This window comes from Erithacus rubecula (genome assembly GCF_903797595.1).
Source record: "Erithacus rubecula genome assembly, contig: scaffold_227_arrow_ctg1, whole genome shotgun sequence".
Lineage (NCBI taxonomy): Eukaryota > Metazoa > Chordata > Aves > Passeriformes > Muscicapidae > Erithacus > Erithacus rubecula.
The window spans coordinates 69,078-139,754 of record NW_027636092.1 but is presented as its reverse complement, the minus strand read 5'-3'; the positions used below and the strand labels follow the sequence as shown (position 1 = coordinate 139,754).

General features: G+C 55.5%; 2 protein-coding genes, 1 long non-coding RNA gene and 1 gene segment (V, D, J or C); 2 read left to right on the top strand and 2 right to left on the bottom strand.

Moving 5' to 3' along the window:
- Positions 1-13,110: 13,110 nt before the first annotated feature.
- LOC306815785 (Ig heavy chain V region 914-like) lies at positions 13,111-15,944 on the bottom strand. The segment is given in 4 exons: positions 15,855-15,944; positions 14,743-14,824; positions 13,543-13,890; positions 13,111-13,133 (listed from the first exon to the last, which is right to left on the bottom strand).
- A 5,286-nt stretch (positions 15,945-21,230) lies between these two features.
- Positions 21,231-49,307, top strand: LOC306815784 (uncharacterized protein; the record flags this gene model as incomplete). The annotated part of the gene is made up of 4 exons (XM_079332332.1): positions 21,231-21,285; positions 37,712-37,870; positions 48,339-48,544; positions 49,059-49,307. The coding sequence occupies 4 exons, from the start codon at positions 21,231-21,233 to the stop codon at positions 49,305-49,307; spliced, it is 669 nt and encodes a 222-aa protein (XP_079188458.1).
- LOC306815782 (uncharacterized protein) lies at positions 27,962-29,631 on the top strand (the record flags this gene model as incomplete). The annotated part of the gene is made up of 4 exons (XM_079332331.1): positions 27,962-28,207; positions 29,013-29,094; positions 29,200-29,541; positions 29,606-29,631. 4 exons carry the CDS (start codon positions 27,962-27,964, stop codon positions 29,629-29,631), a joined length of 696 nt encoding a protein of 231 aa, XP_079188457.1.
- An 8,641-nt stretch (positions 49,308-57,948) lies between the features above and the next one.
- On the bottom strand, positions 57,949-65,355 carry LOC306815786. The gene is made up of 3 exons (XR_013777466.1): positions 65,300-65,355; positions 64,979-65,178; positions 57,949-58,083 (listed from the first exon to the last, which is right to left on the bottom strand). It is a non-coding gene; the product is annotated as an uncharacterized lncRNA (long non-coding RNA).
- Positions 65,356-70,677: the final 5,322 nt, after the last annotated feature.

Sequence of the window (70,677 nt, the reverse complement as noted above, 5' to 3'; positions counted from 1 at the left end):
TTGTCCCATCCTTGATTTTCTTCCCCAAACTCCTCCATCCTCATCCCAACTCTTGAATTTCCCCCAAATTTTGGGATTTTGACCAAATCTCCCCGGCTCCCCTGGCTGCTGCTGGATCTGGGGCAGAGCTGGAGCCTTTGCCGAAATCCCTGAATTTCTGTGGTTTTGAATTGAGTTTTAGGGTGGATCCAAACTTCCCCTGACACTTCCAACACAGAAGGATTGCCCCAAAAATTGCCACCAGGGTGAGGATGTGGGAACGAGACCTGAGATTGGGGTAAAAGGTGAAGATTTGGGTCAGAACCAGTTCCAGGCTGGGCCAGAGGGACAGGAATGGGGACAAGGGTTGGGGTTTGGGGAAAGGGTCTGGGGACAGTTGGGGATGAGTAGGGATGGGTTCAAAATCACCAGCATAAGCAGCACAATCAGAACCCCAACAACCAGCACCACCCCTGGCACAGAAATAGGCGCCGGAATCCTCGTCCTTGAGGCTGTTCATGGTCAGTGTCACCGAGCTCTGCCCGTTGTCCCTGGAGATCCTGAACCGGCCCCGCACCGACGGCGCGTAGCTGGTGCTGCCATCCTTGCTGATACTCGCAACCCATTCCAAACCCTTCCCGGCTTTTTGGCGCATCCAGCCCATTGCAAAGTTCCCGAAATCAAATCCAGAGGCGCGGCAGAGCAGAGTCAGGGACCCCCCGGGGGGCTGCAGGTCCCCCCCGGACTCCAGCAGGGTCACGGCCGCCCGGAGCCCTGCGGGAACAAGGGCAGATGGGGATGAGGCAACGGATCAGGGCCTGGCTCGGGGTGGGCGTGTCTCGGGATGGGTGTGGCCCGGGGTGGGCGTGGCCCGGGGTGGGCGTGGCGCTGCGGAGGCACCCGGGACCCACCTGGCAGGGCCAGCAGGGCCAGGAGGGCGAGGAGTGGGAGGGAGCTCGAGGCCGTGGCCGGGATGTGCCGGGATTGGCGTCCCTGGGGGGTTTGGGACCATTAACGGGGTTGTTAATTGGGAAAATTAATGGAACAGCTCAAGGCAATGAATTGAGAGGGGTTAACTACAGGGATGGTGGGTGTTTAATTCACTTGATTATCTGGAGATTTGAGACGAAACCCGAGGAGTTTGGTGAAGATTTCAGGAAGGGATGAGGCGCTCGTGACCCTGCTGGAGTCTGGGGGGGACCTGCAGCCCCCCGGGGGGTCCCTGACTCTGCTCTGCCGCGGGGCTGGGTTTGATTTTGGGAGTTTTGCAATGGGCTGGATGCGCCAAAAACCCGGGAAGGGGCTGGAATACGTGGCGAGTATCAGCAAGGATGGCAGCACCAGCTATGCACCGTCAGTCAAGGGCCGGTTCAGGATCTCCAGGGACAACGGGCAGAGCTCGGTGACACTGACCATGAACAGCCTCAAGGACGAGGATTCCGGCACCTATTTCTGTGCCAAACGTGTTTACACTGGTGCTGGTGCTTGGGCTGCTGCTCCTGGTGCAATATACGATGGTTTGGTAAGAATAGGTAAATATGGTGGCGCTGGCTGTTGTTTGGGTGACCCAGAGGAATCCTCAGGGCAACGGCCACAAATCCACAGTGTTGGGTCAAAGCTGCCCCAGCTGACACCAACCCCCAGCACTGACCCAAATCTCCACATTTAGGGCAAAGTTCTGGAGAAGAAATTCCAGAGCGGAGCCACCAATGAAATAATGTGTGACTGTGGGATCAGAGATAATCAGTGACATAAACAATGATTAGAGGGGCAATGAACGGCTTTGGCTGGATTGACATTGGGCCCAGCAGAGTCCTTTGTGTTCTCTGCCTTATTTGGGGCACAGAGTCGGGATTTGGGGTCAAGGGTTTGAGCTTCTGCCATCCCCATCTGCCCTTGTTCCCGCAGGGCTCCGGGCGGCCGTGACCCTGCTGGAGTCCGGGGGGGACCTGCAGCCCCCCGGGGGGTCCCTGGCCCTGATTTGCCGAGGGTCTGGGTTCAGTTTTGGGAGTTATGGAATGTTCTGGATCCGCCAGAGCCTTGGGAAGGGGCTGGGATTCGTGGCCCTGATCAGCGGCAATGGTGGTTACACCTTCTACGGGGCGTCGCTCAAGGGCCGGTTCAGCATCTCCAGGGACAACGGGCACAGTTTGGTGACACTGACCATGACCAACCTCAAGGAAGAGGATTCTGGTGTCTATTTCTGTGCCAAATCCGTGGACAGTTGTTGTGCGGGCATTGCTGCTGTAGATGATGTTGGCCGTGTTAGCCCCGTCCCCACCTGACCCCAAACGCCCCCTGACCCTCTCCCCAAACCCCAACCCTTGAACTCTTTATTTATTTTGGTTGAGGGCACATTTGAGTGGAAATCTCCCAATGGGTTCCTTGTGGGATCAAACTCAAACAAATTCAAAGGGATTCAAAGCCCAAATTTGGTCCCAGCACTAAAGATTCAGTGTCAGTGTTCATGGTTCTGGTCAACAGCTGGAATTTGGGTGAAGGGTCTGGGAACATGCGTGGACAGGGGGGATGCAGTGCCAAGGACAGGAAAAAAAACCTTCAACAAAATCAACCAAACCAGCAGCACCAGCAGCACCAGCAAAACCAATCCAGAAAGCACCAGAACTTTTGGCACAGAAATAAACACCGGAATCCTCGTCCTTGAGGCTGTTCATGGTCAGTGTCACCGAGCTCTGCCCGTTGTCCCAGGAGATCCTGAACCGGCCCTGCACTGACGGCGCGTAGTTGGTGCTGCCACCAGTGTTGATACTGGCGACCCATTCCAGCCCCTTCCCAGGTTTCTGGCGGATCCATCTCATTTCATAACTCCCGAAATCAAACCCAGCCCCGCGGCAGAGCAGAGTCAGGGACCCCCCGGGGGGCTGCAGGTCCCCCCCGGACTCCAGCAGGGTCACGGCCGCCCGGAGCCCTGCGGGAACAAGGGCAGATGGGGATGAGGCGCCGGATCCGGGCGTGGCCCAAAAATGGGCGTGTCCCGGGGTGGGCGTGTCCCGGGGTGGGCGTGGCGCTGCGGAGGCGCCCGGGACCCACCTGGCAGGGCCAGCAGGGCCAGGAGGGCGAGGAGCGGGAGGGAGCTCGAGGCCGTGGCCGGGATGTGCCGGGATTGGCGTCCCTGGGTGGGTTTGGGGGTTGGTAACCAAATCATTAATTGGGCAATGAATTGACCAGAGGGAGGCAATTAATTAATCAGTGGATTGGGGTTAATTTGTGGTGATTGGGGTTTTAAATCACTGGAAACCTCTGATGGAGTGGCAGAGCTGAAACGAGGGTTGTGGGACTCCAGACTCGCTCTTTAAATTGCTTTTTATTGTATCCAGATGATTCAGCTATATATTTATTTTTTAAAGTGTTAATTATTTTATCCAGATAATTCATCAATTTATTTATTATTTCGGATGCTGCTGATTGTTTCCAGATGATTCAGCAATTCACAGGCCGTGGGTGACCGAGCCCGACCTGCAGATTTTCAGCCACAGCTGTGGGGTCGTCTGGAAAATAATAAAACAACACAGGCAGTGAATAATGAACAAAACTAAGGAAATAATGGGAATGAAATGAAATAAAATTAATTAATTCCACAAAATCTTGAGAAATGAAAAATCCCCAAATTTAAAAATCAGAGAATATAAGGAAAATAATTGCAATAAATAAGGAATTAATGGAATGAACACAAACTCTTCTGGATCGGTTTTTTCTCATTTTGGGGACAGAACCGCCCCTTCGGGGACTTCCCCAAAAAGCCACAAAAAGCCCAAAATGGCCCCAAATTTCAGGTTTTGTTTTCACTGCAGCTGCAGCTGCTGGCACCTGCTGGGGGCAGAAATTAGTGCAGATAATTAGAGGTATTAGAGCTGATAAGTAAAGGTGGCTCAGAAAACACCCAGCAAAATTAATGGGAATTATTGAATTTATTATTTTATTTCATTCAGTCTCATTTTTATATAATTAATTGGTTGACAGCAGGGCTAATATTTATTAGTATGCAGGGTTATAATTAAATTGAATTTGGGTTAGTGATTATCATCAGGAGGGTAAATAATTGAATAGATTTGGGTTCCAACTCAATTTAACCCCCCCACGCCCGGATCCGGCGCCTCATCCCCATCTGCCCTTGTTCCTGCAGGGCTCCGGGCGGCCGTGACCCTGCTGGAGTCCGGGGGGGACCTGCAGCCCCCCGGGGGGTCCCTGACTCTGCTCTGCCGCGGGGCTGGGTTCGATTTTGGGAGTTTTGAGATGGGCTGGATCCGCCAAAAACCTGGGAAGGGGCTGGAATATGTTGCGAGTATCAACAACGGTGGCAGCAGCACCAACTACGCGCCGTCAGTGCAGGGCCGGTTCAGGATCTCCAGGGACAACGGGCAGAGCTCGGTGACACTGACCATGAACAGCCTCAAGGACGAGGATTCCGGTGTTTATTTCTGTGCCAAAAGTTCTGGTGCTTTCTGGACTGGTTTTGCTGGTTTTGCTGGTGCTGCTGGTTTGGTTGATTTTGTTGAAGGTTTTTTTTCCTGTCCCTGGCACTGCATCCCCCCTGTCCACGCATGTTCCCAGACCCTTCACCCAAATTCCAGCTGTTGACCAGAACCATGAACACTGACACTGAATCTTTAGTGCTGGGACCAAATTTGGGCTTTGAATCCCTTTGAATTTGTTTGAGTTTGATCCTACAAGGAACCCATTGGGAGATTTCCACTCAAATGTGCCCTCAACCAAAATAAATAAAGAGTTCAAGGGTTGGGGTTTGGGGAGAGGGTCTGGGGGCGTTTGGGGTCAGGTGGGGACGGGGCTAACACGGCCAACATCATCTACAGCAGCAATGCCAGCACAACAACTGTCCACAGATTTGGCACAGAAATAGACACCAGAATCCTCTTCCTTGAGGTTGGTCATGGTCAGTGTCACCAAACTGTGCCCGTTGTCCCTGGAGATGCTGAACCGGCCCTTGAGCGACGCCCCGTAGAAGGTGTAACCACCATTGCCGCTGATCAGGGCAACGAATCCCAGCCCCTTCCCGGGGCTCTGGCGGATCCATCTCATTTCATAACTGCCAAAACTGAACCCAGACCCTCGGCAAATCAGGGCCAGGGACCCCCCGGGGGGCTGCAGGTCCCCCCCGGACTCCAGCAGGGTCACGACTGCCCGGAGCCCTGCGGGAACAAGGGCAGATGGGGATGGCAGAAGCTCAAACCCTTGACCCCAAATCCCGACTCTGTGCCCCAAATAAGGCAGAGAACACAAAGGACTCTGCTGGGCCCAATGTCAATCCAGCCAAAGCCGTTCATTGCCCCTCTAATCATTGTTTATGTCACTGATTATCTCTGATCCCACAGTCACACATTATTTCATTGGTGGCTCCGCTCTGGAATTTGTTCTCCAGAACTTTGCCCTAAATGTGGAGATTTGGGTCAGTGCTGGGGGTTGGTGTCAGCTGGGGCAGCTTTGACCCAACACTGTGGATTTGTGGCCGTTGCCCTGAGGATTCCTCTGGGTCACCCAAATCTCAGCGATTGGCACCAAATTTCCCTGTTCTCACCAAACCATCATACATGGCACCAGGAGCATCAGCCCAAGCACCAGCACCAGTGTAAACACGTTTGGCACAGAAATAGGTGCCAGAATCCTCGTCCTTGAGGCTGTTCATGGTCAGTGTCACCGAGCTCTGCCCGTTGTCCCTGGAGATTGTGAACCGGCCCTGCACTGATGGCGCGTAGCTGGTGCTGCCACCAGTGTTGATACTGGCGACCCATTCCAGCCCCTTCCCAGGTTTCTGGCGGATCCATCTCATTTCATAACTCCCGAAATTGAACCCAGCCCCGCGGCAGAGCAGAGTCAGGGACCCCCCGGGGGGCTGCAGGTCCCCCCCGGACTCCAGCAGGGTCAGAGTCACCTGGAGATGAAATAAACACAAATATCACAATACACACTTTGTAACTTGAACTGGGCAGGGAGTTTTTGTTTCTGCATCACCAGGGCCACGCCCGGATCCGGCGCCTCATCCCCATCTGCCCTTGTTCCCGCAGGGCTCCGGGCGGCCGTGACCCTGCTGGAGTCCGGGGGGGACCTGCAGCCCCCCGGGGGGTCCCTGACTCTTCTCTGCCGCACCTCTGGGTCCAATTTTGGGAGCTTTGCCATGTACTGGATCCGCCAAAAACCCGGGAAGGCGCCGGAATGGCTCGCAGGGATCCACAGCAATGGTGGCACCACCTACTACGCGCCGTCAGTGCAGGGCCGGTTCAGGATCTGCAGGGACAACGGGCAGAGCTCGGTGACACTGACCATGAACAGCCTCAAGGACGAGGATTCCGGCGCCTATTTCTGTGCCAGGGGTGCTGCTGGTTGTTGGGGTTCTGGTTGTGCTGCTTATGCTGGTGATTATGAACCCATCCCTACTCATCCCCAACTCTCCCCAGACCCTTCCCCCAAACCCCAACCCTTGTCCCCATTCCTGCCCCTCTGGCCCAGCCTGGAACTGGTTCTGACCCAAATCTCCTCCCCTCACCCTGATCTCCACTCCCGGCCCCACATCCTGAACATTGGTGCCAATTTTTGGGGTGAATCCGTCAGTGTTTGGTGCAACTGGATGAGATTTGGGGTCACCCAGAGAAATCCTCAGGGTGCAAATAAAGTGAGGTGAAATTTGGGCTGAAATGCTGAAATTTGGGTGAAATGGTCCCAGCTGGGGGAGAGTCGAGAGTTGGGGCAGCGCTGGGGGAGTTTGGGGAGAATGGCCGAGATTGGAGGGCAGGGCTGGGATTTGGGGAAGAATGTGGGAATTTTGAGATATCTGTGGAGTGAGTTATGGGGGCTTGGGAGCACAACTGGCATCACCAATAAAAGCAGCATGTTCACCCCAACCACTGGTGGAACATTTGGCACAGAAATAGGCGCCGGAATCCTCGTCCTTGAGGCTGTTCATGGTCAGTGTCACCGAGCTCTGCCCGTTGTCCCTGGAGATCCTGAACCGGCTCCTCACCGACGGCACGTAGCCGGTGCTGCCACCATTGTTGATACCCGCAACGTATTCCAGCCCCTTCCCAGGTTTTTGGCGGATCCAGTACATGGCAAAGCTCCCGAAATCGAACCCAGAGGCGCGGCAGAGCAGAGTCAGGGACCCCCCGGGGGGCTGCAGGTCCCCCCCGGACTCCAGCAGGGTCACGGCCGCCCGGAGACCTGCGGGAACAAGGACCCCTGTGGGGTCCCTGACTCTGCTCTGCCGGGGGTCTGGGTTCAATTTTGGCTGTGAAGCCATTTTCTGGATGCGCCAGAGCCCCGGTGCAGGGATGGAGTTCGTGGCCTATATCAGCAACAATGGTGCCAACACCAACTACGCGCCGTCGGTGCGGGGCCGGTTCAGGATCTCCAGGGACAACGGGCAGAGCTCGGTGACACTGACCATGAACAGCCTCAAGGACGAGGATTCCGGCGCCTATTTCTGTGCCAAAACTCCTGACGGTTGTTGTGCCCCGTATATTTATGGTATTGACGCCCTCACCCAGACCCCAGCCGTCCCCCAATGTCTCCCCAAACCCTTTCCCCAGCCCTCAGCCCCTAACCCAATTCTTTCCCTTTGCCCCAGATTTGCCCCATTTGCACCAACTCCAGCCCCTCAGCCAGATTCTACCCAAAACTGAACCGGTTCCACCCCAAATCTGCACTTGGGGACCTGAGCCAGAGCCACTGACCCAAACCTCAACAGCTGCCCCGAATCTCGTGTGTTTGGGACATTTTGGGGTCTGAGATTGGGATTCAGAGCCAAGAGTTGAGTTTGGACCAAGCCCAGTTGGGGGTTTGGGGTTGATGAGCAGGGCTGGTGCAAGTGGGAGAGGATTGGGTTAAAGGGCAGCACGGAGTCACTGACTGGGCTGGCTGGAAGTGTGTGGGGTCATCTGGGGACAGGGCGATGGGAACGGGGCCAAAACCCAAAACAACGATCCAACCAACGTAACGAGCAGCCCAACCAGTGCCAGCAGCCTTGGCACAGAAATAAACACCGGAATCCTCGCCCTTGAGGCTGTTCATGGTCAGTGTCACCGAGCTCTGCCCGTTGTCCCTGGAGATCCTGAACCGGCCCTGCACTGACGGCGCGTAGCTGGTGCTGCCACCATTGCTGTAGATCCCTGCGACGTATTCCAGCGCCTTCCCGGGGCTCTGGCAAATCCAGAAAAAGGTGTGGCTCCCAAAATTGAACCCAGCCCCACGGCAGAGCAGAGTCAGGGACCCCCCGGGGGGCTGCAGGTCCCCCCGGACTTTAGCAGGGTCAGAGTCACCTGGCATCCATGGCCCTGGTGTGTCGTGGCTCTGGGTTTGATTTTGGCAATCACGGAATGTTCTGGATCCGCCAGAGCCCCGGGAAGGGGCTGGAATACGTTGCACAAATCACCAGCACCGGTGGCAACACCTACTACGCGCCGTCGGTGCGGGGCCGGTTCAGAATCTCCAGGGACAACGGGCAGAGCTCGGTGACACTGACCATGAACAGCCTCAAGGACGAGGATTCCGGTGTTTATTTCTGTGCCAGGTGTTCCAGCAGTGGTTGTTATGTTTGGCAGGTCGGTTACAGTTCTCTTGGTGCTGCTCATGGTGTTGATGCCGTGGCCTGAAGCCCCCTCGGCTGGATCCCCAAACATCCCAAAATTCTCACATTCTGTCCCCAAATACCAGCCCTTGCCCTCAAATCTCAGCCATTCACCCCAAACTCTTCGATCACAGCCCCAAATTTTGACTTTTTCCCCAATTTGGTCGATGTTGCCCAAATCTCTATTAACCCCTGATTGGCTGAGCTGTCACAAATCCATCAGTGGGAGAATCGGTTCGGTGCCAGACCTGGGGCCGGGCTGGAGCCTTTGCCAAAATCCCTGAATTTCTGCGTTTCTGAGATGAGTTTTGGAGCAGAACCAGGCGAGGATTTGGGGTCAGTGGAGAAGATTGGTGCAAACGGGAGAGATTTGGGACAAAGGGTCAGGATTGGGCCAAGGACTGAGGGTTGGGGAAAAATCAGGGGACAGCTGGACACAGCAAAGACATTGCTGAAAGCACCGTCATTAACATAAACTTCATAATTACAACCAGAACCAGCACATTTGGCACAGAAATAGGCACCGGAATCCTCGTCCTTGAGGCTGTTCATGGTCAGTGTCACCGAGCTCTGCCCGTTGTCCCTGGAGATCCTGAACCGGCCCTGCACTGACGGCGCGTAGTCGGTGCTGCCACCACTGTAGATACTCGCCACGTATTCCAGCCCCTTCCCGGGCTTCTGGCGGATCCAGTACATGGCAAAGCTCCCAAAATCAAACCCGGAGGCGCGGCAGAGCAGAGTCAGGGACCCCCCGGGGGGCTGCAGGTCCCCCCCAGACTCCAGCAGGGTCACGGCCGCCCGGAGCCCTGCGGGAACAAGGGCAGATGGGGATGGCAGAAGCTCAAACCCTTGACCCCAAATCCCGACTCTGTGCCCCAAATAAGGCAGAGAACACAAAGGACTCTGCTGGGCCCAATGTCAATCCAGCCAAAGCCGTTCATTGCCCCTCTAATCATTGTTTATTTCACTGATTATCTCTGATCCCACAGTCACACATTATTTCATTGGTGGCTCCGCACTGGAATTTGTTCTCCAGAACTTTGCCCTAAATGTGGAGATTTGGGTCAGTGCTGGGGGTTGGTGTCAGCTGGGGCAGCTTTCACCCAACACTGTGGATTTGTGGCCGTTGCCCTGAGGATCCCCCTGGGTCACCCAAATCACAGCCACAGGCACCAAATTTCCCTGTTCTCACCAAACCACCATAAACAGCACCAGCCTCATAAGCCCAACCAGCACCAGTGTAAGCATTTTTGGCACAGAAATAGGCGCCGGAATCCTCGTCCTTGAGGCTGTTCATGGTCAGTGTCACCGAGCTCTGCCCGTTGTCCCTGGAGATCCTGAACCGGCCCTGCACTGACGGCGCGTAGTAGGTGCTGCCACCATTGCTGTAGATCCCTGCGAGCCATTCCAGCCCCTTCCCGGGTTTTTGGCGGATCCAGTACATGGCAAAGCTCCCAAAATTGAACCCAGCCCCGCGGCAGAGCAGAGTCAGGGACCCCCCGGGGGGCTGCAGGTCCCCCCCGGACTCCAGCAGGGTCACGGCCGCCCGGAGCCCTGCGGGAACAAGGGCAGATGGGGATGAGGCGCCGGATCCGGGCGTGGCCCTGGTGATGCAGAAACAAAAACTCCCTGCCCAGTTCAAGTTACAAAGTGTTTATTGTGTTATTGGTGTTTATCTCAGCTCCAGGTGACTCTGACCCTGCTGGAGTCCGGGGGGGACCTGCAGCCCCCCGGGGGGTCCCTGACTCTGCTCTGCCGCGGGGCTGGGTTCAATTTCGGGAATTTCTCCCTGATCTGGGTGCGCCAAAGGCCCGGGAAGGGACTGGAATGGTTAGCAGAGATCAACAACAACGGTGACAGCACCTGGTACTCGCCATCGAGCAAGGGGCGGATCAGGATCTGCAGGGACAACGGGCAGAGCTCGGTGACACTGACCATGAACAGCCTCAAGGACGAGGATTCCGGCGCCTATTTCTGTGCCAGGGGTGCTGATGGTGACGCTGATGATATTGATGGTTTTGGCCCCTTCTCCATTGTCGTGTCTCCACCCGTCCCCAACAGTCCCCAGACCCTTTCCCCAAACCCCAACGCTTGTCCCCATTCCTGTCCCCGTGGCCCAGCCTGGAACTGGTTCTGACCCAAATCTCCTCCCCTGACTCCGATCTCCACTCTTGGCTCCACGTCCATTGGTGCCAATTTTTGGGGTGAATCCCTCAGGGATTGGTGCCGACTGGGCAGGTTTGATTCCACTCTAAAACTCTACATAAAAACAAAGAAATTCAGGGATTTTGGCAAAGGCTCCAGCCCTGCCCCAGATCCGGCACCGAAACGCTTCTCCCGGCGTTGGCTCCACGACAGCTCAGCCAATCAGGGAGAGCCTGTGGAGATTCGGGAGAAATGATCAAAAATGGGGGAAAGTTGAGAGTCGGGATGAGGATGGAGGAGTTTGGGGAAGAAAGTCAATAATGGGATGAAGGGCTGGGATTTCCGAGAAGGATTTGGGAATTTTGTGAGATTTTGGGAGAAGACAATGGGGGCTTGGACAATGACCAGCATTGTCACCAAAACCAAGTGGACTAACAGCAGCACCAACAGCATCATAACCACCACTGCCACGTTTGGCACAGAAATAGGCGCCGGAATCCTCGTCCTTGAGGCTGTTCATGGTCAGTGTCACCGAGCTCTGCCCGTTGTCCCTGCAGATCCTGAACCGGCCCTTGACTGACGGCGCGTAGTAGGTGGTGCCACCATGGCTGTAGATCCCTGCGAGCCATTCCAGCCCCTTCCTGGGTTTTTGGCGGATCCAGTACATGGTGTAACTCCCGAAATCGAACCCAGCCCCGCGGCAGAGCAGAGTCAGGGACCCCCCGGGGGGCTGCAGGTCCCCCCCGGACTCCAGCAGGGTCACGGCCGCCCGGAGCCCTGCGGGAACAAGGGCAGATGGGGATGAGGCGCCGGATCCGGGCGTGGCCTGGGGTGGGCGTGGCCCGGGGTGGGCGTGGCCCTGGTTATGGAGAAAGAAAATCTCCCTGCCCAGTTCAAGTTACGAAGTGTTTATTGTGTCATTGGGGTTTATTTCAGATCCGGGCGGCCGTGACCCTGCTGGAGTCCGGGGGGGACCTGCAGCCCCCCGAGGGGTCCCTGACTCTGCTCTGCCACGCCTCCGGGTTCAATTTTGGGAGCCACACCTTGTTCTGGATCCTCCAGAGCCCCGGGAAGGCGCCGGAATGGCTCGCAGGGATCCACAGCAATGGTGGCAGCACCAGCTACGCGCCGTCAGTCAAGGGCCGATTCACAATCTCCAGGGACAACGGGCAGAGCTCGGTGACACTGACCATGAACAGCCTCAAGGACGAGGATTCCGGTGTTTATTTCTGTGCCAGGTGTTATTATGAAAATTGTGGTGCTGGTGCTGTTCATGCTGTTGACGGGTTTGTTCTCAGCCCAGTCCCTTTGCCCCCTCTTGTCCCCAAATGTCCCCACCCTGCAGCCCATCACTCCTTTATTTGCTCCTTTTGTTTTATTTGTTTTCGTTTAAGGCAAATTTGGAAGGAACCCTCTCAATTGGATCCGTCCAGGAAACAGATTCCAGCAGATTCCAGGCTCAACTTTGGGTCCTTATAAACAAAATTAAGATTGTCCTGTCACTAAAATAAAATTATTTAATTGCATATTGCGTATTGCAAATATGATTTACTAATTCTGTATAAAAGAACAAATAAAACACAGCCATCAGAAAATAATAAACAAAATTAAGTAAAAGAATGAAAATAATACAAATAAAACCAACCACTCTCTAAAGTCCTGTAAATTGCTTAAAACCCAAATTAAAATACAGCAGACAAGAATTAAAATAAGAAATAAATTAAATGGGATGAAATGAACCCAAACCCTCCCAGCTCAGGTTTTTCTTCTTTTGGGACAGAACCACCCCTTTGGGGACTTCCCCAAAAAGCCACAAAAGGCCCAAAATGGCCCCAAATTTCAGGTTTTGTTTTCACTGCAGCTGCAGCTGCTGGCACCTGCTGGGGTCAGAAATCAGTGCAGATAATTAGAGGAATTAGAGCTGATAATTAAAGGTGGCTCAGAAAACACCCAGCTAAATTAATGGGAATAATTGAATTTATTATTTTATTTCATTCAGTCTCATTTTTATATAATTAATTGGTTGACAGCAGGGCTAATATTTATTAGTATGCAGGGTTATAATTAAATTGAATTTGGGTTAGTGATTATCATCAGGAGGGTGAATAATTGAAGAGATTTGGGTTCCAACTCAATTTAACCCCTCCACGCCCGGATCCGGCGCCTCATCCCCATCTGCCCTTGTTCCCGCAGGGCTCCGGGCGGCCGTGACCCTGCTGGAGTCTGGGGGGGACCTGCAGCCCCCCGGGGGGTCCCTGACTCTGCTCTGCCGTGGGGCTGGGTTTGATTTCAAGAGTAGCCACATGGCCTGGTTCCGCCAGAGCCCCGGGAAGGGAGTGGAATTTGTTGCAGGGATCCCCAGCAATGGTGCCAATCCCCAATACGTGCCGTCAGTGCAGGGCAGGTTCAGGATCTGCAGGGACAACGGGCAGAGCTCGGTGACACTGACCATGAACAGCCTCAAGGACGAGGATTCCGGTGTTTATTTCTGTGCCAAACATGCTGCCAGTGGCGCTGGTTGGGCTGTTGCCGCTTATGTTGATGGTTTTTTCCCCATCCCTCTCACTGTGTCCCCACCCGCCCTCAAATGTCCCCAGACCCTTCCCCCTGATCCCAACCCTTGACCCCAACCTTGAACAGTGACCCCGAGTCTCGAGCTCCACTCCCAAAATTGAGCTTCACCTTAAAGTCTTTAAGAATAAAGTTTGGATCCAGGGATGAGTGTTGATATTTTGGGTGCAGTGGTCAAAGATTTGGAGGAACGGCCAAGACTTGGGAAAAGGGTTGGGATTGGCCAAAAAGGTCAGGGGGGCTCAGAGCACCTGGGGGAACAGAAACAGCAGCACCAGCATAACCATTGTAACGTTTGGCACAGAAATAGGCGCCAGAATCCTCGTCCTTGAGGCTGTTCATGGTCAGTGTCACCGAGCTCTGCCCGTTGTCCCTGCAGATCCTGAACCGGCCCCGCACTGACGGCGCGTAGTCGGTGCTGCCACCACCGCTGCTGATGCTCGCAACGTATTCCAGCGCCTTCCCGGGGCTCTGGCGGATCCAGCCCATCCCAAAGCTCCCGAAATTGAACCCAGCCCCGCGGCAGAGCAGAGTCAGGGACCCCCCGGGGGGCTGCAGGTCCCCCCCGGACTCCAGCAGGGTCACGGCCGCCCGGAGCCCTGCGGGAACAAGGGCAGATGGGGATGGCAGAAGCTCAAACCCTTGACCCCAAATCCCGACTCTGTGCCCCAAATAAGGCAGAGAACACAAAGGACTCTGCTGGGCCCAATGTCAATCCAGCCAAAGCCGTTCATTGCCCCTCTAATCATTGTTTATTTCACTGATTATCTCTGATCCCACAGTCACACATTATTTCATTGGTGGCTCCGCTCTGGAATTTGTTCTCCAGAACTTTGCCCTAAAGGTGGAGATTTGGGTCAGTGCAGGGGGTTGGTGTCAGCTGGGGCAGCTTTGACCCAACACTGTGGATTTGTGGCCGTTGCCCTGAGGATTCCTCTGGGTCACCCAAATCTCAGCGATCGGCACCAAATTTCCCTGTTCTCACCAAACCACCATAAACAGAACCAGGAGCATCAATCCAAGCACTAGCACCAGCACTTTTGGCACAGAAATAAACACCGGAATCCTCGTCCCTGAGGCTGTTCATGGTCAGTGCCACCGAGCTCTGCCCGTTGTCCCTGCAGATCCTGAACCGGCCCTGCACTGACGGCGCGTACCGGGTGGTGCCATCTTTTTGGATGCTCCAGCGCCTTTCCGGGTTTTTGGCGGATCCAGAACATTCCAAAGCTCCCGAAATCAAACCCAACCCCGCGGCAGAGCAGAGTCAGGGACCCCCCGGGGGGCTGCAGGTCCCCCCCGGACTCCAGCAGGGTCACGGCCGCCCGGAGCCCTGCGGGAACAAGGGCAGATGGGGATGAGGCGCTGGATCCGGGCATGGCCCGGGGTGGGCGTGGCCCGTGGTGGGCGTGGCCAGGGGTGGGCGTGGCGCTGCGGAGGCACCCGGGACCCACCTGGCAGGGCCAGCAGGGCCAGGAGGGCGAGGAGCGGGAGGGAGCTCGAGGCCGTGGCCGGGATGTGACAGGATTGGCGTCCCTGGGGGGTTTGGGGTCATTTACTCAGTCCTTAATTGGGAAAATGAATGAAGCAGCTCAAGGCAATTAATTATGCAACGGGGTTGGCTTATTTGAAGGGATTGTGGGTATTTAATGCACTTGAAAATTCTGGAGATCTGAGACCAAACCAGAAGTTTGGGGCAGAACCGTTGAAGATTTCAGGATGGGATGATATGGCCGTGACCCTGCTGGAGTCTGGGGGGGACCTGCAGCCCCCCGGGGGGTCCCTGACTCTGCTCTGCCGCACCTCCGGGTTCAATTTTGGCGCTTCCAACATGTACTGGATCCACCAAAGCCCTGGGAAGGAGCTGGAATGCCTTGGGGAGATCAACACTGGTGGCACCACCTGGTACGCGCCGTCGGTTCGGGGCCGGTTCAGGATCTCCAGGGACAACGGGCAGAGCTCGGTGACACTGACCATGAACAGCCTCAAGGATGAGGATTCCGGCGCCTATTTCTGTGCCAAATCTGCTTATGGTGGTGCTGGATGGGCTTATGCTGCTGGTGCTGGTTATGGTCATTTGGTGTCAACTGAGAGATTTGGTGCTGATGGCTGTGATTTGGGTGACCCACAGGAATCCTCACGGCAATGGCCACAAATCCACAGTGTTGACCCAAAGCATCCATGGCAAACACCAATCTCCAGCACTGACCCAAATCCCAACAATTTGGGCAAAGTTCTGGAGAACAAAGTCGAATTTTGGGGTCGGGAGTTGTGGTTTGGGATCAGGGGTTGGGAACTGGGAGCAGAGCAGGGCAAGGTTGGGATGGATGGTCAAGAGCCGGGGCTGGGACTGGGGGCTGGGGGGAGGGAGTGGGGAAATTTGGGAAACAAATATGGAGATGGGGCCAGTGCCAGCATCGCCAACATAACCACCAGGAGCAGGAGTACCATTGTTAATAGATTTGGCACAGAAATAGGCGCCGGAATCCTCGTCCTTGAGGCTGTTCATGGTCAGTGTCACCGAGCTCTGCCCGTTGTCCCTGGAGATCCTGAACCGGCCCTGCACTGACGGCGCGTAGTAGGTGTAACCACCATTGCTGTTGATCCTTGCAATGAATTCCAGCCCCTTCCCGGGGCTCTGCCGGTACCAGCCCATCCCAAAACTCCCAAAATTGAACCCAGCCCCGCGGCAGAGCAGAGTCAGGGACCCCCCGGGGGGCTGCAGGTCCCCCCCGGACTCCAGCAGGGTCACGGCCGCCCGGAGCCCTGCGGGAACAAGGGCAGATGGGGATGAGGCGCCGGATCCGGGCGTGGCCCAGGGTGGGCGTGGCCCGGGGTGGGCGTGGCGCTGCTGAGGCGCCCGTGACTCAGCTGTGATTTCATTAATTAGTGCAAAGCAATTAGTGCCAATCCCTTCAGCACTAGTTCCACAGAAGGTTCACAGGGCGCGTTTCCGCCGTTTCCCATTTCCCTGGTTTCGGTTCGTGTCCCGGCCAATGCCCCAATCAATGTGCCGGGTCAGATTTGCCAATTCCAACACTCCCATTTCTGCTGTGAGATCGGATCGTGACAAAAGCAAGGCAGGGCTGAAACTCAAAGGGTGTAAAGAAAACATCAGTAAAAACATAAAGAAATAATAAATTCAGAGACAATCGATGGAGCAGGGGCAGGAGGAGGTGTGCAATTAATCAATTAACAGATGGAGACTATTTGTGGGTTTTGGGGTTCTGCCCAAATTCAGGGGATCTCCTCCTTCTGCTTCCATCTGGAATCTGAGTCCTGCTTCACCGACCTTGGTGTCTCCTCCCTTTTCTCTTTCCTCTCCCTCAAATGATCAAGGGTTTGAGCTCCTGCCATCCCCATCTGCCCTTGTTCCCGCAGGGCTCCGGGCGGCCTTGACCCTGCTGGAGTCCGGGGGGGAACTGCAGCCCCCCGGGGGGTCCCTGACTCTGCTCTGCCGCGGGGCTGGGTTCAATTTCGGGAGTTTTGGAATGTTGTGGATCCGCCAGAGCCCCGGGAAGGGGCTGGAATGGTTGGCAAGTATCCACAGCAGTGATGGCAGAACCTGGTACTCGCCATCGATCAAGGACCGGTTCAGGATCTGCAGGGACAACGGGCAGAGCTCGGTGACACTGACCATGAACAGCCTCAAGGACAAGGATTCCGGTGTTTAGTTCTGTGCCAAAGATTCTGGTGGCAGTTTTGCTGTTGCTGATTTTATTGATGGTTTTGGCTCTTTCCCTGTCACTGTGTCCTCACCTGTTCCCAAATGTCCCCAGACTCTTTCCCCTGCACAGGCATTGAAACTTTTATTTGTTTGGGTTCTGGGCAAATTAGTTATAATCCCTTCTTATTGGTTCCCTCTGGGAAAGAGATTCCAACAGGTTTGGAGAGATTCCAACAGATTCAAAGCTCAACTTTGGGCCCAGGATAAGAGCCCAGGGTCAGTCTTCAAGGTCACATGAAGGGCTGGGATTTTGGGGATGGGTCTGGGGACATTTGGGGACAGGTGAGGATACGGAAACAGGAATGGGGCTAAAACCATCAACATAATTAGCACCAGCATTATAAATAGAAGCAGCACCACTTTTGGCACAGAAATAGGTGCCAGAATCCTCGTCCTTGAGGCTGTTCATGGTCAGTGTCACCGAGCTCTGCCCGTTGTCCCTGGAGATCCTGAACCGGCCCCGCATTGACGGCGCGTACTCGGTGTTGCCACTGCTGCTGATACTCGCAACCTATTCCAGCCCCTTCCCGGGGCTCTGGCAAATACAGAACATGGGGTAACTCCCAAAATTGAACCCGGAGGCGCGGCAGAGCAGAGTCAGGGACCCCCCGGGGGGCTGCAGGTCCCCCCCCGGACTCCAGCAGGGTCACGGCCGCCCGGAGCCCTGCGGGAACAAGGGCAGATGGGGATGAGGCGCCGGATCCGGGCGTGGCCTGGGGTGGGCGTGGCCCGGGGTGGGCGTGGCGCGGCGGGATCCACCTGGCAGGGCCAGCAGGGCCAGGAGGGCGAGGAGCGGGAGGGAGCTCGAGGCCGTGGCCGGAATGTGCCGGGATTGGCGTCCCTGGGTGGGTTTGGGACCATTAACGGGGTCGTTAATTGGGAAAATCAATGGAGCAGCTCAAGGCAATGAATTGAGATGGCTGAACTGAAGAGATTGTGGGCATTTAAGTCACTTGATATTCTGGAGATTTGAGAGCAATCCAGAAGAGTTTGGAAAAGATTTGGGGAAAGGATGAGGCGGCCATGACCCTGCTGGAGTCTGGGGGGGACCTGCAGCCCCCCGGGGGGTCCCTGACTCTGCTCTGCCGCGCCTCCGGGTTCAAATTCGATGGTTACAACATGGCGTGGGTGCGCCAGAGCCCCGGGAAGGCGCTGGAATGGCTTGGGGAGATCAGCATCGGTGGCGGCACCGTGTACTCACCGTCGGTGCGGGGCCGGTTCAGGATCTGCAGGGACAGCGGGCAGAGCTCGGTGACACTGACCATGAACAGCCTCAAGGACGAGGATTCCGGTGTTTATTTCTGTGCCAGATGTTCTGGTGGTCGTTGGGCTATTGCTCCTGGTGCTTGTGGTGCTGATGGTTTTCACCGTGTTCTCATCTCTGTGCCCCCACCTGTCCCTAAATGTCCTCAGACCCTTTCCCCCACACCCCAACCTTTCACCCCAACCTTTAACACTGACCCCGGGTCCTCTGCACTGGGCCCAGAGTTGAGCTTTGGTTCTGGTTGATCCTGGTACAATCTGGTTTCTATTAAGATCCCATTGGGAAATCACTGGAGAAATTCACACTAAACCAAAGCAAATAAATGAGGCCAAAGTTTGGGGTTTGGGGAGAGGGTCTGGGGGCGTTTGGGGTCAGGTGGGGACGGGGCTAACACGGCCAACATCATCTACAGCAGCAATGCCAGCACAACAACTGTCCACAGATTTGGCACAGAAATAGACACCAGAATCCTTATCCTTGAGGTTGGTCATGGTCAGTGTCACCAAACTCTGCCCGTTGTCCCTGGAGATGCTGAACCGGCCCTTGAGCGACGCCCCGTAGAAGGTGTAACCACCATTGCCGCTGATCAGGGCAACGAATCCCAGCCCCTTCCCGGGGCTCTGGCGGATCCATCTCATTTCATAACTCCCAAAACTGAACCCAGACCCTCGGCAAATCAGGGCCAGGGACCCCCCGGGGGGCTGCAGGTCCCCCCCGGACTCCAGCAGGGTCACGGCCGCCCGGAGCCCTGCGGGAACAAGGGCAGATGGGGATGAGGCGCCGGATCCGGGCGTGGCCCAAAAATGGGCGTGGCCCGGGGTGGGCGTGGCGCAGGGTGGGCGTGCCCTGGTGATGCAGAAACAAAAACTCCCTGCCCAGTTCAAGTTACAAAGTGTTTATTGTGTTATTGGTGTTTATCTCAGCTCCAGGTGACTCTGACCCTGCTGGAGTCCGGGGGGGACCTGCAGCCCCCCGGGGGGTCCCTGACTCTGCTCTGCCACGGGGCTGGGTTCAATTTTGGGGGCTTCACCATGCACTGGATCCGCGAAAAACCCGGGAAGGCGCCGGAATGGGTCGCAGGGATCCACAGCAATGGTGGCACCACCTACTACGCGCCGTCAGTGCAGGGCCGGTTCACGATCTCCAGGGACAACGGGCAGAGCTCGGTGACACTGACCATGAACAGCCTCAAGGACGAGGATTCCGGCGCCTATTTCTGTGCCAAACGTGCCCATGGTGACGTTGATGGTGATGTTGGTGCTGGTTCTGTCCAACCCCAGGTGCTCTGACCCCCCCTGAGCTTTTCAGCCAATCCCAACCCTTGACCCAACTCTTGGCCGCTCTTCCAAAGCTTTCATGTCTGCACCAAAAACATCAACACTCAGAGCTTGGTCCCACCTTTGATCTTAGAAACTTTGTGCTAAATATGAATTTTGGGCCCAGACCTGAGGATTCGGGGTCAGTGTTCACACTCGGGGTCTAGGGCTGAGATTTGGGGTAAGGGTGGCGGGACATTTGGGGACAGGTGGGGACACAGTGGCAGGAGCAGGGGCAAAATCAGCAACAAAACAGCCGAATGTGCACCAGCATAAGAAGCACCGTTATAGGCACTTTTGGCACAGAAATAGGCGCCGGAATCTTCGTCCTTGAGGCTGTTCATGGTCAGTGTCACCGAGCTCTGCCCGTTGTCCCTGGAGATCGTAACCCGACCCTTGAGCGACGGCGGGTACCGGGTGATTCCATCATCATCAATCGCAGCAACGTATTCCATCCCCTTCCCGGGACTCTGGCGGATCCAGAACATGGCAAAGCTCCCAAAATGGAACCCAGCCCCGCGGCAGAGCAGAGTCAGGGACCCCCCGGGGGGCTGCAGGTCCCCCCCGGACTCCAGCAGGGTCACGGCCGCCCGGAGCCCTGCGGGAACAAGGGCAGATGGGGATGAGGCGCCAGATCCGGGCGTGGGGGAGTTAAATTGAGTTGGAACCCACATCTATTCAATTATTCACCCTCCTGATGATAATCACTAACCCAAATTCGATTTACTTATAAGTCTGCATAATAATAAATATTAGCCCTGATGTCAACCAATTAATTGTATAAAAATATGAATGAAACAAATAAAATCATACATTCAATAATTCCCATTATTTTAGCTGGGTGTTTTCTGAGCCACCTTTAATTATCAGCTCTAATACCTCTAATTATCTGCACTAATTTCTGCCCCCAGCAGGTGCCAGCAGCTGCAGCTGCAGTGAAAACAAAACCTGAAATTTGGGGCCATTTTGGTCCTTTTGTGGCTTTTTGGGGAAGTCCCAAAGGGGCGGTTCTGGCCCCAAAAATGAGAAAAATCCGAGCCAGAAGAGTTTCTGTTCATTCCATTAATTCCTTATTTATTGCAATTATTTTCCTTATATTCTCTGATTTTTAAATTTGGGGATTTTTCATTTTTCAAGATTTTGTGGAATTAATTTATTTAATTTCATTTCATTCCCATTATTTCCTTAGTTTTGTTCATTATTCACTTCCTGTGTTGTTTTATTATTTTCCAGGCGACCCCACAGCTGTGGCTGAAAATCTGCAGGTCGGGCTCGGTCACCCACGGCCTGTGAATTGCTGAATCATCTGGAAACAATCAGCAGCATTGGAAATAATAAATAAATTGATGAATTATCTGGATAAAATAGAGAATATTTTGAATAATAAATCAATTGATGAATCATCTGGATACAATGAAAAGCAATTTAAAGAGCGAGTCTGGAGTCCCACAACCCTCGTTTCAGCTCTCCCACTCCACCAGAGGTTTCCAGTGATTTAAAACCCCAATCACCACAATTAACCCAAATCCACTGATTAATTAATTGCCTCCCTCTGATCAATTCATTGTCCAATTAATGATTTGGTTACCAACCCCCAAACCCACCCAGGGACGCCAATCCCGGCACATCCCGGCCATGGCCTCGAGCTCCCTCCCGCTCCTCGCCCTCCTGGCCCTGCTGGCCCTGCCAGGTGGGTCCTGCAGGGCCACGCCCACCCCGGGCCACGCCCGGATCCAGCGCCTCATCCCCATCTGCCCTTGTTCCCGCAGGGCTCCGGGCGGCCGTGACCCTGCTGGAGTCCGGGGGGGACCTGCAGCCCCCTGGGGGGTCCCTGACTCTGCGCTGCCGCGGGGCTGGGTTCAATTTCGGGAGTTTTGGAATGTTGTGGATCCACCAGAGCCCCGGGAAGGGGCTGGAATGGTTGGCAAGTATCCACAGCAGTGATGGCAGAACCTGGTACTCGCCATGGATCAAGGGCCGGTTCAGGATCTGCAGGGACAACGGGCAGATCTGGGTGACACTGACCATGAACAGCCTCAAGGACGAGGATTCCGGTGTTTATTTCTGTGCCAAAGATTCTGGTGGCAGTTTTGCTGTTGCTGATTTTATGGATGGTTTTGGCTCTTTCCCTGTCACTGTGTCCTCACCTGTCCCCAAATGTCCCCAGACTCTTTCCCCTGCACAGGCATTGAAACTTTTATTTGTTTTGGTTCTGGGCAAATTAGTTATAATCCCTTCTTATTGGTTCCCTCTAGGAAAGAGATTCCAACAGGTTTGAAGAGGTTCCAACAGATTCAAAGCTCAACTTTGGGCCCAGGATAAGAGCCCAGGGTCAGTCTTCAAGGTCACATCAAGGGCTGGGATTTTGGGGATGGGTCTGGGGACATTTGGGGACAGGTGAGGATACGGGAACAGGAATGGGGCTAAAACCATCAACATAATTAGCACCAGCATTATAAATAGAAGCAGCACCACTTTTGGCACAGAAATAGGTGGCAGAATCCTCGTCCTTGAGGCTGTTCATGGTCAGTGTCACCGAGCTCTGCCCGTTGTCCCTGGAGATCCTGAACCGGCCCCGCACTGACGGCGCGTACTCGGTGTTGCCACCATTGTTGCTGATCTCCGTGACGTATTCCAGCGCCTTCCCGGGGCTCTGGCGCACCCACGCCATGTTGTACCACCCAAAACTGAACCCGGAGGCGCGGCAGACCAGAGTCAGGGACCCCCCCGGGGGGCTGCAGGTCCCCCCCGGACTCCAGCAGGGTCACGGTCGCCCGGAGCCCTGCGGGAACAAGGGCAGATGGGGATGAGGCGCCGGATCCGGGCGTGGCCCTGGTGATGCAGAAACAAAAACTCCCTGCCCAGTTCAAGTTACAAAGTGTTTATTGTGTTATTGGTGTTTATTTTGGCTCCAGGTGACTCTGACCCTGCTGGAGTCCGGGGGGGACCTGCAGCCCCCCGGGGGGTCCCTGACTCTGCTCTGCTGTGGGGCTGGGTTTGACGTGGGCAGTGTTGCCATGATGTGGATGTGCCAGAGCCCTGGGAAGGGGCTGAAATTCGTTGCAGAGATTGCAAAGAGTGGCAACACCTTCTACACACCATCAGTGCAGGGCCGGTTCAGGATCTGCAGGGACAACGGGCAGAGCTCGGTGACACTGACCATGAACAGCCTCAAGGACGAGGATTCCGGCGCCTATTTCTTTGCCAGGTGTTACACCTGTGGTTGTTATGGTGCTCATGCTGGTGCTGCTGTTGCTGCTTGGATTGGTGCTGCCCGCTGTGTCCCCATTGCTGGGTCTCATAAATGTCCCAAATTCCCACATTCTTCTCCCCAGTCCCAGCCCCTGCCCTCAGATCTCGGCCATTCTTCCCCAAACTCCATCAGCGCTGCCCCAACTCTGCACTTTCCCTCCAGTTTTGATCATTTTACATAAAATTCAGCCTTTCTCTTCCGGCCCCTGATTGGCTGAGCTGACGCGGAACCAACACTGGGAGAAGCGTTTTGGTTCCGGATCTGGGGCAGGGCTGGAGCCTTTGCCAAAATACCTGAATTTCTGTTGTTTTGGGTTGAGTTTTGGGATGAATCCAAACCTCCCCTGTGAACTTCAAACACACAAGGATTGCCCCAAAAATTGGCACCGACAGTCAGGACATGGAGCCAAGAGTGGAGATCGGGGTGAGGGGAGGAGATTTGGGTCAGAACCAGTTCCAGGCTGGGAACAGAGACAGCAATGGTGTCAAGTGTTTGGGTTTGGGGGAAGGGACTGGAGGCATTGGGGACGGGAGGGGATGGGGTGAAAATCACCAGCATAAGCAGCACAAGCACCACCAGGACAATAAGTTCTGGCACAGAAATAGGCGCCAGAATCCTCGTCCTTGAGGCTGTTCATGGTCAGTGTCACCGAGCTCTGCCCGTTGTCCCTGGAGATCGTGAACTGGCCCTGCACTGATGACGTGTAGCCGGTGTTGATTGCCACTCTTGCTGATCCCTGCGACCCATTCCAGCCCCTTCCCGGGGCTCTGGCGGATCCAGTTCATTCCGAAACTCCCAAATTGAACCCAGCCCCGCGGCAGAGCAGAGTCAGGGACCCCCCGGGGGGCTGCAGGTCCCCCCGGACTCCAGCAGGGTCACGGCCACCCGGAGCCTGTGGGAACAAGTACCCCGCAGGGGTCCCTGACTCTGCTCTGCCGCGGGGGCTGGGTTCAATTTCGGGAGTGTTGCCCTGTTCTGGAGTCACCACAGGCCTGGGAAGGGGGTGGAATGGGTCGCAGGGATCAGTGATGATGGGCGTTACACCGACTACGCGCCATCGGTCAGGGGCCGGTTCACGATCTCCAGGGACAACGGGCAGAGCTCGGTGACACTGACCATGAACAGCCTCAAGGACGAGGATTCCGGTGTTTATTTCTGTGCCAAATGTTCCACCAGTGGTTGGGGTGAACATGCTGCTTTTATTGGTGATGCCAGTTGTGCTCCCAAGCCCCCATAACTCACTCCACAGATATCTCAAAATTCCCACATCCTTCCCCAAATCCCAGCCCTGCCCTCCAATCTCGGCCATTCTCCCCAAACTCCCCCAGCACTGCCCCAACTCTCGACTCTCCCCCAGCTGGGACCATTTCACCCAAATTTCAGCATTTCAGCCCAGATTTCCCCTCCCTTTACTTGCACCTTGACAATTCTGCTGGGTATCACGAAATCTCAGCCAGCGGCACCAAACCCTGAGGGATTCACCCCAAAAATTGGCACCGACGGTCAGGACATGGGGCCAAGGTTGGAGATCGGAGTCAGGGGAGGAGATTTGGTGCAGAACCAGTTCCAGGCTGAACCACGGGGACAGGAACGGGGACAAGGGTTGGGGTTTGGGGTTTGGGGTTTGGGGGAAGGGTCTGGGGAGAGTTGGGGATGAGTAGGGATGGGTTCAAAATCACCAGCATAAGCAGCACAACCAGAACCCCAACAACCAGCACCACCCCTGGCACAGAAATAGGTGCCGGAATCCTCGTCCTTGAGGCTGTTCATGGTCAGTGTCACCGAGCTCTGCCCGTTGTCCCTGGAGATCCTGAACCGGCCCTTGACTGACGGCGCGTAGATGGTGCTGCTGCCATCGGTGCTGATCCCTGTAACCCATTCCAGCCCCTTCCCGGGGCTCTGGCGAACCCAGCTCATGGCAAAGCTCCCAAAATTGAACCCAGCCCCGCGGCAGAGCAGAGTCAGGGACCCCCCGGGGGGCTGCAGGTCCCCCCCGGACTCCAGCAGGGTCACGGCCGCCCGGAGCCCTGCGGGAACAAGGGCAGATGGGGATGAGGCGCCGGATCCGGGCGTGGCCCAAAAATGGGCGGGTCCCGTGGTGGGCGTGGCCCGGGGTGGGCGTGGCACTGCGGAGGCGCCCGGGACCCACCTGGCAGGGCCAGCAGGGCCAGGAGGGCGAGGAGCGGGAGGGAGCTCGAGGCCGTGGCCGGGATGTGCCGGGATTGGCGTCCCTGGGTGGGTTTGGGGGTTGGTAACCAAATCATTAATTGGGCAATGAATTGACCAGAGGGAGGCAATTAATTAATCAGTGGATTTGGGTTAATTTGTGGTGATTGGGGTTTTAAATCACTGGAAACCTCTGATGGAGTGGGAGAGCTGAAACGAGGGCTGTGGGACTCCAGACTCGCTCTTTAAATTGCTTTTTATTTTATTCAGATAATTCATCAATTGAGTTATTATTCAAAATATTCTTTATTTTATCCAGATAATTCATCAATTTATTTATTATTTCCAATGCTGCTGATTGTTTCCAGATGATTCAGCAATTCACAGGCCGTGGGTGACCGAGCCCGACCTGCAGATTTTCAGCCACAGCTGTGGGGTCGTCTGGAAAATAATAAAACAACACAAGCAGCGAATACTGAACATAACTAAGGAAATGATGGGAATGAAATGAAATAAAATTAATTAATTCCCAAAATCCTGTAAATTGACAAGAAGTCTAATATAAAATTTCAAAATAAAAAATTTAAAATAACAGCAATAAACAAGATAATAATGAAATGAACTCAAACATTTCTTGCTCGGATTTTTCTTACTTTGGGGCCAGAACCGCCCCTTCAGGGACTTCCCCAAAAAGCCACAAAAGGCCCAAAATGGCCCCAAATTTCAGGTTTTGTTTTCAGTGCAGCTGCAGCTGCTGGCACCTGCTGGGGGCAGAAATTAGTGCAGATAATTAGAGGTATTAGAGCTGATAAGTAAAGATGACTCAAAAAACCCCTGATAAATTAATGGGAGTAATTGAATTTATTATTTTATTTTATTCATTCTCATTTTTATACAATTAATTGGTTGACTAATATTTATATTTGTGCTAATATTTATTAGTATGCAGACATATAATTAAATCGAATTTGGGTTAGTGATTATCATCAGGAGGGTGAATAATTGAATAGATTTGGGTTCCAACTCAATTTAACCCCTCCACGCCCGGATCCGGCGCCTCATCCCCATCTGCCCTTGTTCCCGCAGGGCTCCGGGCGGCCGTGACCCTGCTGGAGTCCGGGGGGGACCTGCAGCCCCCCGGGGGGTCCCTGACTCTGCTCTGCCGCGCCTCTGGATTTGATTTCGGGAGTTTTGCAATGAGCTGGATGCGCCAAAAACCCGGGAAGGCGCTGGAATGGGTTGCAGGTATCAGCAAGAGTGGCAGCACCTACTACGCGTCGTCAGTCAAGGGCCGGTTCACGATCTCCAGGGACAACGGGCAGAGCTCGGTGACACTGACCATGAACAGCCTCAAGGACGAGGATTCCGGCGCCTATTTCTGTGCCAAAACTGCTTACACTGGTGCTGGTTGGAGTGCTGCTGCTCCTGGTGCTGTTTATGGTGGTTTGGTGAGAACAGGGAAATTTGGCACCGATCGCTGAGATTTGGGTGACCCAGAGGAATCCTCAGGGCAACGGCCACAAATCCACAGTGTTGGGTCAAAGCTGCCCCAGCTGACACCAACCCCCAGCACTGACCCAAATCCCAACAATTTGGGCAAAGTTCTGGAGAACAAATTCCAGAGCGGAGCCACCAATGAAATAATGTGTGACTGTGGGATCAGAGATAATCAGTGACATAAACAATGATTAGAGGGGCAATGAACGGCTTTGGCTGGATTGACATTGGGCCCAGCAGAGTCCTTTGTGTTCTCTGCCTTATTTGGGGCACAGAGTCGGGATTTGGGGTCAAGGGTTTGAGCTTCTGCCATCCCCATCTGCCCTTGTTCCCGCAGGGCTCCGGGCGGCCGTGACCCTGCTGGAGTCCGGGGGGGACCTGCAGCCCCCCGGGGGGTCCCTGACTCTGCTCTGCCGCGGAGCTGGGTTCAGTTTTGGGAGTTACCCCATGGCGTGGATGCGCCAGAGCCCCGGGAAGGGGCTGGAATACGTTGCGAGTATCAATAACAATGGTGGCAACACCGGCTACGTGCCGTCAGTGCAGGGCCGGTTCAGGATCTGCAGGGACAACGGGCAGAGCTCGGTGACACTGACCATGAACAGCCTCAAGGACGAGGATTCCGCTGTTTATTTCTGTGGCAGAGCTTACTGCTCTGGTTGTTGGGGTTCTGCTTCTGATGGTGACGGTGCTGCTGATCGTCTCCTGCTCTTGGTTTTGCTCCACTGACGTCGTTGTGAATCCACATTGAACGTTTTAACTGCAAACTCAGCCCTTGACCCAATCCCGACCCTTTGTCTCCAATCTTCCCCGTTTGCACCAGCGGGGAGACAACAGTTGGTGCACCAGGCCACACCCGGGATTTCAGTGAACCAACAACATCAGGAACAGCACCACAACCACTGGTGTAACACCTGGCACAGAAATAGGCGCCGGAATCCTCGTCCTTGAGGCTGTTCATGGTCAGTGTCACCGAGCTCTGCCCGTTGTCCCTGCAGATCGTGAATCGGCCCTTGACTGACGGCGCGTAGCTGGTGCTGCCACCATTGCTGTAGATCCGTGCTACAAATTCCAGCCCCTTCCCGGGGCTCTGGCGGATCCAGAACATGTCGTGGCTCCCGAAATTGAACCCAGCCCCGCGGCAGAGCAGAGTCAGGGACCCCCCGGGGGGCTGCAGGTCACCCCCGGACTCCAGCAGGGTCAGAGTCACCTGGAGCTGAAATAAACACCAATAACACAATAAACACTTTGTAACTTGAACTGGGCAGGGAGTTTTTGTTTCTGCATCACCAGGGCCACGCCCGGATCCGGCGCCTCATCCCCATCTGCCCTTGTTCCCGCAGGGCTCCCGGCGACCGTGACCCTGCTGGAGTCCAGGGGGGACCTGCAGCCCCCCGGGGGGTCCCTGGCCCTGATTTGCCGAGGGTCTGGGTTCAGTTTTGGGAGTTATGAAATGAGATGGATCCGCCAGAGCCCCGGGAAGGGGCTGGGATTCGTTGCCCTGATCAGCGGCAATGGTGGTTACACCTTCTACGGGGCGTCGCTCAAGGGCCGGTTCAGCATCTCCAGGGACAACGGGCACAGTTTGGTGACACTGACCATGACCAACCTCAAGGAAGAGGATTCTGGTGTCTATTTCTGTGCCAAATCCGTGGACAGTTGTTGTGCTGGCATTGCTGCTGTAGATGATGTTGGCCGTGTTGGCCCCGTCCCCACCTGACCCCAAACGCCCCCAGACCCTCTCCCCAAATCCCAAACTTTGGCCTCATTTATTTGCTTCGGTTTAGGGTGAATTTCTCCAGTGATTTCCCAATGGGATCTTAATAGAAACCAGATTGTACCAGGATCAACCAGAACCAAAGCTCAACTTTGGGCGCAGTGCAGAGGGGCAGGATTGGGTCAGGGGCTGGAGTTTGGGGGAAGGGTCTGGTGACAGCTGGGGACAGGTGGGGACAGTTACCGAGACGGGGTTAAAGCACGAAACAGCAACACAAGCACCAGCACCAGCATCAGCACCCCAACCAGCACCAGCACATTTGGCACAGAAATAGGCGCCGGAATCCTCGTCCCTGAGGCTGTTCATGGTCAGTGTCACCGAGCTCTGCCCGTTGTCCCTGGAGATCGTGAACCGGCCCTTGACTGTCGGTGCGTAGCCGGTGCTGCCACTCTTGCTGATCCTCGCCACGTATTCCAGCACCTTCCCGGGTTTTTGGCGCATCCAGGCCATTGCAAAACTCCCAAAATCAAACCCAGCCCCGCGGCAGAGCAGAGTCAGGGACCCCCCGGTGGGCTGCAGGTCCCCCCCAGACTCCAGCAGGGTCACGAGTGCCTCATCCCTTCCTCAAATCTTCACCAAACTCCTCGGGTTTGGTCTCAAATCTCCAGATAATCAAGTGAATTAAACACCCACCATCCCTGTAGTTAACCCCTCTCAATTCATTGCCTTGAGCTGCTCCATTATTTTTCCCAATTAACGACCCCGTTAATGGCCCCAAACACCCCAGGGACGCCAATCCCGGCACATCCCGGCCACGGCCTCGAGCTCCGTCCCGCTCCTCGCCCTCCTGGCCCTGCTGGCCCTGCTAGGTGGGTCCCGGGCGCCTCCGCAGTGCCACGCCCACCCCGGGCCACGCCCACCTCGGGCCACGCCCGGATCTGGCACCTCATCCCCATCTGCCCTTGTTCCCGCAGGGCTCCGGGCGGCCGTGACCCTGCTGGAGTCCGGGGGGGACCTGCAGCCCCCCGGGGGGTCCCTGACTCTGCTCTGCCGCGCCTCTGGGTTCAATTTTGGGAGTTTTGGAATGGGCTGGTACCGCCAGAGCCCCGGGAAGGGGCTGGAATTTGTAGCAGATATCAACACTGGTGGCACCACCCGGCACGCGCCATCGGTCAAGGGCCGGTTCAGGATCTCCAGGGACAACGGGCAGAGCTCGGTGACACTGACCATGAACAGCCTCAAGGACGAGGATTCCGGCGCCTATTTCTGTGCCAAATCTGTGGACACTGGTACTCCTGCTCCTGGTGGTTATGTTGGCAATGCCGGCACTGGCCCCATGTCCATATTTGATTCCCAAATTTCCCCACTCCCTCCCCCCAGCCCTCAGTCCCAGCCCCAGCTCTTGACCATCCATCCCAACCTTGCCCTGCTCTGCTCCCATTCCCAACCCCTGACCCCAAACCACAACTCCCGATTCCAAAACTCGACTTTGTTCACCAGAACTTTGCCCAAATTGTTGGGATTTGGGTCAGTGCTGGAGATTGGTGTTTGCCATGGATGATTTGGGTCAACACTGTGGATTTGTCGCCATTGCCGTGAGGATTCCTGTGGGTCACCCAAATCTCAGCCATCAGCACCAAATCTCTCAGTTGACACCAAATGACCATAACCAGCACCAGCAGCATAAGCCCATCTAGCACCACCATAAGCAGATTTGGCACAGAAATAGGCGCCGGAATCCTCGTCCTTGAGGCTGTTCATGGTCAGTGTCACCGAGCTCTGCCCGTTGTCCCTGGAGATCCTGAACCGGCCCCGAACCGACGGCGTGTACCAGGTGGTGCCACCAGTGTTGATCTCCCCAAGGCATTCCAGCTCCTTCCCAGGACTTTGGTGGATCCAGTACATGTTGGAAGCGCCAAAATTGAACCCAGAGGCGCGGCAGAGCAGAGTCAGGGACCCCCCGGGGGGCTGCAGGTCCCCCCCGGACTCCAGCAGGGTCACGGCCATATCATCCTATCCTGAAATCTTCAACGGTTCTGCCCCACACTTCTGGTTTGGTCTCAGATCTACAGAATTTTCAAGTGCATTAAATACCCACAATCCCTTCAATTAGGCCAACCCCGTTGAATAATTAATTGCCTTGAGCTGATTCATTCATTTTCCCAATTAAGGACTGAGTAAATGTCCCCAAACCCCCCAGGGATGCCAATCCCGGCACATCCCGCCACGGCCTCGAGCTCCCTCCCGCTCCTCGCACTGCTGGCCCTGCTGGCCCTGCCAGGTGGGTCCCAGGCGCCTCCGCAGCGCCACGCCCACCCCGGGCCACGCCCACCCCGGGCCACGCCCACCCCGGGCCACGCCCGGATCCAGCGCCTCATCCCCATCTGCCCTTGTTCCCGCAGGGCTCCGGGCGGCCGTGACCCTGCTGGAGTCCGGGGGGGACCTGCAGCCCCCCGGGGGGTCCCTGACTCTGCTCTGCCGCGGGGCTGGGTTTGATTTCGGGAGCTTTGGAATGTTCTGGATCCGCCAAAAACCCGGAAAGGCGCTGGAATACGTTGCGAGCATCCAAAAAGATGGCACCACCTACTACGCACTGTCAGTGCAGGGCCGGTTCACGATCTCCAGGGACAACGGGCAGAGCTCGGTGACACTGACCATGAACAGCCTCAACGACGAGGATTCCGGTGTTTATTTCTGTGCCAAAAGTGCTGGTGCTAGTGCTTGGATTGATGCTCCTGGTTCTGTTTATGGTGGTTTGGTGAGAACAGGGAAATTTGGTGCCAATCGCTGAGATTTGGGTGACCCAGAGGAATCCTCAGGGCAACGGCCACAAATCCACAGTGTTGGGTCAAAGCTGCCCCAGCTGACACCAACCCCCAGCACTGACCCAAATCTCCACATTTAGGGCAAAGTTCTGGAGAACAAATTCCAGAGCGGAGCCACCAATGAAATAATGTGTGACTGTGGGATCAGAGATAATCAGTGACATAAACAATGATTAGAGGGGCAATGAACGGCTTTGGCTGGATTGACATTGGGCCCAGCAGAGTCCTTTGTGTTCTCTGCCTTATTTGGGGCACAGAGTCGGGATTTGGGGTCAAGGGTTTGAGCTTCTGCCATCCCCATCTGCCCTTGTTCCCGCAGGGCTCCGGGCGGCCGTGACCCTGCTGAAGTCCGGGGGGGACCTGCAGCCCCCCGGGGGGTCCCTGGCCCTGATTTGCCGAGGGTCTGGGTTCAGTTTTGGGAGTTATGGAATGTTCTGGATCCGCCAGAGCCCCGGGAAGGGGCTGGGATTCGTTGCCCTGATCAGCGGCAATGGTGGTTACACCTTCTACGGGGCGTCGCTCAAGGGCCGGTTCAGCATCTCCAGGGACAACGGGCACAGTTTGGTGACACTGACCATGACCAACCTCAAGGAAGAGGATTCTGGTGTCTATTTCTGTGCCAAATCTGTGGACAGTTGTTGTGCTGGCATTGCTGCTGTAGATGATGTTGGCCGTGTTAGCCCCGTCCTCACCTGACCCCAAACGCCCCCAGACCCTCTCCCCAAACCCCAAACTTTGGCCTCATTTATTTGCTTCGGTTAAGGGCGAATTTCTCCAGTGATTTCCCAATGGGATCTTAATAGAAACCAGATTGCACCAGGATCAACCAGAACCAAAGCTCAACTCTGGGCCCAGTGCAAAGGGGCAGGATTGGGTCAGGGGCTGGAGTTTGGGGGAAGGGTCTGGTGACAGCCGGGGACAGGTGGGGACAGTGACAGAGACGGGGTTAAAGCACGAAACAGCAACACAAGCACCAGCACCAGCATCAGCACCCCAACCAGCACCAGCACATTTGGCACAGAAATAGGCGCCGGAATCCTCGTCCCTGAGACTGTTCATGGTCAGTGTCACCGAGCTCTGCCCGTTGTCCCTGGAGATCGTAACCCGACCCTTGAGCGACGGCGGGTACCGGGTGACTCCATCATGATCAATCGCAGCAACGTATTCCATCCCCTTCCCGGGGCTCTGGCGGATCCAGAACATGGCAAAACTCCCAAAATTGAACCCGGACCCACGGCAGAGCAGAGTCAGGGACCCCCCGGGGGGCTGCAGGTCCCCCCCAGACTCCAGCAGGGTCACGGCCGCCCGGAGCCCCGCGGGAACAAGGGCAGATGGGGATGAGGCGCCGGATCTGGGCGTGGCCCTGGTGATGCAGAAACAATAACTCCCTGCCCAGTTCAAGTTACAAAGTGTTTATTGTGTTATTGGTGTTTATTTCAGCCCCGGGCGACTCTGACCCTGCTGGAGTCCGGGGGGGACCTGCAGCCCCCCGGGGGGTCCCTGACTCTGCTCTGCCGCGCCTCCGGCTTCGATTTCAAGAGTTATGGAATGTTCTGGATCCGCCAAAAACATGGGCAGACGCTGGAATACGTTGCAAGTATCAACAGCGATGGTGGCATCACCAACTACGCGCCGTCGGTGCAGGGCAGGTTCAGGATCTGCAGGGACAACGGGCAGAGCTCGGTGACACTGACCATGAACAGCCTCAAGGACGAGGATTCCGGCGCCTATTTCTGTGCCAAACGTGTCAGCAGTGGTTACGATAACACTGCTGCTGCTGCTTTTCGTGTTGTTTTTGGTGATGATGCTGTTCATGACCCAAGCCCTCTTTGTTTTCTCCCCAAATGTACCAAAATCCCCAAATCCTTCCCTGAAATCTCGGCCCTTTGTCCCATCCTTGATTTTCTTCCCCAAACTCCTCCATCCTCATCCCAACTCTCAACTTTTTCCCATTTTTGATCATTTCTCCCGAATCTCCACAGGCTCTCCCTAATTTGCTGAGCTGTCGTGGAGCCAACGCCGGGAGAAGCGTTTTGGTGCCGGATCTGGGGCAGGGCTGGAGCCTTTGCCAAAATCCCTGAATTTCTGTTGTTTTGAGTTGATTTTTGGGTGGAACCAAACCTCTCCTTTCAGCACCAAACCCTGAGGGATTCAGCCCAAAAATTGGCACTGAGTGTGTGGAAATGGGCCAAGAGTGGAGATCGGGGTGAGGGGAGGAGATTTGGGTCAGAACCAGTTCCAGGCTGGGCCACGTGGGCAGGTGGGGACGTTGGGATTGGGAATGGGGGAAAATCATCAACAAAATCAGTAGCAGCCCAACCAGCAACATTACCAGCACATTTGGCACAGAAATAGGCGCCGGAATCCTCGTCCTTGAGGCTGTTCATGGTCAGTGTCACCGAGCTCTGCCCGTTGTCCCTGCAGATCCTGAACCTGCCCTGCACTGACCGTGTGTAGATGGTGCTGCCATCACCGCTGACACTCCCGAGCCATTCCAGCGCCTTCCCTGGTCTCTGGTGGATCCAGGCCATGGTGAAACTCCCAAAATTGAACCCGGAGGCGCGGCAGAGCAGAGTCAGGACCCTCCAGGGAGCTGGAGCTGCACTCCAGACTCAGCAGCCAAGAGCTGAGGAGTTGAGACCAAGAGCTGAGAATTCAGAGCAGAACTGATCCAGGAATTTGGCAAATGGTCAGGGATTGGGCAAAGGGCTGAGATTTGGGGCACGGGGACAGGTGGGGGAACAATGATGGCAGCAGAGCCAAAATCAGCATGACCATGAACAGCAACAGCATCAGCACAACAATAGAACGTGTTTTGGGGGCAGAAATGAGTGTCCTGACCCTGCTGGAGTCCGGGGGGCACCTGCAGCCCCCCGGGGGGTCCCTGACTCTGCTCTGCCGCGCCTCTGGGTTCAATTTGGGGAGCTACGAAATGTTCTGGATCCGCCAGGGGTCCAGGAAGGGTCTGGAATATGTGGCGAGTATCACCAGCAGTGGCAACACCTACTACGCGCCGTCAGTGCAGGGCCGGTTCAGGATCTGCAGGGACAACGGGCAGAGCACGGTGACACTGACCATGAACAGCCTCAAGGACGAGGATTCCGGCGCCTATTTCTGTGCCAGGGGTGCTGATGCTGGTTGGGGTGCTGCTGCTCCTGGTGCTGTTTATGGTGGTTTGGTGAGAACAGGGAAATTTGGTGCCAATCGCTGAGATTTGGGTGACCCAGAGGAATCCTCAGGGCAACGGCCACAAATCCACAGTGTTGGGTCAAAGCTGCCCCAGCTGACACCAACCCCCAGCACTGACCCAAATCTCCACATTTAGGGCAAAGTTCTGGAGAACAAATTCCAGAGCGGAGCCACCAATGAAATAATGTGTGACTGTGGGATCAGAGATAATCAGTGACATAAACAATGATTAGAGGGGCAATGAACGGCTTTGGCTGGATTGACATTGGGCCCAGCAGAGTCCTTTGTGTTCTCTGCCTTATTTGGGGCACAGAGTCGGGATTTGGATTTCTGTGCCAAAAGTGCTGGAGATCCTAATGCCGCTGTTGGTGGTTATGGTGACGACGCCGGGGGTGTCCCCTTTGCCCATCTTTGAGTCCTCAGCTGTCCCCAAATGTCCCCAGAGCCTCCCCCAGGGCTCAGCCCCAGCTCTGTCCCCGTCGCTGGGACGTGTCACACACACACACATGGACAGAATCAAGATGGCCGCCCCTCCATTCTGCGCCTTCTCCAGCTCGTTCGCTCTTCACAAAGCGCCGTCTCCCCTCGCTGACTGCACCACAGTCACTCATTACATTAATTAGCGCAGAGCAATTAGTGTCAATAGCTTTGGCAATAGTTTTACATATGGTTAATAAGGCACTGGCCCCACCTCCATCTTTGATTCCCAAATTTCCCCACTCCCTTCCCCCAGCCCCCAGTCCCAGCCCCGGCTCTTGACCATCCATCCCAACCTTGCCCTGCTCTGCTCCCATTCCCAACCCCTGACCCCAAACCACAACTCCCGACCCCAAATCTCGACTTTGTTCTCCAGAACTTTGCCCTAAATGTGGAGATTTGGGTCAGTGCTGGGGGTTGGTGTCACCTGGGGCAGCTTTGACCCAACACTGTGGATTTGCGGCCGTTGCCCTGAGGATTCCTCTGGGTCACCCAAACCAGAACGTCAACAAAACCACCAACAGCATCCCCACTGTTTGGTGATTTGGCACAGAAATAGGCACCAGAATCCTCGGCCTTGAGACTGTTCATGGTCAGTGTCACCGAGCTCTGCCCGTTGTCCCTGGAGATCCTGAACCGGCCCTTGAACAATGATGGGTACCAGGTTTTTCCACTCTTCTGGATACTGGCAACCCATTCCAGCGCCCTCCTGTGCCTCTGGCGGTACCAGCCCATCCCAAATTCTCCAAAATTGAACCCGGAGGCATGGCAGAGCAGAGTCAGGGACCCCCCTGGGGGCTGCAGGTCCCTCCGGACTCCAGCAGGGTCACGGCCGCCCGGAGCCCTGCGGGAACAAGGGCAGATGGGGATGAGGCGCCGGATCCGGGCGTGGCCCTGGTGATGCAGAAACAAAAACTCCCTGCCCAGTTCAAGTTAGAAACTGTTTATTGTGATATTTGTGTTTATTTTGGCTCCAGGTGACTCTGACCCTGCTGGAGTCCGGGGGGGACCTGCAGCCCCCCGGGGGGTCCCTGACTCTGCTCTGCTGGGGGTCCAGGTGCAATTTCGGGAATTTCTCCCTGATCTGGGTGCGCCAAAGGCTCGGGAAGGGACTGGAATGGATCGCAGAGATCAACAACAACGGTGACAGCACCTGGTACTCGCCATCGATCAAGGGGCGGATCAGGATCTGCAGGGACAACGGGCAGAGCTCGGTGACACTGACCATGAACAGCCTCAAGGACGAGGATTCCGGTGTTTATTTCTGTGCCAGGGGTGCTGATGGCGATGCTGATGATATTGATGGTTTTGGCCCCTCCTCCATCATCGTGTCTCCACCTGTCCCCAAATGTCCCCAGACCCTTCCCCCAAACCCCAACTCTTCTCCCCATTCCTGTCCCCGTGGCCCAGCCTGGAACTGGTTCTGACCCAAATCTCCTCCCCTGACTCCGGTCTACAACCTTGGCCCCATGTCCTGACCGTCGGTGCCAATTTTTGGGGTGAATCCCTCAGGGTTTGGTGCCGCTGGCTGAGATTTCGTGATACCCAGCAGAATTGTCAAGGTGCAAGCAAAGTGAGGTGAAATTTGGGCTGAAATGCTAAAATTTGGGTGAAATGGTCCCAGCTGGGGGAGAGTCGAGAGTTGGGGCAGCGCTGGGGGAGTTTGGGGAGAATGGCCGAGATTGGAGGGCAGGGCTGGGATTTGGGGAAGAATGTGGGAATTTCGAGATATTTTGGGAATTCGCTGTGGGTGGCATAGGGCCATGAGAGGCAGGGTCAACATAACCAGCACCAGCAGCATCCCACGTAGAACTGAAACATTTGGCACAGAAATAGGCGCCGGAATCCTCGTCCTTGAGGCTGTTCATGGTCAGTGTCACCGAGCTCTGCCCGTTGTCCCTGCAGATCCTGAACCGGCCCTGCACTGATGGTGTGTAGAAGGTGTTGCCACTCTTTGCAATCTCTGCAACGAATTCCAGCCCCTTCCCAGGGCTCTGGTGCATCCACATCATGCCAACACTGCCCACGTCAAACCCAGCCCCGCGGCAGAGCAGAGTCAGGGACCCCCCGGGGGGCTGCAGGTCCCCCCCGGACTCCAGCAGGGTCAGAGTCACCTGGAGCTGAGATAAACACCAATAACACAATAAACACTTTGTAACTTGAACTGGGCAGGGAGTTTTTGTTTCTGCATCACCAGGGCCACGCCCGGATCCGGCGCCTCATCCCCATCTGCCCTTGTTCCCGCAGGGCTCCGGGCGGCCGTGACCCTACTGGAGTCTGGGGGGGACCTGCAGCCCCCCGGGGGGTCCCTGACTCTGCTCTGCCGCGGGGCTGGGTTCGATTTCTGGAGTTTTGAAATGAGATGGATCCGCCAGAAACCTGGGAAGGGGCTGGAATGGGTCGCGAGTATCAACACTGGTGGCAGCACCTTCTACGCGCCGTCAGTGCGGGGCCGGTTCAGGATCTGCAGGGACAACGGGCAGAGCTCGGTGACACTGACCATGAACAGCCTCAAGGACGAGGATTCCGGCACCTATTTCTGTGCCAAACGTGTTTACACTGGTGCTGGTGCTTGGGCTGCTGCTCCTGGTTCTGTTTATGATGGTTTGGTGAGAATAGGTAAATATGGTGGCGCTGGCTGTTGTTTGGGTGACCCAGAGGAATCCTCAGGGCAACGGCCACAAATCCACAGTGTTGGGTCAAAGCTGCCCCAGCTGACACCAACCCCCAGCACTGACCCAAATCTCCACCTTTAGGGCAAAGTTCTGGAGAAGAAATTTTAGAGCGGAGCCACCAATGAAATAATGTGTGACTGTGGGATCAGAGATAATCAGTGAAATAAACAATGATTAGAGGGGCAATGAACGGCTTTGGCTGGATTGACATTGGGCCCAGCAGAGTCCTTTGTGTTCTCTGCCTTATTTGGCGCACAGAGTCGGGATTTGGGGTCAAGGGTTTGAGCTTCTGCCATCCCCATCTGCCCTTGTTCCCGCAGGGCTCCGGGCGGCCGTGACCCTGCTGGAGTCCGGGGGGGACCTGCAGCCCCCCGGGGGGTCCCTGACTCTGCTCTGCCGCGCCTCCGGGTTTGATTTTGGGAGCTTTGCCATGTTCTGGATCCGCCAGAGCCCCGGGAAGGGGCTGGAATACGTGGCGAGTATCTACAGTGGTGGCAGCACCGACTACGCGCCGTCAGTGCGGGGCCGGTTCAGGATCTCCAGGGACAACGGGCAGAGCTCGGTGACACTGACCATGAACAGCCTCAAGGACGAGGATTCCGGTGTTTATTTCTGTGCCAAATGTGATGGTTCTGGTTGTAATTATGAAGTTTATGTTAATGACGGTGCTTTCAGCAATGTCTTTGCTGTGTCCAGCTGCCCCCTGATTTTTCCCCAACCCTCAGCCCTTGGCCCAATCCTGACCCTTTGTCCCAAATCTTCCTCGTTTGCACCAATTGTCACCACTGACCCCAAATCCTCGCCTGGTTCTGCCCCAAAACTCATCTCAGAAACGCAGAAATTCAGGGATTTTGGCAAAGGCTCCAGCCCGGCCCCAGATCTGGCACCAATCCGATTCTCCCACTGATGGATTTGTGACAGCTCAGCCAATCAGGGGTTAATAGAGATTTGGGCAACATCGCCCAAGTTGGGGAAAAAGTCAAAATTTGGGGCTGTGATCCAAGAGTTTGGGATGAATGGCTGAGATTTGAGGGCAAGGGCTGGTATTTGGGGACAGAATGTGAGAATTTTGGGATGTTTGGGGATCCAGCCGAGGGGGGCTTCAGGCCACGGCATCAACACCATGAGCAGCACCAAGAGAACTGTAACCGACCTGCCAAACATAACAACCACTGCTGGAACACCTGGCACAGAAATAAACACCGGAATCCTCGTCCTTGAGGCTGTTCATGGTCAGTGTCACCGAGCTCTGCCCGTTGTCCCTGGAGATTCTGAACCGGCCCCGAACCGACGGCGCGTAGTAGGTGTTGCCACCGGTGCTGGTGATTTGTGCAACGTATTCCAGCCCCTTCCCGGGGCTCTGGCGGATCCAGAACATTCCGTGATTGCCAAAATCAAACCCAGAGCCACGACACACCAGGGCCATGGATGCCCCAGGGGGCTGCAGGTCCCCCCCGGACTCCAGCAGGGTCACGGCCGCCCGGAGCCCTGCGGGAACAAGGGCAGATGGGGATGAGGCGCCGGATCCGGGCGTGGCTCGGGGTGGGCGTGGCCCGGGGTGGGCGTGGCCATGGTTATGGAGAAAGAAAATCTCCCTGCCCAGTTCAAGTTACAAAGTGTTTATTGTGTTATTGGTGTTTATTTCATCTCCAGGTGACTCTGACCCTGCTGGAGTCCGGGGGGGACCTGCAGCCCCCCGGGGGGTCCCTGACTCTGCTCTGCCGTGGGGCTGGGTTCAATTTTTGGAGCCACACCTTGTTCTGGATCCGCCAGAGCCCCGGGAAGGCGCTGGAATACGTGGCAGGGATCTACAGCAATGGTGGCAGCACCAGCTACGCGCCGTCAGTGCGGGGCCGGTTCAGGATCTCCAGGGACAACGGGCAGAGCTCGGTGACACTGACCATGAACAGCCTCAAGGACGAGGATTCCGGTGTTTATTTCTGTGCCAAGGCTGCTGGCACTGGTTGGGCTGCTCGTTACGTTGGTTGGATCGTTGTTTTGGGTTTTGGCCTCGTTCCCATCTCCCTGTCCCCAGATGACCCCACACACTTCCAGCCAGCCCAGTCAGTGACTCCGTGCTGCCCTTTAACCCAATCCTCTCCCAATTGCACCAGCCCTTCTCATCAACCCCAAACCCCCAACTGGGCTTGGTCTAAACTCAACTCTTGGCTCTGAATCCCAATCTCAGACCCCAAAATGACCCAAACACACGAGATTCAGGGCAGCTGTTGAGGTTTGGGTCAGTGGCTCTGGCTCATGTCCCCAAGTGCAGATTTGGGGTGGAACCGGTTCAGTTTTGGGTAGAATCTGGCTGAGGGGCTGGAGTTGGTGCAAATGGGGCAAATCTGGGGCAAAGGGAAAGAATTGGGTTAGGGGCTGAGGGCTGGGGAAAGAGTTTGGGGAGACATTTGGGGACGGCTGGGTCTGGGTGAGGGCGTCAATACCATAAATATACGGGGCACAACAACCGTCAGGAGTTTTGGCACAGAAATAGGCGCCGGAATCCTCGTCCTTGAGGCTGTTCATGGTCAGTGTCACCGAGCTCTGCCCGTTGTCCCTGCAGATCCTGAACCGGCCCCGCACCGACGGCGCGTAGTTGGTGTTGGCACCATTGTTGCTGATATAGGCCACGAACTCCATCCCTGCACCGGGGCTCTGGCGCATCCAGAAAATGGCTTCACTGCCAAAATTGAACCCAGACCCCCGGCAGAGCAGAGTCAGGGACCCCACAGGGGTCCTTGTTCCCGCAGGGCTCCGGGCGGCCGTGACCCTGCTGGAGTCCGGGGGGGACCTGCAGCCCCCCGGGGGGTCCCTGACTCTGCTCTGCCGCGCCTCCGGGTTCGATTTCGGGAGCTTTGCCATGCACTGGATCCGCCAAAAACCCGGGAAGGGTCTGGAATACGTTGCGGGTATCAACAATGGTGGCACCACCTTCTACGCGCCGTCGGTGCGGGGCCGGTTCAGGATCTGCAGGGACAACGGGCAGAGCTCGGTGACACTGACCATGAACAGCCTCAGGGACGAGGATTCCGGCGCCTATTTCTGTGCCAGGTGTTACACCAGTGGTTGGGGTGAAAATGCTGCTTTTATTGGTGATGCCAGTTGTGCTCCCAAGCCCCCATAACTCACTCCACAGATATCTCAAAATTCCCACATCCTTCCCCACATCCCAGCCCTGCCCTCCAATCTCGGCCATTCTCCCCAAACTCCCCCAGCGCTGCCCCAACTCTCGACTCTCCCTCAGCTGGGACCGTTTCACCCAAATTTCAGCATTTCAGCCCAAATTTCACCTCACTTTATTTGCACCCTGAGGATTTCTCTGGGTGACCCCAAATCTCAGCCAGTTGCACCAAACCCTGACGGATTCACCCCAAAAATTGGCACCAATGTTCAGGATGTGGGGCCGGGAGTGGAGATCAGGGTGAGGGGAGGAGATTTGGGTCAGAACCAGTTCCAGGCTGGGCCAGAGGGGCAGGAATGGGGACAAGGGTTGGGGTTTGGGGAAAGGGTCTGGGGACAGTTGGGGATGAGTAGGGATGGGTTCAAAATCACCAGCATAAGCAGCACAACCAGAACCCAAACAACCAGCACCACCCCTGGCACAGAAATAGGCGCCGGAATCCTCGTCCCTGAGGCTGTTCATGGTCAGTGTCACCGAGCTCTGCCCGTTGTCCCTGGAGATCCTGAACCGGCCCTTGACTGACGGCGCGTAGTAAGTGCTGCCACCATTGCTGTGGATCCCTGCGAGCAATTCCAGCCCCTTCCCGGGTTTTTGGCGGATCCAGTACATGGTGTAACTCCCGAAATTGAACCCAGAGGCGCGGCAGAGAAGAGTCAGGGACCCCCCGGGGGGCTGCAGGTCCCCCCCGGACTCCAGCAGGGTCACGGCCGCCCGGAGCCCTGCGGGAACAAGGGCAGATGGGGATGGCAGAAGCTCAAACCATTGATCATTTGAGGGAGAGGAAAGAGAACAGGGAGGAGACACCAAGGTCGGTGAAGCAGGACTCGGGTTCCAGATGGAAGCAGAAGGAGGAGATCCCCTGAATTTGGGCAGAACCCCAAAACCCACAAATAGTCTCAATCTGTTAATTAATTAATGGCACACCTCCTCCTGCCCCTGCTCCATCGATTGTCTCTGAATTTATTATTTCTTTATGTTTTTACTGATGTTTTCTTTGCAATCTTAGAGTTTCAGCCCTGCCTTGCTTTTGTCACGATCCGATCTCACAGCAGAAATGGGAGCGTTGGAATTGGCAAATCTGACCCGGCACATTGATTGGGGCATTGGCCGGGACACGAACCGAAACCAGGGAAATGGGAAACGGTGGAAACGCGCCCTGTGAACCTTCTGTGGAACTAGTGCTGAAGGGATTGGCACTAATTGCTCTGCACTAATTAATGAAATCACAGCTGAGTCACGGGCGCCTCACCAGCGCCACGCCCACCCCGGGCCACGCCCACCCTGGGCCACGCCCGGATCCGGCGCCTCATCCCCATCTGCCCTTGTTCCCACAGGGCTCCGGGCGGCCGTGACCCTGCTGGAGTCCGGGGGGGACCTGCAGCCCCCCGGGGGGTCCCTGACTCTGCTCTGCCGCGGGGCTGGGTTTGATTTCGGGAGTTTTGGGATGGGCTGGTACCGGCAGAGCCCCGGGAAGGGGCTGGAATTCATTGCAAGGATCAACAGCAATGGTGGTTACACCTACTACGCGCCGTCAGTGCAGGGCCGGTTCAGGATCTGCAGGGACAACGGGCAGAGCTCGGTGACACTGACCATGAACAGCCTCAAGGACGAGGATTCCGGCGCCTATTTCTGTGCCAAATCTATTAACACTGGTACTCCTGCTCCTGGTGGTTATGTTGGCGATGCTGGCACTGGCCCCATCTCCATATTTGATTCCCAAATTTCCCCACTCCCTCCCCCCAGCCCTCAGTCCCAGCCCCAGCTCTTGACCATCCATCCCAACCTTGCCCTGCTCTGCTCCCATTCCCAACCCCTGACCCCAAACCACAACTCCCGATTCCAAAACTCGACTTTGTTCTCCAGAACTTTGCCCAAATTGTTGGGATTTGGGTCAGTGCTGGAGATTGGTGTTTGCCATGGATGATTTGGGTCAACACTGTGGATTTGTCGCCATTGCCGTGAGGATTCCTGTGGGTCACCCAAATCTCAGCCATCAGCACCAAATCTCTCAGTTGACACCAAATGACCATAACCAGCACCAGCAGCATAAGCCCATCTAGCACCACCATAAGCAGATTTGGCACAGAAATAGGCGCCGGAATCCTCGTCCTTGAGGCTGTTCATGGTCAGTGTCACCGAGCTCTGCCCGTTGTCCCTGGAGATCCTGAACCGGCCCCGAACCGACGGCGTGTACCAGGTGGTGCCACCAGTGTTGATCTCCCCAAGGCATTCCAGCTCCTTCCCAGGACTTTGGTGGATCCAGTACATGTTGGAAGCGCCAAAATTGAACCCAGCCCCGCGGCAGAGCAGAGTCAGGGACCCCCCGGGGGGCTTCAGGTCCCCCCCGGACTCCAGCAGGGTCACGGCCATATCATCCTATCCTGAAATCTTCAACGGTTCTGCCCCACACTTCTGGTTTGGTCTCAGATCTACAGAATTTTCAAGTGCATTAAATACCCACAATCCCTTCAATTAGGCCAACCCCGTTGAATAATTAATTGCCTTGAGCTGATTCATTCATTTTCCCAATTAAGGACTGAGTAAATGTCCCCAAACCCCCCAGGGATGCCAATCCCGGCACATCCCGCCACGGCCTCGAGCTCCCTCCCGCTCCTCGCACTGCTGGCCCTGCTGGCCCTGCCAGGTGGGTCCCGGGCGCCTCCGCAGCGCCACTCCCACCCCGGGCCACGCCCACCCCGGGCCACGCCCAACGCAGGCCCCGCCCGGATCCGTTGCCTCATCCCCATCTGCCCTTGTTCCCGCAGGGCTCCGGGCGGCCGTGACCCTGCTGGAGTCCGGGGGGGACCTGCAGCCCCCCGGGGGGTCCCTGACTCTGCTCTGCCGCGGGGCTGGGTTCGATTTCGGGAGTTTTGGGATGAGCTGGATGCGCCAAAAACCTGGGAAGACGCTGGAATACGTTGCGAGTATCAGCAAGAGTGGCAGCACCGGCTACGCGCCGTCAGTCAAGGGCCGGTTCACGATCTCCAGGGACAACGGGCAGAGCTCGGTGACACTGACCATGAACAGCCTCAAGGACGAGGATTCCGGCGCCTATTTCTGTGCCAGGGGTGCTGATGCTGGTTGGGGTTCTGCTGTTCCTGGTTCTGTTTATGGTGGTTTGGTGAGAACAGGGAAATTTGGTGCTGATCGCTGAGATTTGGGTGACCCAGAGGAATCCTCAGGGCAACGGCCACAAATCCACAGTGTTGGGTCAAAGCTGCCCCAGCTGACACCAACCCCCAGCACTGACCCAAATCTCCACATTTAGGGCAAAGTTCTGGAGAACAAATTCCAGAGCGGAGCTACCAATGAAATAATGTGTGACTGTGGGATCAGAGATAATCAGTGAAATAAACAATGATTAGAGGGGCAATGAACGGCTTTGGCTGGATTGACATTGGGCCCAGCAGAGTCCTTTGTGTTCTCTGCCTTATTTGGGGCACAGAGTCGGGATTTGGATTTCTGTGCCAAAAGTGCTGGAGATCCTAATGCCGCTGTTGGTGGTTATGGTGACGACGCCGGGGGTGTCCCCTCGCCCATCTTTGAGTCCTCAGCTGTCCCCAAATATCCCCAGAGCCTCCCCCAGGGCTCAGCCCCAGCTCTGTCCCCGTCGCTGGGACGTGTCACACACACACACATGGACAGAATCAAGATGGCCGCCCCTCCATTCTGCGCCTTCTCCAGCTCGTTCGCTCTTCACAAAGCGCCGTCTCCCCTCGCTGACGGCACCACAGTCACTCATTACATTAATTAGCGCAGAGCAATTAGTGTCAATAGCTTTGGCAATAGTTTTACATGTGGTTAATAAGGCGCTGGCCCCACCTCCATCTTTGATTCCCAAATTTCCCCACTCCCTCCCCCCAGCCCCCAGTCCCAGCCCCGGCTCTTGACCATCCATCCCAACCTTGCCCTGCTCTGCTCCCAGTTCCCAACACCTGACCCCAAACCACAACTCCCGACGCCAAAACTCGACTTTGTTCTCCAGAACTTTGCCCAAATTGTTGGGATTTGGGTCAGTGCTGGGGGTTGGTGTCAGCTGGGGCAGCTTTGACCCAACACTGTGGATTTGTGGCCGTTGCCCTGAGGATTCCTCTGGGTCACCCAAACCAGAACGTCAACAAAACCACCAACAGCATCCCCACTGTTTGGTGATTTGGCACAGAAATAGGCACCAGAATCCTCGGCCTTGAGGCTGTTCATGGTCAGTGTCACCGAGCTCTGCCCATTGTCCCTGGAGATCCTGAACCGGCCCTTGAACAATGATGGGTACCAGGTTTTTCCACTCTTCTGGATACTGGCAAGCCATTCCAGCGCCATCCTGGGCCTCTGGCGGTACCAGCCCATCCCAAATTCTCCAAAATTGAACCCGGAGGCACGGCAGAGAAGAGTCAGGGACCCCCCGGGGGGCTGCAGGTCCCCCCCGGACTCCAGCAGGGTCACGGCCGCCCGGAGCCCTGCGGGAACAAGGGCAGATGGGGATGAGGCGCCGGATCCGGGCGTGGCCCTGGTGATGCAGAAACAAAAACTCCCTGCCCAGTTCAAGTTAGAAACTGTTTATTGTGATATTGGTGTTTATTTTGGCTCCAGGTTACTCTGACCCTGCTGGAGTCCAGGGGGGACCTGCAGCCCCCCGGGGGGTCCCTGACTCTGCTCTGCCGCGGGTCCGGGTTCAATTTCGGGAATTTCTCCCTGATCTGGGTGCGCCAAAGGCCCGGGAAGGGACTGGAATGGTTAGCAGAGATCAACAACAACGGTGACAGCACCTGGTACTCGCCATCGATCAAGGGGCGGATCAGGATCTCCAGGGACAACGGGCAGAGCTCGGTGACACTGACCATGAACAGCCTCAGGGACGAGGATTCCGGTGTTTATTTCTGTGCCAGGGGTGCTGATGGTGACGCTGATGATATTGATGGTTTTGGCCACTTCTCCATCCTCGTGTCTCCACCTGTCCCCAACTGTCCCCAGACCCTTCCCCCAAACCCCAACTCTTCTCCCCATTCCTGTCCCCGTGGCCCAGCCTGGAACTGGTTCTGCACCAAATCTCCTCTCCTGACTCCGATCTCCAACCGTGGCCCCATGTCCTGACCGTCGGTGCCAATTTTTGGGGTGAATCCCTCAGGGTTTGGTGCCACTAGCTGAGATTTGGGGTGACCCAGAGAAATCCTCAGGGTGCAAGTAAAGTGAGGTGAAATTTGGGCTGAAATGCTAAAATTTGGGTGAAATGGTCCCAGCTGGGGGAGAGTCAAGATTTGCGGCAGCGCTGGGGGAGTTTGGGGAGAATGGCCGAGATTGGAGGGCAAGGGCTGGGATTTGGGGAAGAATGTGGGAATTTCGAGATATTTTGGGAATTCGCTGTGGGTGGTACAGGGCCATAAGAGGCAGGGTCAACATAACCAGCACCAGCAGCATCCCACCTAGAACTGAAACATTTGGCACAGAAATAGGCGCCGGAATCCTCGTCCTTGAGGCTGTTCATGGTCAGTGTCACCGAGCTCTGCCCGTTGTCCCTGCAGATCCTGAACCGGCCCTGCACTGATGGTGTGTAGAAGGTGTTGCCACTCTTTGCAATCTCTGCAACGAATTCCAGCCCCTTCCCAGGGCTCTGGCGCATCCACATCATGGCAACACTGCCCACGTCAAACCCAGCCCCGCGGCAGAGCAGAGTCAGGGACCCCCCCGGGGGGCTGCAGGTCCCCCCCGGACTCCAGCAGGGTCAGAGTCACCTGGAGCTGAAATAAACACCAATAACACAATAAACACTTTGTAACTTGAACTGGGCAGGGAGTTTTTGTTTCTGCATCACCAGGGCCACGCCCGGATCCGGCGCCTCATCCCCATCTGCCCTTGTTCCCGCAGGGCTCCGGGCGGCCGTGACCCTGCTGGAGTCCGGGGGGGACCTGCAGCCCCCCGGGGGGTCCCTGACTCTGCTCTGCCGCGCCTCCGGGTTCAGTTTTGGGTGGTACAACATGGCGTGGGTGCGCCAGAGCCTCGGGAAGGCACTGGAATACGTCACGGAGATCAGCAACAATGGTGGCAACACCTGGTACGCGCCGTCAGTGCGGGGCCGGTTCAGGATCTCCAGGGACAACGGGCAGAGCTCGGTGACACTGACCATGAACAGCCTCAAGGACGAGGATTCCGGCGCCTATTTCTGTGCCAAAACTGCTGGTGCTAGTTCTGCTCTTTATGGTGGTGCTGCAATTCTCTCCAGGGATTTCAGCACAGAATCACGAAGGGCACGGGTCTGTTTTGGAACGAGTCTCGAGCTGTTCCTTCCCCAGCTTCACGCTCATTGCAAGGTTGGGAGAATGAGGAGAATCCAACAGCTCCATCTTTGGGAATTGTCGGGGCTGTGATGCACTTTGAAACTATTTTAACCAATCCAAAAAGCAAAGTCATGTTGACAGTAGCTCTACCAGTCACTCTAAGTGCACGTACCTGTTGTTTAAAAAATGCTTTCTATTTTCAAATGCAATGCCACCTTGTGAGTATTAAAAGACTAATCACAGAGCTGCTTTATTAATTTTAAAACTCCCTAATATCTTGCTCAATGAACTTTTCTGCTGCTCAGAGAGTTGTTCCAGCCCAGCGTGGATGCTCAGACCATTGTTCCATCTCTCCTTGCTCTTTGTATCCCACGGGAATTTTCTGCTGACAAACCTTGTGCTTTCCTCTTTGCTCTGACTGCTGACTGCTCTCTCTGAGCCCTGCTTCTTGCAGCTTTCCCAAAACTCTCTGATTTGAAGGATTCTTACAGCCAAATACCCCCAAATCCTCAGATCTTTAAGACAAATCCCGACTGATAATTCCATTCCCAGATCCGGCACCAAAGCGCTTCTCCTGGCGCCGGTTCTGTGCCAGCTCAGCCGATCAGGGGCCAGGGGAGCCGGTGGAGATTTGGGCAAAATGCTAAAAAATTATTTGGAAAGTCGAGATTTGGGACAAGGATGGATGAGTTTGGGGAACAGAGAAAGGGATGGGATCAACGGCTGGGATTTCATGGAAGGATTTGGGAATTTTGGGAGATTTAAGGACACAGCAATTGGGGCTTGCAGCAATGACCAGCATTGTCACCAAAAACCAACATGACCAGGAGCATCAACAGCAGCACCCCAATAACTGTTGTAACGCCTGGCACAGAAATAGGCGCCGGAATCCTCGTCCTTGAGGCTGTTCATGGTCAGTGTCACCGAGCTCTGCCCGTTGTCCCAGGAGATCCTGAACCGGCCCTGCACCGACGGCGCGTAGTTGGTGCTGCTGCCATCGGTGCTGATCCCTCCGACGTATTCCAGCCCCTTCCCGGGTTTTTGACGGATCCAGTGCATGGTGAAGCCCCTAAAATTGAACCCGGAGGCGCGGCAGAGCAGAGTCAGGGACCCCCCGGGGGGCTGCAGGTCCCCCCCGGACTCCAGCAGGGTCAGAGTCACCTGGAGCCAAAATAAACACAAATAACACAATAAACACTTTGTAGCTTGAACTGGGCAGGGAGTTTTTGTTTCTGCATCACCAGGGCACGCCCACCCCGGGCCACGCCCACCCCGGGCCACGCCCACCCCAGGCCACACCCGGATCCAGCGCCTCATCCCCATCTGCCCTTGTTCCCGCAGGGCTCCGGGCGGCCGTGACCCTGCTGGAGTCCGGGGGGGACCTGCAGCCCCCCGGGGGGTCCCTGACTCTGCTCTGCCGCGGGGCTGGGTTCGATTTTGGGAGTTTTGGAATGGGCTGGTACCGCCAGAGCCCCGGGAAGGGGCTGGAATACGTAGCAGATATCAACACTGGTGGCACCACCCGGTACGCGCCGTCGGTCAAGGGCCGGTTCACGATCTCCAGGGACAACGGGCAGAGCTCGGTGACACTGACCATGAACAGCCTCAAGGACGAGGATTCCGGCGCCTATTTCTGTGCCAAAAATGCTTACACTGGTGGTGGTTGGGCTGCTGCTGCTCCTGGTGCTGTTTATGGTGGTTTGGTGAGAACAGGGAAATTTGGCACCGATCCCTGAGATTTGGGTGACCCAGAGGAATCCTCAGGGCAACGGCCACAAATCCACAGTGTTGGGTCAAAGCTGCCCCAGCTGACACCAACCCCCAGCACTGACCCAAATCTCCACATTTAGGGCAAAGTTCTGGAGAACAAATTCCAGAGCGGAGCCACCAATGAAATAATGTGTGACTGTGGGATCAGAGATAATCAGTGACATAAACAATGATTAGAGGGGCAATGAACGGCTTTGGCTGGATTGACATTGGGCCCAGCAGAGTCCTTTGTGTTCTCTGCCTTATTTGGGGCACAGAGTCGGGATTTGGGGTCAAGGGTTTGAGCTTCTGCCATCCCCATCTGCCCTTGTTCCCGCAGGGCTCCGGGCGGCCGTGACCCTGCTGGAGTCCGGGGGGGACCTGCAGCCCCCCGGGGGGTCCCTGGCCCTGATTTGCCGAGGGTCTGGGTTCAGTTTTGGCAGTTATGAAATGTTCTGGATCCGCCAGAGCCCCGGGAAGGGGCTGGGATTCGTTGCCCTGATCAGCGGCAATGGTGGTTACACCTTCTACGGGGCGTCGCTCAAGGGCCGGTTCAGCATCTCCAGGGACAACGGGCACAGTTTGGTGACACCGACCATGACCAACCTCAAGGAAGAGGATTCTGGTGTCTATTTCTGTGCCAAATCCGTGGACAGTTGTTGTGCTGGCATTGCTGCTGTAGATGATGTTGGCCGTGTTGGCCCCATCCCCACCTGACCCCAAACGCCCCCAGACCCTCTCCCCAAACCCCAAACTTTGGCCTCATTTATTTGCTTCGGTTTAGGGTGAATTTCTCCAGTGATTTCCCAATGGGATCTTAATAGAAACCAGATTGTACCAGGATCAACCAGAACCAAAGCTCAACTCTGGGCCCAGTGCAAAGGGGCAGGATTGGGTCAGGGGCTGGAGTTTGGGGGAAGGGTCTGGTGACAGCTGGGGACAGGTGGGGACAGTGACAGAGACGGGGTTAAAGCACGAAACAGCAACACAAGCACCAGCACCAGCATCAGCACCCCAACCAGCACCAGCACATTTGGCACAGAAATAGGCGCCGGAATCCTCGTCCTTGAGGCTGTTCATGGTCAGTGTCACCGAGCTCTGCCCGTTGTCCCTGGAGATCGTAACCCGACCCTTGAGCGACGGCGGGTACCGGGTGACTCCATCATGATCAATCGCAGCAACGTATTCCAGCCCCTTCCCGGGACTCTGGCGGATCCAGAACATGGCAAAACTCCCAAAATTGAACCCGGACCCGCGGCAGAGCAGAGTCAGGGACCCCCCGGGGGGCTGCAGGTCCCCCCCAGACTCCAGCAGGGTCACGGCCGCCCGGAGCCCTGCGGGAACAAGGGCAGATGGGGATGAGCCGCCGGATCCAAGCATGGCCCTGGTGATGCAGAAACAAAAACCTTCTGCCCAGTTCAAGTTACAAAGTGTTTATTGTGTTATTTGTGTTTATTTCAGCCCCGGGCGACTCTGACCCTGCTGGAGTCCGGGGGGGACCTGCAGCCCCCCGGGGGGTCCCTGACTCTGCTCTGCCGCGCCTCCGGCTTCGATTTCAAGAGTTATGGAATGTTCTGGATCCGCCAAAAACCTGGGCAGACGCTGGAATACGTTGCAAGTATCAACAGCGATGGTGGCATCACCAACTACGCGCCGTCGGTGCGGGGCCGGTTCAGGATCTCCAGGGACAACGGGCAGAGCTCGGTGACACTGACCATGAACAGCCTCAAGGACGAGGATTCCGGTGTTTATTTCTGTGCCAAACGTACCACTGGTGGTTATGATGCTACTGGTGCTGCTGTTAGTCCACTTGGTTTTGGTGACAATGCTGGTCATTGTCCAAGCCCCCATTGTCTGCTCCGAAAATCTCACAAAATTCCCAAATCCTTCTCGGAAATCCCAGCCCTTCATCCCATTATTGACTTTCTTCCCCAAACTCCTCCATCCTTATCCCAACTCTCAACTCTCCCCCATTTTTGATCATTTCTCTCGAATCTCCACAGGCTCTCCCTGATTGGCTGAGCTGTCGTGGACCCAACGCCGGGAGAAGCGTTTTGGTGCCGGATCTGGGGCAGGGCTGGAGCCTTTGCCAAAATCCCTGAATTTCTGTTGTTTTGAGTTGAGTTTCAGGGTGGAACCAAACCTCCCCTTTGAGCACCAAACACTGAGGGATTCACCCCAAAAATTGGCACTGAGTGTGTGGAAATGGGCCAAGAGTGGAGATCGGGGTGAGGGGAGGAGATTTGGGTCAGAACCAGTTCCAGGCTGGGCCACGGGGTCAGGAATGGGGACAAGGGTTGGGGTTTGGGGGAAGGGTCTGGGGACAGCTGGGGACCAAGGGACAGGGCCAGGCTCAAACCATAAACAGGAACAGAATTAGCAACCAAACCAGATGAATCTACATTGAAGAATCCTGCTGGAGTCTGGGGGGACATCCAGACCCCTGGGGGTCCCTGAATCTGCTCCGTTGTGGGTCTGAATTCATTTTTGGGAGTTTTGGAATGTTCTGGATCCTCCAGAGCCCAGGGATGTTGATGGAACAGGTTGCAAGCATCAAGAGCAAAGGTGCCAACCCCGAGTGTGTGCCATGGCTCAAGGGCCGGATCTTGTGATTGAAGCCAAAAACATGATGAGCACCAGCACCTGTGCAAGCAGCAGAACCAGCACCAACACCTGCATCAGAGGATTTGGCACAGAAATAGGCGCCGGAATCCTCGTCCCTGAGGCTGTTCATGGTCAGTGTCACCGAGCTCTGCCCGTTGTCCCTGCAGATCCTGAACCGGCCCCGCACCGACGGCGCAAGCACGGAGTAACCACTGTTCAAGTTGATCCCCGCAATAAATTGCAGCCCCTTCCCGGGGTTCTGACGGGCCCAGCTGATTCCATGACTCCCAAAATCGAACCCAGACCCGCGGCAGAGCAGAGTCAGGGACCCCCCGGGGGGCTGCAGGTCCCCCCCGGACTCCAGCAGGGTCAGAGTCACCTGGAGATGAGATAAAGACCAATAACACAATAAACACTTTGTAACGTGAACTGGGCAGGGAGTTTTTGTTTCTGCATCACCAGGGCCACGCCCGGATCCGGCGCCTCATCCCCACCTGCCCTTGTTCCCGCAGGGCTCCGGGCGGCCGTGACCCTGCTGGAGTCCGGGGGGGACCTGCAGCCCCCCGGGGGGTCCCTGACTCTGCTCTGCCGCGGGGCTGGGTTCGATTTCGGGAGTTTTGGGATGAGCTGGATGCGCCAAAAACCCGGGAAGGGTTTGGAATACGTTGTGAGTATCAGCAAGAGTGGCAGCACCAGCTACGCACCGTCAGTCAAGGGCCGGTTCAGGATCTCCAGGAACAACGGGCAGAGCTCGGTGACACTGACCATGAACAGCCTCAAGGACGAGGATTCCGGCGCCTATTTCTGTGCCAGGTGTTACACCAATGGTTGTGGTGCTGTTCCTGGTGTTGTTGGTTTGCTGAAGATGCCGGGTGTGGCCTGGTGCACCAACTGTTGGCTCCCCGCTGGTGCAAACGGGGAAGATTGGAGACATAGAGTCGGGATTGCGTCAAAAGCTGAGTTTGCAGTTCAAACCTTCAACGTAGATTCACAACGATGTGGGTGGAGCAAAAGCAAGAGCAGGAGACGATCAACAGCACCGTCACCATCAGAAGCAGAACCCCAACAACCAGAGCAGTAAGCTCTGCCACAGAAATAAACACCGGAATCCTCGTCCTTGAGGCTGTTCATGGTCAGTGTCACCGAGCTCTGCCCGTTGTCCCTGGAGATCCTGAACCGGCCCTTGAACGAAGGTGTGTAGTAGGAGCCGCCGCCATCGGCGCTGATCCCTGCGACCCATTCCAGCGCATTCCCGGGCGTGTGCCGAAACCAGGCCATTCCAAAAGTCCCAAAATTGAACCCAGCCCCGCGGCAGAGCAGAGTCAGGGACCCCCCGGGGGGCTGCAGGTCCCCCCCGGACTCCAGCAGGGTCACGGCCGCCCGGAGCCCTGCGGGAACAAGGGCAGATGGGGATGAGGCACTGGATCCGGGCGTGGCTCACGGTGGGCGGTGCCCGGGGTGGGCGTGGCCCAGGGTGGGCGTGGCCCTGCTGATGCAGAAACAAAAACTCCCTGCCCAGTTCAAGTTACAAAGTGTTTATTGTGTTATTGGTGTTTATCTCAGCTCCAGGTGACTCTGACCCTGCTGGAGTCCGGGGGGGACCTGCAGCCCCCCGGGGGGTCCCTGACTCTGCTCTGCCGCGCCTCCGGCTTCGATTTCAAGAGTTATGGAATGTTCTGGATCCGCCAAAAACCTGGGCAGACGCTGGAATACGTTGCAAGTATCAACAACGATGGTGGCAGCACCAACTACGCGCCGTCGGTGCGGAGCCGGTTCAGGATCTGCAGGGACAACGGGCAGAGCTCGGTGACACTGACCATGAACAGCCTCAAGGACGAGGATTCCGGCGCCTATTTCTGTGCCAAACGTGACAGTGGTGGTTATGATGCTGCTGGTGCTGCTGTTAGTCCACTTGGTTTTGGTGACAATGCTGGTCATTGTCCAAGCCCCCATTGTCTTTTGTGAAAATCTCACAAAATTCCCAAATCCTTCTCGGAAATCCCAGCCCTTCATCCCATTATTGACTTTCTTCCCCAAACTCCTCCATCCTCATCCCAACTCTCAACTCTCACCCATTTTTGATCATTTCTCCCGAATCTCAACAGGCTCTCCCTGATTGGCTGAGCTGTCGTGGAGCCAACGCCGGGAGAAGCGTTTTGGTGCCGGATCTGGGGCAGGGCTGGAGCCTTTGCCAAAATCCCTGAATTTCTGTTGTTTTGAGTTGAGTTTCGGGGTGGAACCAAACCTCCCCTTTGAGCACCAAACACTGAGGTATTCACCCCAAAATTGGCACCAATGTTCAGGATGTGGGGCCGGGAGTGGAGATCAGGGTGAGGGGAGGAGATTTGGGTCAGAACCAGTTCCAGGCTGGGCCAGAGGGGCAGGAATGGGGACAAGGGCTGGAATTTGGGGTTTGGGGTTTGGGAGAAGGGTCTGGGGACAGTTGGGGATGAGTAGGGATGGGTTCAAAATCACCAGCATAAGCAGCACAACCAGAACCCAAACAACCAGCACCAACCCTGGCACAGAAATAGGCGCCGGAATCCTCGTCCTTGAGGCTGTTCATGGTCAGTGTCACCGAGCTCTGCCCGTTGTCCCTGCAGATCCTGAACCGGCCCCGCACCGACGGCGCGTAGCTGGTGCTGCCATCCTTGCTGATACTTGCAACGAATTCCAAACCCTTCCCGGGCTTTTGGCGCATCCAGCTCATTGCAAAACTCCCAAAATCGAACCCAGCCCCGCGGCAGAGCAGAGTCAGGGACCCCCCGGGGGGCTGCAGGTCCCCCCCGGACTCCAGCAGGGTCACGGCCGCCCGGAGCCCTGCGGGAACAAGGGCAGATGGGGATGAGGCGCCGGATCCGGGCGTGGCCGGGGGTGGGCATGGCCCGGGGTGGGCGTGGCCCGGGGTGGGCGTGGCGCTGCGGAGGCGCCCGGGACCCACCTGGCAGGGCCAGCAGGGCCAGGAGGGCGAGGAGCGGGAGGGAGCTCGAGGCCGTGGCCGGGATGTGCCGGGATTGGCATCCCTGGGTGGGTTTGGGGATTGGTAACCAAATCATTAATTGGGCAATGAATTGATCAGAGGGAGGCAATTAATTAATCAGTGGATTTGGGTTAATTGTGGTGATTGGGGTTTTAAATCTCTGGAAACCTCTGGTGGAGTGGCAGAGCTGAAACGAGGGTTGTGGGAATCCAGACTCGCTCTTTAAATTGCTTTATATTTTATTCAGATAATTCAGCAATTTAGTGATTATTAAAAGTGTTATTTATTGTATCCTGATATTTTAACAATATATTTATTATTTCCAATGCTGCTGATTGTTTCCAGATGATTCAGCAATTCACAGGCCGTGGGTGACCGAGCCCGACCTGCAGATTTTCAGCCACAGCTGTGGGGTCGCCTGGAGAATAATAAAACAACACAGGCAGTGAATAATGAACAAAACTAAGGCAATAATGGGAATGAAATGAAATAAAATTAATTAATTCCACAAAATCTTGAGAAATGAAAAATCCCCAAATTTAAAAATCAGAGAATATAAGGAAAATAATTGCAATAAATAAGGAATTAATGGAATGAATACAAACTTGTCTGGCTTGGATTTTTCTCATTTTGGGGCCAGAACCGCCCCTTCAGGGACTTCCCCAAAAAGCCACAAAAGGCCCAAAATGGCCCCAAATTTCAGGTTTTGTTTTCACTGCAGCTGCAGCTGCTGGCACCTGCTGGGGGAAGAAATTAGTGCAGATAATTAGAGGAATTAGAGCTGATAATTAAAGGTGACTCAGTAAACCCTCTGCCAAAATAATAGGAATAAGTGAATTTATTATTTTATTTCATTCATTCTCATTTTTATGCAATTTATTGGTTGACATCAGGGCTAATATTTATTAGTATGCAGGGTTATAATTAAATCGAATTTGGGTTAGTGATTATCATCAGGAGGGTAAATAATTGAATAGATTTGGGTTCCAACTCAATTTAACCCCTCCACGCCCGGATCCGGCGCCTCATCCCCCTCTGCCCTTGTTCCCGCAGGGCTCCGGGCGGCCGTGACCCTGCTGGAGTCCGGGGGGGACCTGCAGCCCCCCGGGGGGTCCCTGACTCTGCTCTGCCGCTGGGCTGGGTTCAATTTCGGGAGCTTTGCCATGTACTGGATCCGCCAAAAACCTGGGAAGGGGCTGGAATACGTGGCAAGTATCTACATTGGTGGCAGCACCGACTACGCGCCGTCAGTGCAGGGCCGGTTCAGGATCTGCAGGGACAACGGGCAGAGCTCGGTGACACTGACCATGAACAGCCTCAAGGACGAGGATTCCGGTGTTTATTTCTGTGCCAAAACCATTTGCTGTGGTGCTGGTTGTGCTGCTTATGCTGGTAACTTTGACGCCATCCCCTCCTGACCCAAATTTCCCCAGACCCTTCCCCCAAACCCCAACCCTTGTTCCCATTTCTGTCCCTCTGGCCCAGTCTGGAACCGGTTCTGCCCCAAATCTTCACCCTTTACCCCAATCTCAGGTCTCGCTGCCACATCCTGACCCTGGTGCCAATTTTTGGGGCAATCCCGTGTTTGAATTTGCAGGGGAAGTTTGGATCCACCCTAAAACTCAATTCAAAACCACAGCAATTCAGGGATTTTGGTAAAGGCTCCAGCCCAGCCCCAGATCCGGCAGCAGCCAGGGGAGCCGGGTAGATTTGGTCAAAATCCCAAAATCTGGGGGAAATTCAAGAGTTGGGATGAGGATGGAGGAGTTTGGGGAAGAGAGTCAAGGATGGGATAAAAGGCTGCAATTTCAGGGAAGGATTTGGGGAATTTGGGACATTTGGGGATACAGCAAGGGAAGCTTGGCACCATGACCAGCATTTTCAGTAAAATGAACAAGATTAACAGGAGCATCAATAGCATTCCAAGTACTGCTGACACGTTTGGCACAGAAATAAACACCGGAATCCTCGTCCTTGAGGCTGTTCATGGTCAGTGTCACCGAGCTCTGCCCGTTGTCCCTGGAGATTGTGAATCGGCCCTGCACTGACGGCGCGTACCGTGTGGCTCCACCAGCATCACTGATCCCTGTGACCCATTCCAGCCCCTTCCCAGGTTTTTGGCGGATCCAGTACATGGTGTAACTCCCGAAATCGAACCCAGCCCCGCGGCAGAGCAGAGTCAGGCAACCCCCGGGGGGCTGCAGGTCCCCCCTGGACTCCAGCAGGGTCAGGGTCACCTGGAGCCCTGCGGGAACAAGGGCAGATGGGGATGAGGCGCCAGATCCGGGCGTGGCCCTGGTGATGCAGAAACAAAAACTCCCTGCCCAGTTCAAGTTACAAAGTGTTTATTGTGTTATTGGTGTTTATTTCAGCTCCAGGTGACTCTGACCCTGCTGGAGTCCGGGGGGGACCTGCAGCCCCCCGGGGGGTCCCTGACTCTGCTCTGCCGCGCCTCTGGGTTCAATTTTGGCGCTTCCAACATGTACTGGATACACCAAAGCCCTGGGAAGGAGCTGGAATGCCTTGGGGAGATCAACACTGATGGCACCACCTGGTACGCGCCGTCAGTTCGGGGCCGGTTCAGGATCTGCAGGGACAACGGGCAGAGCTCGGTGACACTGACCATGAACAGCCTCAAGGACGAGGATTCCGGTGCCTATTTCTGTGCCAAAGCTGCTTATGGTGGCGCTGGTTGGGCTTATGCTGCTGGTGCTGGTTATGGTCATTTCGTGTCAACTGAGACATTTGGTGCTGATGGCTGAGATTTGGGTGACCCACAGGAATCCTCACGGCAATGGCCACAAATCCACAGTGTTGACCCAAAGCATCCATGGCAAACACCAATCTCCAGTGATGACAAAAATCTCCACCCTTAGGGCAAAGTTCTGGAGAACAAAGTCGAGTTTTGGGGTCGGGAGTTGTGGTTTGGGGTCAGGGGTTGGGAACTGGGAGCAGAGCAGGGCAAGGTTGGGATGGATGGTCAAGAGCCGGGGCTGGGACTGGGGGCTGGGGGGAGGGAGTGGGGAAATTTGGGAATCAAAGATGGAGGTGGGGCCAGCGCCTTATTAACCAAATGTAAAACGATTGCCAAAGCTATTGACACTAATTGCTCTGCGCTAATTAATGTAATGAGTGACTGTGGTGCAGTCAGCGAGGGGAGACGGCGCTTTGTGAAGAGCGAACGAGCTGGAGAAGGCGCAGAATGGAGGGGCGGCCATCTTGATTCTGTCCGTGTGTGTGTGTGTGTCCCAGCGACGGGGACAGAGCTGGGGCTGAGCCCTGGGGGAGGCTCTGGGGACATTTGGGGACAGCTGAGGACTCAAAGATGGGCGAGGGGACACCCCCGGCGTCGTCACCATAACCACCAACAGCGGCATTAGGATCTCCAGCACTTTTGGCACAGAAATCCAAATCCCGACTCTGTGCCCCAAATAAGGCAGAGAACACAAAGGACTCTGCTGGGCCCAATGTCAATCCAGCCAAAGCCGTTCATTGCCCCTCTAATCATTGTTTATGTCACTGATTATCTCTGATCCCACAGTCACACATTATTTCATTGGTGGCTCCGCTCTGGAATTTGTTCTCCAGGACTTTTCCCTAAATGTGGAGATTTGGGTCAGTGCTGGGGGTTGGTGTCAGCTGGGGCAGCTTTGACCCAACACTGTGGATTTGTGGCCGTTGCCCTGAGGATTCCTCTGGGTCACCCAAATCACAGCCACAGGCACCAAATTTCCCTGTTCTCACCAAACCACCATAAACAGCACCAGGAGCAGCAGCAACCCAACCAGCATCAGTGTAAGCAGTTTTGGCACAGAAATAGGTGCCGGAATCCTCGTCCCTGAGGCTGTTCATGGTCAGTGTCACCGAGCTCTGCCCGTTGTCCCTGGAGATCGTGAACCGGCCCTTGACCTGCGGCGCATAGTAGGTGCTGCCATCCTTGCTGATACTAGCCACGTATTCCAGCCCCTTCCCGGGTTTTTGGCGCATCCAGCCCATTGCAAAGCTCCCAAAATCAAACCCAGCCCCGCGGCAGAGCAGAGCCAGGGACCCCCCGGGGGGCTGCAGGTCCCCCCCGGACTCCAGCAGGGTCACGAGTGCCTCATCCCTTCCTCAAATCTTCACCAAACTTCTCGGGTTTGGTCTCAAATCTCCAGATAAACAAGTGAATAAACACCCACCATCCCTGTAGTTAACCCCTCTCAATTCATTGCCTTGAGCTGCTCCATTAATTTTCCCAATTAACGACCCCGTTAATGGTCCCAAACCCCCCAGGGACGCCAATCCCGGCACATCCCGGCCACGGCCTCGAGCTCCCTCCCGCTCCTCGCCCTCCTGGCCCTGCTGGCCCTGACAGGTGGGTCCCGGGCGCCTCCGCAGTGCCACGCCCACCCCGGGCCACACCCACCCCGAGACACGCCCACCCCGGGCCAGGCCCTGATCCAGCGCCTCATCCCCATCTGCCCTGGTTCCCGCAGGGCTCCGGGCAGCCGTGACCCTGCTGGAGTCCGGGGGGGACCTGCAGCCCCCGGGGGGTCCCTGACTCTGCTCTGCCGCGCCTCTGGATTTGATTTCGGGAACTTTGCAATGGGCTGGATGCGCCAAAAAGCCGGGAAGGGTTTGGAATGGGTTGCGAGTATCAGCAAGGATGGCAGCACCAGCTACGCACCGTCACTCAGGGGCTGGTTCAGGATCTCCAGGGACAACGGGCAGAGCTCAGTGACACTGACCATGAACAGCCTCAAGGACGAGGATTCCGGCGCCTATTTCTGTGCCAGGGTTGGTGCTGGTTGTTGGGGTTCTGGTTGTGCTGCTTATGCTGGTGATTTTGAACCCATCCTTACTCATACCCAACTGTCCCCAGACCCTTCCCCCAAACCCCAACCCTTGTCCCCATTCCTGTCCCTCTGGCCCAGCCTGGAACTGGTTCTGACCCAAATCTTCACCCTTTACCCCAATCTCAGGTCTCGTTCCCACATCCTCACCCTGGTGGCAATTATTGGGGCAATCCTTCTGTGTTTGAAGTGTCAGGGGAAGTTTGGATCCACCCTAAAACTCAATTCAAAACCACAGAAATTCAGGGATTTCGGCAAAGGCTCCAGCTCTGCCCCAGATCCAGCAGCAGCCAGGGGAGCCGGGGAGATTTGGTCAAAATCCCAAAATTTGGGGGAAATTCAAGAGTTGGGATGAGGATGGAGGAGTTTGGGGAAGAAAATCAAGGATGGGACAAAGGGCCGAGATTTCAGGGAAGGATTTGGGGATTTTTGGATATTTGGGGAAAAAACAAAGAGGGCTTGGGTCATGAACAGCATCATCACCAAAAACAACACGAAAAGCAGCAGCAGCAGTGTTATCGTAACCACTGCTGACACGTTTGGCACAAAAATAAACACCGGAATCCTCGTCCTTGAGGCTGTTCATGGTCAGTGTCACCGAGCTCTGCCCGTTGTCCCTGCAGATCCTGAACCGGCCCCGCACTGATGGTTTGTACCAGGAGCTGCCACTGGTGCTGAACTCCGCGACCCATTCCAGCCCCTTCCCGGGGCTCTGGCGGATCCAGCCCATCCCAAAACTCCCAAAATTGAACCCAGCCCCGCGGCAGAGCAGAGTCAGGGACCCCCCGGGGGGCTGCAGGTCCCCCCCGGACTCCAGCAGGGTCACGGCCGCCCGGAGCCCTGCGGGAACAAGGGCAGATGGGGATGAGGCGCCGGATCCGGGCGTGGCCCGGGGTGGGCGTGACCCGGGGTGGGCGTGGCCCGGGGTGGGCGTGGCGCTGCGGAGGCGCCCGGGACCCACCTGGCAGGGCCAGCAGGGCCAGGAGGGCGAGGAGCGGGAGGGAGCTCGAGGCCGTGGCCGGGATGTGCCGGGATTGGCGTCCCTGGGGGTTTGGGACCATTAACGTGGTCGTTAATTGGGAAAATCAATGGAGCAGCTCAAGGCAATGAATTGAGAGGGGTTAACTACAGGGATGGTGGGTATTTAATTCACTTGATTATCTGGAGATTTGAGACCAAATCCGAGGAGTTTGGTGAAGATTTGAGGAAGGGATGAGGCGCTCGTGACCCTGCTGGAGTCCGGGGGGGACCTGCAGCCCCCCGGGGGGTCCCTGACTCTGCTCTGCCGCGCCTCCGGGTTCAATTTCGGGAGTGTCGCCATGTTCTGGGTACGCCAAAAACCCGGGAAGGCGCCGGAATGGCTCGCGGAGATCGATGGGAACGGCCGAACGTGGTTCACACCCTCGGTCAGGGGGCCGGTTCAGGATCTGCAGGGACAACGGGCAGAGCTCGGTGACACTGACCATGAACAGCCTCAGGGACGAGGATTCCGCTGTTTATTTCTGTGCCAAAGATTCTGGTGGCAGTTTTGGTGTTGCTGATTTTATTGATGGTTTTGGCTCTTTCCCTGTCACTGTGTCCTCACCTGTCCCCAAATGTCCCCAGACTCTTTCCCCTGCCCAGGCAATGAAGCTTTTATTTCTTTTGGTTCTGGGCAAATTAGTTATAATCCCTTCTTATTGGTTCCCTCTAGGAAAGTGATTCCAACAGGTTTGGAGAGGTTCCAACAGATTCAAAGCTCAACTTTGGGCCCAGGATAAGAGCCCGGGATCAGTTGTCAAGGTCACATCAAGGGCTGGGATTTGGGGATGGGTCTGGGGACATTTGGGGACAGGTGAGGATACGGGAACAGGAATGGGGCTAAAACCATCAACATAATTAGCACCAGCAGTATAAATATAACCAACAACAGTATGAATATAAGCACCAGCAGATTTGGCACAGAAATAAACACTGGAATCCTCGTCCTTGAGGCTGTTCATGGTCAGTGTCACCGAGCTCTGCCCGTTGTCCCTGCAGATCCTGAACCTGCCTGCACTGACGGCGCGTAGTAGGTGCTGCCACCATTGTTTGATACTCGCGACCCATTCCAGCCCCTTCCCAGGTTTCTGGCGGATCCATCTCATTTCACAACTCTCGAAATCGAACCCCAGCCCCGCGGCAGAGCAGAGTCAGGGACCCCCCGGGGGGCTGCAGGTCCCCCCCGGACTCCAGCAGGGTCACGGCCGCCCGGAGCCCTGCGGGAACAAGGGCAGATGGGGATGAGGGCGCCGGATCCGGGCGTGGCCCTGGGTGGGCGGTGGCCCGGGATGGGTGTGACGCTGCGGAGGCTCCCGCGACCCACCTGGCAGGGCCAGCAGGGCCAGGAGGGCGAGGAGCGGGAGGGAGCTCGAGGCAGTGGCCGGGTTGTGACAGGGTTGGGGTCCGTGGGTCTATGGGGCCATTAACGGGTTGTTAATTGGGGAAATCAATGGAGCAGCTCAAGGCAATGAATTGAGAGGGGTTAACTACAGGGATGGTGGGTATTTAATTCACTTCATTATCTGGAGATTTGAGACCAAACCCGAGGAGTTTGGTGAAGGTTTGAGGAAGGGATGAGGCGCTCGTGACCCTGCTGGAGTCTGGGGGGGACCTGCAGCCCCCCGGGGGGTCCCTGACTCTGCTCTGCCGCGGGCTGGGTTTGATTTTGGGAGTTTTGCAATGGGCTGGATGCGCCAAAACCCGGGAAGGGGCTGGAATACGTGGCGAGTATCAGCAAGGATGGCAGCACTAGCTACGCACCATCAGTCAAGGGCCGGTTCACGATCTCTAGGGGACAACGGGCAGAGCTCGGTGACACTGACCATGAACAGCCTCAAGGACGAGGATTCCGGCGCCTATTTCTGTGCCAAACGTGTTTACACTGGTGCTGGTGCTTGGGCTGCTGCTCCTGGTGCAATATATGATGGTTTGGTGAGAATAGGTAAATATGGTGGCGGTGGCTGTTGTTTGGGTGACCCAGAGGAATCCTCAGGGCAACGGCCACAAATCCACAGTGTTGGGTCAAAGCTGCCCCAGCTGACACCAACCCCCAGCACTGACCCAAATCTCCACAGTTAGGGCAAAGTTCTGGAGAAGAAATTCCAGAGCGGAGCCACCAATGAAATAATGTGTGACTGTGGGATCAGAGATAATCAGTGAAATAAACAATGATTAGAGGGGCAATGAACGGCTTTGGCTGGATTGACATTGGGCCCAGCAGAGTCCTTTGTGTTCTCTGCCTTATTTGGGGCACAGAGTCGGGATTTGGGGTCAAGGGTTTGAGCTTCTGCCATCCCCATCTGCCCTTGTTCCCGCAGGGCTCCGGGTGGCCGTGACCCTGCTGGAGTCCGGGGGGGACCTGCAGCCCCCCGGGGGGTCCCTGGCCCTGATTTGCCGAGGGTCTGGGTTCAGTTTTGGGAGTTATGAAATGAGATGGATCCGCCAGAGCCCCGGGAAGGGGCTGGGATTCGTTGCCCTGATCAGCGGCAATGGTGGTTACACCTTCTACGGGGCGTCGCTCAAGGGCCGGTTCAGCATCTCTAGGGACAACGGGCACAGTTTGGTGACACTGACCATGACCAACCTCAAGGAAGAGGATTCTGGTGTCTATTTCTGTGCCAAATCTGGTTATGGTTGTTGGAATCCTGGTTATGACTCTTACACTGTTTATGGGTTGGCTCTGTCCCCACACGTCCTTGTGTCCCAGACTCTTCCCACCATACCCCAACTATTGAACCCTTTATTTATTTTGGTTGGGGTAAATTTGGAAGGACACCTCCCAACTGGATCCCTCTGGGAAACTCATTCAAAGAGACTCAAAATGTTTCAAAGCCGAGCTTTGATAAAATCTGTGTTCAGTGTTCAAGATGGGGGTCAGGGCTCGTGGGTTGGGAGAAGGGTCTGGGGACATTTGGGGACAGGAGGGACCCAGTGACGGGGATGTGATCGAGCAAAACAATCAACATAATTAGCAGCAGCATCATCACCAGCACTACCAGTACATTTGGCACAGAAATAGGCGCCGGAATCCTCGTCCTTGAGGCTGTTCATGGTCAGTGTCACCGAGCTCTGCCCGTTGTCCCTGGAGATCGTAACCCGACCCTTGAGCGACGGCGGGTACCGGGTGACTCCATCATCATCAATCCCAGCAATGAATTCCAGCCCCTTCCCGGGGCTCTGGCGGATCCACAACATTCCAAAGCTCCCGAAATTGAACCCGGAGGCGCGGCAGAGCAGAGTCAGGGACCCCCCGGGGGGCTGCAGGTCCCCCCCGGACTCCAGCAGGGTCACGGCCGCCCGGAGCCCTGCGGGAACAAGGGCAGATGGGGATGAGGCGCCGGATCCGGGCGTGGCCCTGGTGATGCAGAAACAAAAACTCCCTGCCCAGTTCAAGTTAGAAACTGTTTATTGTGTTATTGGTGTTTATTTCAGCTCCAGGTGACTCTGACCCTGCTGGAGTCCGGGGGGGACCTGCAGCCCCCCGGGGGGTCCCTGACTCTGCTCTGCCGCGCCTCTGGATTTGATTTCGGGAGCTTTGGAATGAGCTGGATGCGCCAAAAACCCGGGAAGGCGCTGGAATTGGTTGCAGGTATCAGCAAGAGTGGCAACACCGTCTACGCGCCCTCAGTCAAGGGCCGGTTCACGATCTCCAGGGACAACGGGCAGAGCTCGGTGACACTGACCATGAACAGCCTCAAGGACGAGGATTCCGGCGCCTATTTCTGTGCCAAAAGTGCTGGTGCTTGGGCTGATGCTCCTGGTGCTGTTTATGGTGGTTTGGTGAGAACAGGGAAATTTGGTGCCGATCGCTGAGATTTGGGTGACCCAGAGGAATCCTCAGGGCAACGGCCACAAATCCACAGTGTTGGGTCAAAGCTGCCCCAGCTGACACCAACCCCCAGCACTGACCCAAATCTCCACATTTAGGGCAAAGTTCTGGAGAACAAATTCCAGAGCGGAGCCACCAATGAAATAATGTGTGACTGTGGGATCAGAGACAATCAGTGAAATAAACAATGATTAGAGGGGCAATGAACGGCTTTGGCTGGATTGACATTGGGCCCAGCAGAGTCCTTTGTGTTCTCTGCCTTATTTGGGGCACAGAGTCGGGATTTGGATTTCTGTGCCAAAAGTGCTGGAGATCCTAATGCCGCTGTTGGTGGTTATGGTGACGACGCCGGGGGTGTCCCCTTTGCCCATCTTTGAGTCCTCAGCTGTCCCCAAATGTCCCCAGAGCCTCCCCCAGGGCTCAGCCCCAGCTCTGTCCCCGTCGCTGGGACGTGTCACACACACACATGGACAGAATCAAGATGGCCGCCCCTCCATTCTGCGCCTTCTCCAGCTCGTTCGCTCTTCACAAAGCGCCGTCTCCCCTCGCTGACTGCACCACAGTCACTCATTACATTAATTAGCGCAGAGCAATTAGTGTCAATATCTTTGGCAATAGTTTTACATGTGGTTAATAAGGCGCTGGCCCCACCTCCATCTTTGATTCCCAAATTTCCCCACTCCCTCCCCCCAGCCCCCAGTCCCAGCCCCGGCTCTTGACCATCCATCCCAACCTTGCCCTGCTCTGCTCCCAGTTCCCAACCCCTGACCCCAAACCACAACTCCCGACCCCAAAGATCGACTTTGTTCTCCAGAACTTTGCCCTAAATGTGGAGATTTGGGTCAGCGCTGGGGGTTGGTGTCAGCTGGGGCAGCTTTGACCCAACACTGTGGATTTGTGGCCGTTGCCCTGAGGATTCCTCTGGGTCACCCAAATCACAGCCACAGGCACCAAATTTCCCTGTTCTCACCAAACCACCATAAACAGCACCAGGAGCAGCACCCCAAGCACCAGCACTTTTGGCACAGAAATAAACACCGGAATCCTCGTCCTTGAGGCTGTTCATGGTCAGTGTCACCGAGCTCTGCCCGTTGTTCCTGGAGATCCTGAACCGGCCCTTGACTGACGGCGCGTAGACGGTGCTGCTGCCATCCTTGCTGATACTTGCAACGAATTCCAAACCCTTCCCGGGTTTTTCACGCATCCAGCCCATTGCAAAACTCCCAAAATCAAATCCAGAGGCGCGGCAGAGCAGAGTCAGGGACCCCCCGGGGGGCTGCAGGTCCCCCCCGGACTCCAGCAGGGTCACGGCCGCCCGGAGCCCTGCGGGAACAAGGGCAGATGGGGATGAGGCGCCGGATCCGGGCGTGGCCCGAGGTGGGCGTGGCCCAGGGTGGGCGTGGCCCGGGGTGGGCGTGGCGCTGCGGAGGCACCCGGGACCCACCTGGCAGGGCCAGCAGGGCCAGGAGGGCGAGGAGCGGGAGGGAGCTCGAGGCCGTGGCCGGGATGTGCCGGGATTGGCGTCCCTGGGTGGGTTTGGGGGTTGGTAACCAAATCATTAATTGGGCAATGAATTGACCAGAGGAAGGCAATTAATTAATCAGTGGATTGGGGTTAATTGTGGTGATTGGGGTTTTAAATCCCTGGAAACCTCTGATGGAGTGGGAGAGCTGAAACGAGGGCTGTGGGACTCCAGACTCGCTCTTTAAATTGCTTTTTATTTTATCCAGATAATTCATCAATTGATTTATTATTCAAAATATTCTTTATTTTATTCAGATAATTCATCAATTGATTTATTATTTCCAATGCTGCTGATTGTTTCCAGATGAATCAGCAATTCACAGGCCGTGGGTGACCGAGCCCGACCTGCAGATTTTCAGCCACAGCTGTGGGGTCGTCTGGAAAATAATAAAACAACACAGGCAGTGAATAATGAACAAAACTAAGGAAATAATGGGAATGAAATGAAATAAAATTAATTAATTCCCAAAATCCTGTAAATTGACAAGAAGTCTAATATAAAATTTCAAAAAAAAAAATGAAAATAACAGCAATAAAGAAGATAATAATGAAATGAACTCAAACTCTTCTGGCTCGGATTTTTCTCATTTTGGAGCCAGAACCGCCCCTTCAGGGACTTCCCCAAAAAGCCACAAAAGGCCCAAAATGGCCCCAAATTTCAGGTTTTGTTTTCACTGCAGCTTCAGCTGCTGGCACCTGCTGAGGGCAGAAATTAGTGCAGATAATTACAGGTATTAGAGCTGATAAGTAAAGGTGGCTCAGAAAACACCCAGCTAAATTAATGGGAATAATTGAATTTATTATTTAATTCATTCAGTCTCATTTTTATATAATTAATTGGTTGACAGCAGGGCTAATATTTATTAGTATGCAGGGTTATAATTAAATTGAATTTGGGTTAGTGATTATCATAAGTAGGGTAAATAATTGAATAGATTTGGGTTCCAACTCAATTTAACCCCTCCACGCCCGGATCCGGCGCCTCATCCCCATCTGCCCTTGTTCCCGCAGGGCTCCGGGCGGCCGTGACCCTGCTGGAGTCCGGGGGGGACCTGCAGCCCCCCGGGGGGTCCCTGACTCTGCTCTGCCGCGGGGCTGGGTTCGATTTCAAGAGTAGCCACATGGCCTGGTTCCGCCAGAGCCTTGGGAAGGGAGTGGAATTTGTTGCAGGGATCCCCAGCAATGGTGCCAATCCCCAATACGCGCCGTCGGTGCGGGGCCGGTTCAGCATCTCCAGGGACAACGGGCAGAGCTCGGTGACACTGACCATGAACAGCCTCAAGGACGAGGATTCCGCTGTTTATTTCTGTGCCAAACATGCTGCCAGTGGCGCTGGTTGGGCTGTTGCCGCTTATGTTGATGGTTTTTTCCCCATCCCTCTCACTGTGTCCCCACCCGCCCTCAAATGTCCCCAGACCCTTCCCCCTGATCCCAACCCTTGACCCCAACCTTGAACAGTGACCCCGAGTCTCGAGCTCCACTCCCAAAATTGAGCTTCACCTCAAAGTCTTTAAGAATAAAGTTTGGATCCAGGGATGAGTGTTGATATTTTGGGTGCAGTGGTCAAAGATTTGGAGGAACGGCCAAGACTTGGGAAAAGGGTTGGGATTGGCCAAAAAGGTCAGGGGGGTCAGAGCACCTGGGGGGAACAGAAACAGCAGCACCAGCATAACCATTGTAACGTTTGGCACAGAAATAGGCGCCAGAATCCTCGTCCTTGAGGCTGTTCATGGTCAGTGTCACCGAGCTCTGCCCGTTGTCCCGGCAGATCCTGAACCGGCCCTGCAGTGATGGTGTGTAGTCGGTGCTGCCACCACCGCTGCTGATACTCGCAACGTATTCCAGCGCCTTCCCGGGGCTCTGGCGGAACCAGGCCATGTGGCTACTCTTGAAATCGAACCCAGCCCCGCGGCAGAGCAGAGTCAGGGACCCCCCGGGGGGCTGCAGGTCCCCCCCGGACTCCAGCAGGGTCACGGCCGCCCGGAGCCCTGCGGGAACAAGGGCAGATGGGGATGAGGCGCCAGATCCGGGCGTGGAGGGGTTAAATTGAGTTGGAACCCAAATCTCTTCAATTATTCACACTCCTGATGATAATCACTAACCCAAATTTGCTTTAATTATAAGTCTGCATACTAATAAATATTAGCACTGATGTCAACCAATTAATTCTATAAAAATAAGAATGGAACAAATAAAATAATACATTCAATAATTCCCATTAATTTAGCTGGGTGTATTCTAAGTCATCTTTAATTATCAGCTCTAATACCTCTAATTATCTGCACTAATTTCTGCCCCCAGCAGGTGCCAGCAGCTGCAGCTGCAGTGAAAACAAAACCTGAAATTTGGGGCCATTTTGGGCCTTTTGTGGCATTTTGGGGAAGTCCCCGAAGGGGCGGTTCTGGCCCCAAAATGAGAAAAATCCGAGCAAGAAGAGTTTGTGTTCATTCCATTATTATCTTCTTTATTGTTGTTATTTTCATTTTTTTTATCGAATTTTATATTAGACTTTTTGTCAATTTACAGGATTTTGGGAATTAATTGATTTTATTTAATTTCATTCCCATTATTTCCTTAGTTTTGTTCATTATTCACTTCCTGTGTTGTTTTATTATTTTCCAGACAACCCCACAGCTGTGGCTGAAAATCTGCAGGTCGGGCTCGGTCACCCACGGCCTGTGAATTGCTGAATCATCTGGAAACAATCAACAGCATTGGAAATAATAAATCAATTGATGAATTATCTGAATAAAATAATTAGCACTTTAAAAATTAAATATATTGCTGAATTATCTGGATACAATAAAAAGCAATTTAAAGAGCGAGTCTGGAGTCCCACAACCCTCGTTTCAGCTCTGCGACTCCACAAGAGATTTCCAGTGATTTAAAACCCCAATCACCGCAATTAACCCAAATCCACTGATTAATTAATTGCCTCCCTCTGATCAATTCATTGCCCAATTAATGATTTGGTTCCCAACCCCCAAACCCACCCAGGGACGCCAATCCCGGCACATCCCGGCCACGGCCTCGAGCTCCCTCCCGCTCCTCGCCCTCCTGGCCCTGCTGGCCCTGCCAGGTGGGTCCCGGGCGCCTCCACAGTGCCACGCCCACCCCGGGACACGCCCACCCCGGGACACACCCACCCGGACCACGCCCGGATCCGGCGCCTCATCCCCATCTGCCCTTGTTCCCGCGGGGCTCCGGGCGGCCGTGACCCTGCTGGAGTCCGGGGGGTCCCTGACTCTGCTCTGCCGCGGGGCTGGGTTCAATTTCGGGAGCTTTGAAATGGGCTGGATCCGCCAAAAACCTGGGAAGGGGCTGGAATGGGTCGCCAGTATCAACACTGGTGGCAGCACCTTCTACGCGCCGTCAGTGCAGGGCCGGTTCAGGATCTCCAGGGACAACGGGCAGAGCTCGGTGACACTGACCATGAACAGCCTCAAGGACGAGGATTCTGGCACCTATTTCTGTGCCAAACGTGTTTACACTGGTGCTGATGCTTGGGCTGCTGCTCCTGGTGCCATGTATGATGGTTTGGTCAGAATAGGTAAATATGGTGGCGCTGGCTGTTGTTTGGGTGACCCAGAGGAATCCTCAGGGCAACGGCCACAAATCCACAGTGTTGGGTCAAAGCTGCCCCAGCTGACACCAACCCCCAGCACTGACCCAAATCTCCACATTTAGGGCAAAGTTCTGGAGAACAAATTCCAGAGCGGAGCCACCAATGAAATAATGTGTGACTGTGGGATCAGAGATAATCAGTGAAATAAACAATGATTAGAGGGGCAATGAACGGCTTTGGCTGGATTGACATTGGGCCCAGCAGAGTCCTTTGTGTTCTCTGCCTTATTTGGGGCACAGAGTCGGGATTTGGATTTCTGTGCCAAAAGTGCTGGAGATCCTAATGCCGCTTTTGGTGGTTATGGTGAAGACGTCGGGGGTGTCCCTTCTCCCATCTTTGAGTCCTCAGCTGTCCCCAAATGTCCCCAGACCCTCCCCCAGGGCTCAGCCCCAGCTCTGTCCCCGTCGCTGGGACGTGTCACACACACACACATGGACAGAATCAAGATGGCCGCCCCTCCATTCTGCGCCTTCTCCAGCTCGTTCGCTCTTCACAAAGCGCCGTCTCCCCTCGCTGACTGCACCACAGTCACTCATTACATTAATTAGCGCAGAGCAATTAGTGTCAATATCTTTGGCAATAGTTTTACATATGGTTAATAAGGCGCTGGCCCCATCTCCATCTTTGATTCCCAAATTTCCCCACTCCCTCCCCCCAGCCCCCAGTCCCAGCCCCGGCTCTTGACCATCCTTGCCCTGCTCTGCTCCCAGTTCCCAACTCCTGACCCCAAACCACAACTCCCGACCCCAAAATTTGACTTTGTTCTCCAGAACTTTGCCCTAAATGTGGAGATTTGGGTCAGTGCTGGGGGTTGGTGTCAGCTGGGGCAGCTTTGACCCAACACTGTGGATTTGTGGCCATTGCTGTGAGCATTCCTCTGGGTCACCCAAACCAGAACGTCAACAAAACCACCATCAGCATCCCCACTGTTTGGTGATTTGGCACAGAAATAGGCACCAGAATCCTCGTCCTTGAGGCTGTTCACGGTCAGTGTCACCGAGCTCTGCCCGTTGTCCCTGCAGATCCTGAACCGGCCCTTGAACAATGATGGGTACCAGGTTTTTCCACTCTTCTGGATACTGGCAAGCCATTCCAGCGCCATCCTGGGCCTCTGGCGGTACCAGCCCATGCCAAATTCTCCAAAATTGAACCCGGAGGCACGGCAGAGCAGAGTCAGGGACCCCCCGGGGGGCTGCAGGTCCCCCCCGGACTCCAGCAGGGTCACGGCCGCCCGGAGCCCTGCGGGAACAAGGGCAGATGGGGATGAGGCGCCGGATCCGGGCGTGGCTCGGGGTGGGCGTGGCCCGGGGTGGGCGTGGCCCTTCAGGACCCACCTGGCAGGGCCAGCAGGGCCAGGAGGGCGAGGAGCGGGAGGGAGCTCGAGGCCGTGGCCGGGATGTGCCGGGATTGGCGTCCCTGGGTGGGTTTGGGGGTTGGTAACCAAATCATTAATTGGGCAATGAATTGACCAGAGGGAGGCAATTAATTAATCAGTGGATTGGGGTTAATTGTTGTGATTCGGGTTTTAAATCACTGGAATCCTCTGATGGAGTGGGAGAGCTGAAACGAGGGCTGTGGGACTCCAGACTCGCTCTTTAAATTGCTTTTTATTGTATCCAGATGATTAATCAATTGATTTATTATTCAAAATATTCTCTATTTTATCCAGATAA